The 69,808-nt window shown below is 58.1% G+C and overlaps 1 protein-coding gene across 2 annotated transcripts; it reads right to left on the reverse strand.

Annotated features, from left to right (window-relative positions):
* Positions 1 to 4,606: 4,606 nt before the first annotated feature.
* On the reverse strand, positions 4,607 to 54,073 carry Pgbd5 (piggyBac transposable element derived 5). 2 transcript variants are annotated; one of them, XM_027947946.2, is made up of 7 exons: positions 53,746 to 54,073; positions 22,747 to 23,174; positions 17,916 to 18,050; positions 11,491 to 11,671; positions 9,876 to 10,073; positions 6,679 to 6,784; positions 4,607 to 6,007 (listed from the first exon to the last, which is right to left on the reverse strand). In XM_027947946.2, exons 1-7 carry the CDS (start codon positions 54,071 to 54,073, stop codon positions 5,812 to 5,814), a joined length of 1,572 nt encoding a protein of 523 aa, XP_027803747.1. In that variant the 3' UTR covers positions 4,607 to 5,811. The 2 variants fall into 2 exon arrangements, with proteins under 2 accessions (XP_027803747.1, XP_071475796.1); XM_071619695.1 differs by lacking the exon at positions 53,746 to 54,073 and adding an exon at positions 24,929 to 25,002.
* Between the last annotated feature and the right edge of the window lie 15,735 nt (positions 54,074 to 69,808).

Here is a 69,808-nt window from a genome sequence, read left to right on the forward strand (position 1 = left end):
GTGGAGCACTGGTTGATGTGGCCTTGGGTGGCTGGCCACCTCCTCTCCACGATGAGCTGCCTGGGAGGTAAAGTGGGCAGACTATCGAGGCCCCAGAAGAAAGGCAAGGACCTCCCAAATGCACCTCCCCACCCGGGTTGGGGAGGTGTCTGACTGCTGGGAATGAGGGCTTATCCATGGAGCAACCATCTTGGCGTCAACTTGGCCTGGACCCAGCTCTGGATACACAGGGCACAAGCTGCCTGCTGTCTCCGAGCTCCCTCGGTGTGTGTGAGGCCTCTGAGAGGCTGAAGAGAGGGAAGGACCTGGTCTCAGGCAGCAAACTAGGGCCCACCTTCAGCAGGGAGGAACCCTGAGGGGAAGGGGCAAGTGAAGGGCCACCTGGGAAGGTGGCTGGCAGACTGCCTGCTGCCCCCATGGACAGGAGGGAGCTTGGGGAGAGATGCTAGTTTTGGAGATGTGGGACTTGGATGCTGTGGGGCTGCACCTGGGCTTGCTGAGATGTGTTGTGCTTGTAGGATGGATATGAGTCGGGGTGCACTCTGGCAGGCCGTGGGCAGCCCACCCAGAGGTGTCATCCTAGTCCCTGGAGCACCTAAGTGTCGTGGCCAGCAGAGGGAGGTTCAATGGTCCCATGGTGGGCTCTAGGGGTGGACCCTGATGACAGGGTCCCCTCCACCCCACTCATAGCCTGTGAGGTGCTTGCCAGTGCCACCCTGTGACCTCTGAAGAAGCAGGTCTTAGGAGATCAGGAGCCTGGACTCCATGCTGCCATGATTACTGGACACCGGAGCAGATGTCAGGGCTTAGCTAGGATCCAGGAGCTGTCCCCAGAAGCTATCAGAGCTCACGTATGCACAGTGACATCCTGGGTATGTGGCCATGAGTCTGCCCTACTCCTTCAATTGCAGGAGGGCACTGGCACCTTCCGTGGGCCTCCTTGAACCCCCACCCCCCCACACACACACGAATAGGTCACTTACAGGCTATGTTTTTGCACAGGTCAATTGTGGGGGGCCCTGCACCCCTTCAGGACCTCAGTCCTTCGTGACCCCATCCTGAGCTCCCTGGCATCTCATGTTGGAGGCAGTGAGGGTCCGTGTGGGGATCGCTTGTGTGACAGGCTGTCCTGCTGCCTCTGTGGCCCGTGGTGCCTGCAGGCAGAGGAGGTGAGCCCTCTGAGGTCCAGCTGCACCTTGCCCCCCAGCTGCCTTCTGCCACTTAGGTGACTCCCAGGCTCTCGGCCAGCAACAGGGGGCCCTGTGGCTGGTGGGTTTTCCCGGTGAGGAAGCCACTGCTGTCCTGGGCAGGGGCTGCTGCTGCTGCTGAGCACTTGACCTTGCGTCTGAGCAGCCCTGAGGGGTGCTCACCAGCCACCTGTCTGACATCACCCCTCCTGTGAGCAGAGGGTGCTGTGGGCGCCCTCAAGGAGGTGGTGACAGCCACAACCTGGCTGCAGACCCAGATCCTGCCTGGGCTGGAGCACTGTTGCTCTGCGTCACAGCAGGGCTGGCCAGCCTGCCATGTCTTGGCTGCTGGCCGGCTCCTCCCTGGAGCTTGCTCCCATGCACCCTTGGACTGACTGCCATCCCGCCATCCACTTCCCAGTGGAATGCCCACCCTCCTGGCTGGTCATGTGTTCCTCTCCACTGCCGGATGCGTGCTTCTGGGACAGCAACCTCTGGGGAATGTCCACAGAGGTGCCCAGCATTTTGAAAGCCCCAAGACAAGTTTGAGGTTCTGCAGGCCTTTTCCACAGCCCTGCCGCTGGCTCCACGGGTCAATGGCTTGCCCTGGGACCCTCAGCCGGGCCCTGCCTGCCTCCCTGTCTCCATTCTGACAGCAGCTGGGGACATGCACGGCTGCCCTCTGCTGGCCAGGCTGGGCAAGGCCTCTCTCCAAGGAGGGGCCGCATTGACTGGGAGGCGCTGACAGGTGAGGCCAGCTGTGAACAGTTGATCCAACTCCGCAGGAACACTGCCTGGTCCGACCTTCCCCCTCAGCCCCACTGTTGCTCCTGGAGCATTGTTACCTTGTGTGGCTCCTGCTGTGGCCAGGGCTTGCCTCCTCCTGGGCTCCCCAAGACATACCTGGCTAGACATAGCCAGGGGTAGGCGACCAGTGAGGGTTCTGGAGACGGAATGTGTCTTGCTGGTCCTTTTGGGGGGCTGGTGGAGAGGGATGCAGCCCCGAAGCCACGACCTCCTGGCCGGGCAGTGCTGTCCATCACCTCTGCCTCCCTGGCCAGAACCTGCCTATCCTGACATCTCTCCTTTAGGCAGAAGTGTGGACCCTGCCTTCCCTCCCCGCAACCTCCTGGCAGGATTGCTGGGCTCCTGCCCTGTGACCCGAAATCTCCTAGTGGTAGATGTCCACCAGCAGTGTCATGGGTTCCCTCCAGCACACAGCCTTATCCAGGAGAGCCCACCCCCCCCCACTTTTTGGGTCATGTGGGTCCATGGCAGCTCCCTGAAGTGCCTGTCCAAAGGCAGGGCCTGGCTCAGCCAGTCCCACATGTGGCTTTGTTGTTAGTGCTTTGGCCATGTGAGACACTGGATTCTGCTGTGGAGGGGAAGGTCCCCAGGCTTGGTGTGCGGGCGGGAGGGTGCCCAGAGGGAAGATCTGGGGATGTGGGGAGCAGGGAGGGTCCTCAGGGAGGTGGAAGACAACTGTGCAGAGGACAGTGGGTGGGGATAGGCAGGGTGGGTGGGCATCGCGTGTCCTGTTGGAGAACACGGTGACCAGGAGAGCCCAACAGGAGAGGTCGAGGGGCTGGAGAGCACAGCCCTGGTGTCTGAGCACCGGTCTTGGCTCACAGGAGGGCCTAGAGCACCTCACATCCTGCTAAGGCAGAGAAGCACGTGTCCCAACCCCTGTTCCCCACGAGGAGGGTGGTAGCCCGGGGAAGGGGACAGCCATCTCGCTTTACACAGCGATCCTTGGGTCACAGAAGATGGCTACACAGTCTCACCTCTGAGGACTCTTCCTGGACTGAGAGGACAGCTGTGGCCACAGGGGTGCTCCCAGCAGGGGCGTCGGCTCCTGCATCAGTGTCCCCCTGGCCCTCACCCCTTGCCCGCCCCGCCTGCCCCTTCATTTGCCAAGAGCCCTGAGGATTCCCAGGTGTGGCCATCTCAGACCCCAGTGCTTCCCCCTGGGTGCCCTTCCCCACGTTGCCACCGCAAAGGACCACAAGAGGCCATAGCAACGTCCTTGACTGCACCTCAGAGTTGACACCAAGCCAGCCTAGTTGTTACCGACCTGACTGGAGCCAACAGCCGCACAGTGAGGTGCCTGGCTGTGTCACAGCCGGCAGGAGCCACGCTCGGTTTAGAACCAGGAACGCGGCTCAGGCGCACCCAGTCTGTGAGGTCTGCAGCCAGTGTGACCAGCTTGAGAGCCCGGATGTGCAGAGGCGCACAGCCCAGGGAGGTGGATGTCTCCCAATGGTCTCAGCTGGGCCTTGGAGGGCCAAGTGGGGAAAGGAAGCAGCAGTGCAGGTGGGAGCCCCAGAGGAGCGCTGCCCAAGTCCTCGCCTGGCCCCTGGTTAGTGGAACCCTCCCCTGAGGAAGGAAGAGGACCTGGGGTGGGATCCCTGGAGGGTCCCTGCTCTCCTGGTGTTCCACCTCCCCTGAGGAGGGAAGGGGAGCCTGGGGCAGGGTCCCTGGAGGTTCCTGTGCTCCTGGTATCCCACCTCCCCTGAGGAGGGAAGGGGGCCTGGGGCGGGGTCCCTGGAGGGTCCTGTGCTCCTGGTGTCCCACCTCCCCTGAGGAGGGAAAGGGAGCCTGGGGCGGGGTCTCTGGAGGGTCTCTGTGCTTCTGGTGTCCCACCTCCCCTGAGGAGGAAAGGGGGTCCTGAGGCGGGGTCCCTGGAGAAGTCCTATGCTCCTGGCGTGGAATCTGCCCAGGAGCTGAGTCAGGGCTCGGCTTCATCCCCCGGGGAGTTGAGGTCTCCCCAGAGGAGAGGATAGGAGTTGCCAGGAAGGCCATCCCCCGACCCCAGAGCCTCTGCTTACACTAGAGGGACACATGCTCTTTCTGACAGGGTCCCCAGGGAGGTGCTGGGTGAGGTCAGAGAGCAGGTCTGGGGGAGAGAGAGTCTGGAAACCCACCTCTGTTGAGTCTCAGGAGGAACAGACACAGGACCTGCCCACACCAGACCACTGCAACAGGCAACAGCCACTGGCCCCTCATGCAGCGCCATGCTCCAAGACCCCAGTGGACACCTGGAAGCACGTGGCAGAGCCCCTGTGCTCCTGTGGTGAGTGCATTCATGCTGGGCACAGTTGGGGCTGGCAAGACGGAGCAGCTGCCCAGCAGTGGTCTAGAACTCAGGAACTGGTCCTCCTGGAATTTTCCACCTACTGCCTCAGGATCGTGTTTGATCACAGGTAGTGGGACACCAGGCATGGGACCCCTGCACTTAGGGACCACAGACGTCTGTGGCAGTCAAAACTCAGCTGGATTTCATCCATGAGCTGCTCAGGGGTCCAGGATACCAGGACATAGGCCAGCCATACAGTGGACAAGCTGTGTGTCCTGACCTTTGAAACAAATCCACGTATTTACAAAGAATCAACATCTAAATAGACTTTTATTTTTTTTTTTTACTTGTTTAGACAGAAAAGGAAATTCATCGCTTTCATCCGTCTCCCTAAGTGTTGGAAACACGTCAACTCGAAACAGTGGGCCCCGTAGAAAAGCAACACAGATTAAAAATATATTTCTCCACGTGGTAAAAGTGCTTCCAGTCCACCCCAAGGGCAGGCAGAGGTGTCGGAGATGGTCTAGGATTTGGCCTACAGTCCGTGGCATCGAATTCAAATCACAGGTGAGGTGGCCACCGCGACTAGGGTGCAGAGGTGACGTGGGCTTGGAGCATGCTGGGGCATGCCGGCTCACCAGGGTGAAGGAGGCGGAGCATCCCCAGCCTGAGAGGCTCTGCTGGATAGAGGGCCACCTGTCCCCAGGTGAGGCCACCCTGGAGAAGCCCCAGGCCTTGGGCGTGGCCAGGAAGGCAGCCTGTGTCAAATCATGCCCCACCCAGCTTGTCCCTATGGTCCCCAGTCAGGGCTCACCAGAGCAGTGACCATCATGACCAGGAGGAAGGGCGGCCAGCAAGGGTCTGCGTGGCCAGCAAGGGTCTGCGGCAGGGCGTTTGCCTCAGTGGCGTTATGCATCTTTACAGAATAAGTAATTCTGTCAGTGACGGTGACAGAACCTGCAACCACAGGCCGCCTGACCCTTGTTGGCCTGTAGCCAGTGTCCTGGGAGCCAGCGGCCCTCCCGCCCGCCACAGGCACAGACACAGAACTGATCATGCGAGGGGGTGCATGGGAACAAAGGGCACCCCCTTTACAGTAGACCTTAAGCAACAGTAAGAAAATAACCTGAAGAGAGATTTAAATAAAAACAGCATCGTGCTCGGCTGCAGCCTCTGGGGGTCCCGTGGCCCAGCCCCACGGGGCCCGGGCAGAAGCACCGCCCTGCTCTGCATCTGGTGTCACCACGCTGCTCACAGAAGGCAGACACTGGGATGCCCGCCTGCCCAGGCCTCGACCAGGCTCCTGCACTGACAGGGCCGATGCCCGCGCTTGCCGTTGCCACTGTCCTCTCTGCCTGTCCGGCTCCTGATCAGCCCACGGGCAACAGGCACCTTGCACACAGCCTTGCAGGCTCCAGGGCATCAGGAGGACGAGACAGCTGAGATGGGAGCGCCACCCTGGGGGAACTCGCGCCTCTCTGGATGCAAACCTCACCGAGGGTCCCTGATGGGCAGGCTCCCCTCCTCCCGCCATGCCTGGGGCTGGCCTCAGTGGGCGGGCGACATGTCCTCCAGGCCCAGCAGCTCCCTCACCAGTCTCTCTCCAAACTGTGCCCGGCTGTACCTCTTCACGTGGTAGGCGTCAGACATCTTGTACAGGATGTAGGCGTTGTTGACGGCAATGCTGATGGCAAACCAGAACACCTGCTGCCAGGTCTTGCTGGGCTTATGGGAGATGAAGTACCTGAGGCAGAGGGCAGGCAGGCTGAGCGGGGTCAGGCATTGAGCCCCGAGCCCGACCGGCCCGCTGCCACTCCACGGGACACTGGTGCCTGCGGCCGGCCTGCTGCCCACACCAGCAGGCCCCACCTTGCTGCCCTCAGGGAAGCTGCTGGCCCTGGGCTCACCCTGAGGACGTGGCTCCTTCCAGCCACTTCTGCTCCCACCCTACTGTCCTGTGTGCTCTACCTGCGAGAGTGCAGGGAAGATGTGCTTAGTGTCGACCACAACCTCCTGGGCAGAGTGCCCAGCTCCTTGCAGCCCAGACCTGGCCTGGTTCTGAGGTTTCTGTGCCTGGTTCTGAGGTATCTGAGCCTGGTGCTGGGCAGGCAGCCTTGGCTGGACGAATGACAATGTCACACACAGGCGTGGGGCACAGCCTAGCGCCAGGCATGCAGCCTGGGAGCCACAGTACTTCTGAGGACTGTGGGGATGGGCAGACTCGCCAAATGGCAGGGCTGGAGAACAAGGCTACGAAGATGGGAGCTGCCCCAGGAGGGCCCAGCAGATTTCCACCGGCCTGGCCAATCGAGCTTATTCCGGTCATGCCCAACGGGCACTCTCACCTGTGACCTCAGGCTGCCTGCACAGGGGCGCAGGAGGACGGGCCAGCCCACAGCTGCCCGCCATACTCACCGACTGTACTTGTCGTCATATCTGCAGATGTAGCTGAGGTGGGCAGCGAAGGCCTCCACGGCCAGGGGGCAGGGCACCTCCCCACTCCTCCTCTTGATGATGACCCCTGCAGGGAAGATGTACTCAGTGCCGGCCACACACCTCCTGGGCAGGGTGACCAGCTCCCTCCAGCCCAGGCCTGGCCACTGTGCTGCCCAGGACTCCCAGGGCCCGGGGAAGGGATGGAGTGGCGGCCGCTGCTGTCAGACACGGCCACACATGCCCCCTACACCCTCCTGTGTGGGTGCAGCTGGGACACACAAGGGCACTGACACTGTCACCACAGGGTCACAGGCCCCACCAGCAAGGCCCGAGACCCACCAAGGCCTACTTCTTCCTCATCTGCTGCCCAAGATGCTGCCAGACTACCTGCGCCCCAGGTCTGCTGGTGGCCAAGCCATACCCAGGCCTCCAGGCAGGTTTCCCAGCAGTGCGAGGCTTCCCGGCAGCACAGGGGGTCCTGGCAGGGGGGTCACAGCATGGAGGGTCATGGCACGGACCCTTTCTGGTGCCTCTTTAAGGACTAAGTTCAGAGGACTGAAATTGCAGCAGCATGGAGCAGACCAAGTCCCAGCAAAAGTGGCGTGTTCCTGTGGGCCAATGGGCTCTGACTGAGTCAGCAGCTCCTGCCCAGCGGGGAGAAGAGGCACACAGCTGGGCTGAGCTCTCTTCCCAGCACCGGTGCTCAGGGAAGGACACCGAGAGCCCTGGGAGGACGTGAGAGCACGGCCTTGTCTCCCTCCAGCATGTCTGTCTCTGCAGGTCCACACGGCCTTGCAGGAGCCCGTGTCCTCTGCCCAGGGCTGAGGAACTAGCAGACGTGGCTCCCTCACTGGCCTTGATGAAGCTTGGTCTCAAATGGGCACAGACACTCATGGGGAGCAGGAGACAAGGAAAGCAAGAGGCTGGGAGGGTCCATGGCTCCTAGAGCCGGGAGGAAAGGATTCCTGGAATGCTCGGACCGAGACGCATCTTCTGAGGCCAGAAACTCGTTCTCGATGGGGCAGAACCAGAAGGCTGAGAAGCAGCCTCAGCATACGGGAGGCTTCAGTCCCCATCTGGGCCACCAAGGGGACAGGAAGGGGGTCTTCTCCAGGGCTCCATGGCCACATGACCCCACGCAGCCACCCCAGTCTGCACAAAGGTGAAGCCTTTGAAGCTCACCCCAGCAGAGGGGGGCGTCCATCACCCGGAGTAGGCAGCAGGCAGCAGGTCTGCCTCTGAGAAATAAAAACCCTTTAGAGCACGAGATAAAAAACCAAAGGGGAAAGTGCAGAGAGAGATTCTGCTTTCAGGTCAATGAGAAAGAGGCGAACTCGTCACCAGAAACACGCACAGGAAGAGTCCGCAGGCCGCCGAGAGCTGTGGAGACACGCAGCCTCACCTGTAGCCCTGGCACCATGCAGATTAAAAAGAAGAGGTGCAAGTGAAGCTGGAGGAACGTGGGTCCTCGTGAAGTCCCCGTGGCTCAGCCAGTGAGCAAGTCCAGCCTGTGGCCACTGTCATCAGGGCCAGGGAGGCACTGCTGTCCCGGCACTCAGCAGCTGGGAGGGCCACTGGAAGCCCGGAGTGAAGACCCCACACAAGCGTCCAGATCTTCCTGAGGAAATGATCCCAGAGTGTGGGAGCCACATCGAGTGACCAGAGATGGGCACTTTTTAAACTGTTTTTAAGTAGACCAAGAAAACCTCCTGTTCCTTAAACAAAAGTGTCCTCAGGTGTGGCAGAACGCCACTCCCAGCCACCCAGCCCACCTGCCCTTTCCTCTCAGGGCCTTTAGGGCCTGGAGCCTGGCCTGCCCACAGTGGCCGCGGCCTTATACCCTGGGATGCTGTAGGGAGTCGAGGCTCCGGGACTGGATGTCAAAACAGCTGAGAACTATCGCCAGGCTGACACAAACATTTCATCCCAACTCTTAGAGTCGCCCACTGGCTCCTCCTGCCCCACACCCCTGTGCTCCCACCAGGCCCCCCGTCTGACGAGAGGGTCCCTCCCCAGGCTGTCCCCAGGCCCCTAGAGCATGCTCTCCTGTGCACCCTTGGGAACGGTGGAAGCAGCCGCCACGCCCTACCCCGGGCCAAGTGCCTCCCTCCAATGCCGGATGCAGCCTGGAGCAGCTTCCTGCGCCGCTGCACCACACAGAACAAAGCCCCTGCACTGAGTCCCCAGACCACAGTCCCCACCCAGGGTGCAGTGGAGGGCAGGGACATGAATGGCACACAGACCACAGGAGGACCGCCATGCCGGTGCCCAGTGGCCTTCCTGTGACGGGCCTGCTGTTCCTCAGGAGCTTCGCAGTACTGGGGTGACACCATTTAGCCTCTGGCCAGCGGAGGCCCTTGCTAGAGGTAGATAGACTCCCAAGGGGACACCTGGAAGGCCGAGCAGTCACAAATGCCAATGACACAACGATCCTGTAAATGCCTCACAGATGTGGCTAGCCACCACACCCTGTGCACAGCTGAGTGAAACCCGTGTCCCAGCTGGCCAGGCTGAGCTCACGCTCAGGAAGCGCCCTCCATGCCCGCCTCCTGACACCATAGCCGCAGTCAGGCCCAGGGCCCAGCCGAGTCCCAGGGCCACATGACAGGCGGCAGAGCCACTGAGGGCTGCCTGGGTGCACTCCATGCATCACTGCTGCCACCACCAGGTACCCCACCCAAAAGACCCACCCTGATCAAGCTTCTCCAGGGACCCCCACCATAATTAAGCTTCTTGTCAGCAAGATTTTACAAAGAGTGTCAACAGGACTTCACAGGGTTTCTGCAGAGAGCTCAGTGTGGTCTGAAGCTTCCTCTTAATGCCAGGTTTTCTGACAAAAGGTGCCATGGGCTCTGTCTCCAGAGAGCTCGATGTGCAAAAGTTACTGCTTGTTTTCTTGGAAAAACTTGTGAAACCTGTCTCGGATCTAAGAGTATGGGACAAAGAGTGACGGCTCTGTGACCAGTGCCTGGTGTAAGCCCCCACTGAGTATGAGCCTAACCCACTCCAGACCAGGGGCCCGAGGATGTTAGGCATCAGACTCTCTGGACCACTGCAACTTAAATAAGCCTGCTTCCTAGAAATTCCTCGGGTGTCCAGCCTCATCTGTCCTATACCACCAAGACCTGCGGGGCTGGCCACGCCCTTGCCCCCGGCACCCACATGGCTGGGCTCACCTTGCTGCACTGGGGAGTAGGCGTTGGTCAAGAAGCGAAAGTGCCCCTTGTTGTACCAGCAGATCAGGGACATGTTCCCCTTCATCTTGATCTGGTGCTGGCCGCGGGCCGGCGGTGTGGCTGGGTTAGTCAGCATGGATGGCGGGAGTCCCGTGCAGTCACTCTTCCGGGAGCTAAGCAGGCCACAGCAGTAGATCTCTGGTGGGAAAAACGCAGGTCACACAGGCAACCACCTGCTGAGACCAGCTGGGGCCTTGCCCTCTGCGGCTTCCCGGAGGCCTCTGGAGGACATCTGCTAGACTGCAGGGACAGTGCCTTTGTCCACGGAGGCCCTGGGGCCTGGCACAGTGCCAAGTCTGTGCCCTGTCTGCCTCCAGAAACTTTTGCACTTGTGTTATCTCAGTATTTCAGGACAGGAGGCGCCACTGGGCCTCCAGACCAAGGCCCCCATCACAGCTGGGAGGGCAAAGATGGGCATGACCCATGGGGAGGGGCGCGGCCCAGAACACTGCAGCCAGGCCTGGGGCAGGCACCGCCCCAGCAACCCCAGTGTGCACCTGACCCCAGTGTGCAGAACTGCCCCTGCTGCAAAGAACATGCATGGCAGCCCCTGCGAAGTGCTTCTAAGGGGGCAGTGAGATCCGAGAACGTGTCACCTAGCCTCTTGCATACTTCCCAACTCCTCTACTCTCCTGTAGCTGGGAGCTTCCCGTCCCATCCTGCTGCCTTCCTGAGCTGGGAGCGCCCTTCCTCTGGGACTCCCAGGAGCGGCACACCCAGCTCCCGGAGCAGCAGCCCAATGGCCAGAGCCACGCTCCGCACCCCAGACTGCCCGTAGAGCCTCCCTCTGCCCAGCACCAGTCCCACCCCAGCACACCGGCCAAGCTGAGCCGGCCCCACATCCCTCCGCGCAGGCAGAGGTAAGCCAGGGAGCGGCACCGTCACTCTCCCAAAGTGGCTGCCTCTCAGGGCCAATCTCCTGCCACTCTCCCCCGCCACACCCTTCTCAGCCCTGTCACTCATACTTACGATGGAGCCCAGCAGAGTGGCCAGCCTGTGAGAAGCAGAGGCCTGGCAGCTCCTGTACCTCACTGGCAGCAGAAGCCCAGGATGCAAGCTGTCTGCCCACCAGACTCACAGGGTCCAGTTTTAAGGCCAGACATCTGTGCTGCAGCTGAGCAACAGTGATTCTAGGGGCCACTGTGCACAGGTGGGCACCTTCCGTGCTTCCCCTGAGCTGCCTGGGTCCACCCTGGCCTGGTCCAGCTCTCCTCCTCCTGCAGCCTCACCTCTGCCTGAACCAGGGCAGCCTGGCCCAGTCTGTGCAGGGGCCTAGGACACGGACACCCAGAGAATGTCCCCTGTCTGCACAGTGCTCATCTGCCCGCCTGGAAGGGCCACCTAGAGATGGTGGGTGAGCTCAGAAGTCTCCAGACCCCACACCCAGGACTCGTACACCTGGAAGTCATCAGTACCCCACAGGGTCCAGGCTCACAGGGCGGAGAGAGGAACTGACTCCCCCTCACCTGGCAGCCTGTGGTCTGCACCCTCCACCCGACCCACACATCTGCCTGGAAGTGAGGTAGGGCTTGCTGGGACCACCCGCTGGACAAACCTTGCTTCTCGAACTCTTCAAACAGTGTCAGGCTGGTGATGCTGGGCCCCGTGAAGATGATGTAGTTCTTGCCGGCTGCACTGCGGCACAGGCTCCTGGCCACCATGCTGTGTAGCTGAGGCTTGTTCTTCAGGGCGTCCAGGCTGTCTGGACCTCCACCTTCCTTCAGGTGGACGTAAATCTGTAACAGACACCAGAGGCCCATATGTTCAGGGCGCCGTTGGGAGAGACCCCAAAGCTGAAGGAAGTGTGGATCTTTGGGCTGGAGCTGGAGGCAACCCCTACCCCAAGTCTTCCCCACCACAGTGGCCCTGTGTCACCCAAGATCGCCTGCAGCCCCAGCGGCTGGTGACTCAGCCTAATGTTTCAGGTGGGGGTCAGGGTGGCAAAGGTCCAGCAGCTACAGCTCTGACCCTGAGGCTGAGGTGGACACAAGCACCATCCCATCCTGAAGCATGGGTTGGCTGGTGTTTACCAGGAACTAGAGTAAAGGCTACCTCTATGGTCAGGAGGTGGGATGGGCCTGCCAAGGCCCAGGACCAGCAGAGAGGACAAGCAGGTGGAAGGTGCAATCAGCAGTATCCATGCTCCTTCTATGCGCAGCCCAAAGGGTTGGCACGAAGAAGAGCAGCTTGGAGAACCACCTGTCCTGCCCATGGCGCAGCCAGGAGGGGCTCCCCAGAGGGCTGGCAGTGTCCTCACCAGGAGCTCGGGCGTCTCTGGAGCATTCCTAGGGCCTCTGGGCAGCCGTTCAGCAGTCCCTACCACTGCCTTGTGCCTGCCCATCCCCGGGGGCGCACTGACCTCCAACCACGGAGGGAGTAGGTGCATCAGGCAGAAGCCAACCGTGCCCAGAGACAGAGGGCCCAGGCAGAGCCCAGCGCCCTCTCAGGACCGTCCTGTCCAGTGGCTCTGGGGCATCCCTCGCAGAACGCACGAGCCTGAGGTCCTAACAGGGGGCCAAATGAAGGTCTGAACCACATCTGGGACGGGAGGCAGGGCCCTGGCTCAGCAAGAGCGTCTCAGAAAACAGTCACCACCGCAACAGGAAGCATGGTGCTGGGTCAGTTGATCCCGGAATGCCACGTGGCCCAGGGGTCTTCACCTGCTGCAGGTGACCTCCACCTACACCACAGCTGGGCAGTTTGTCCGTCTACACCGAAGGTCAAGACGCTCTGCTGGTCCCTTTTCTTGCTGTACCAACTTGGTGGCTGCAGTTGCCAGTCTGTCAGCTCACGGCTCGCAGGCTGGGGTCTGAGCCTGGTGTGGTGTCTTTCTGCTCCAGGTCACACGGGGCTGAAGTCAAGGTGTCACTGGCATGTCCCATCTACAGGGTGCATTTCTGTTTCCCGTGGCTGCAGGACAGAGGTCCTGGTCTTTCTGGCCATGAGGGACCCGGCTGCGTCCCCGCCAATGGCAGCTCCACCCTCAGAGCCAGCAGCAGAGCCCCTTCCTCAGGCGAAGGCCTCTGGCGCATCCCATTTTCTCCAGGAAGAACCTGGCCTGGCTCTGATGCCAAGTGGTTGAGCCTTCCCAGATACGTGCCCTTGAGCTAGTTTAAACTTTCACAAGGGAACACCAAAGCCCCTCGACAGTGCTGCTGCGGCAGGCCCTTTGGTGTGAACAGCCAGGAGGCCTGTGCACGGGCAGAAGCTCCTGTGCGTGGGAGGAGCTGGGACGCACAGGAGGGCGAGGGCCTCCTGAGGCAGAGAAGAGGCTCCACACTGCTGGCTGGAGACGGCAGCAAAGCACGTCCAGGCAGACGTGAAACAAGCCTGCTGGCCCCAGCACCCCACATGGTGAGGCCTGGGCCTCAGAGCAGCCACCAAGAGGGGTCAGCAGCAGGTGAGATGACCCGTGGTGTGTGGGTGGCAGGTGGCTTAGTCACGTGCAGAACGTGCAGTAACAGAAACGGCACCGTGTCCCCATAAGGGCAGATGTGACTCGCAAGACAACTCAAGCGTGTGCACGCTTACACAGGCCATGTCCTTGGGCCACTTCTGTATGACAATGTGTTTGTTGTGTTCACAGACATCCGGGACTTGTGCTTGATCCTCAATGGACAACACATTTAACCAGAAAAAGAAGAGCCTGCGTGGCAGCATTGACCACAGCGTACGTGGAATGTGCAGCACCTGCAGGGCCTGTGCCGTGGCTGTGGTGAACGGCCTCCCATGGCCTGGAGACGATGAGGCTGCAGAGTCAGGTGGCCTCCTGCTCCTATTTACTGAGCACCCCTGATGTGTGCCAAGGGCCTTGACCCTGGGGCAGGCGGGGTGAGGGCGTCCGGCTGTAGGAGGCTGATGGAGCCCCCAGGGCAGCCCTTCTCTGCCCAAGGACACCGTTGCAAGGGAGGGATTGTGACAGAGGCCTCCTGTCTCACCAGGAAACCAGGAAGTAGCCTGCAGCCAGAGGTGGACAGCTAGAGCCCAGGATGCCCGTCTGGAGAGTGGTGCACACTTCTCTTAACCACTGAGAAGCTCCGGAAGCCTCACAGGCCCTGCCCAGCACAGGACCCAGGACCTGGCATCAGTGGTGCTGGGAAGTCTGGCTACTCCATGCCCCTGCAGGACTACGGGGCCTGGCCGTCCCGGTGGCCTCGACTGAGAATTCCAGAAAGCCCCTCAGCTGAGGAGCAGCTCCAGTGGAGTCTCAACCCCAGGATGCACGCTGTGTTGGTCAGGTCCAGACTGGAGTCTCCTGAAGAACTTGTCAGCCTCTGAGACCACAGTGTCCTGGAGGCCACACACCTTCTTCCTTGGGTGCTCTCTATGGCAGTGTCTGATGCAGCACCAAAGCCTACAGCCTCGGGACAAGCATCTGTTGGCCTGCTTTTAAAAGGAGTGGGATCTTGCTAGGCACAGTGGTACACACCTGTGATCCCAGAACTGGGGAGGCTGAGGCAGGAGGATCGCAAGTTGGAGGCTGGCTAGGTAATTGCCAATCACAGTCTGCAAGGACATTTTCCTGCCTGTGCAGAGAGTGGGCTGGAAGCCTCTTCAGGGCAGGACATGTCCCTTTTGGATGTCGAGCTTTTCACTTTTCCTAGAAAAGTTTTTCTTGCTCCTATGTCTTCTCACATGCATGCACATGGTACTGGGAAATTAACCCAGGGTGCTCTAGCACAGAGCCTTGTCCCCAGTCCTTTTTATTTTAAAGACAGGGCTTTGCTAAGTTGCTGAGGCTGGCCTCAAACTTGTGATCCTCCTGCCTCAGTCTCCAGAGTTGCTGGGATCACAGCACGGCCACCACATGGTTTAACTTTTGAAAAAAATGGAATTAAAGGTGGGAAGGCTGTTATTAATACACCATGGCCAGGAGTTGTTGCTGGTGCTACCCATTTTATACTGACCCTGTGACAGAAGAACTGCGAGAACAAAGGCCAGGGTGTCAGCACGTCAGGGACCACTTACGAGGTGGCATTCACCTGGCCCTACTTCCAAAGTGCCCCAGACTTGAGAGGCAGGACAAAGTCCTCTCTCCCTGGGCTCCAGGGAGCATTAGGGCTGGCTGCAGCTCCTGCCAAACCCCGAGGTCCAGACGCATTGGCTAACACGGCTCTGCTGTGGCTGTGTTGCCCGGGCGGCCAGGAGAGCACCAGGGAAACCCTGCTGGCTACCTGGTCTTAACCCTGCCCTGCTTCCTGTCTTCAGAGTAGGTCAGGATCCTCCATTGTGAGTGCACAGCATGTCTGGGGACACGAAACTGGTGACTCTGTCATTGCCGACGGGGCAAGGAGCGGGGGATGGCATGGGGAACCCAGCGGTGGGCAGACGGCACGACATGCACACCTCTGCCCCCTGGAAGGATAAGGGCAGATGGAGGTGTCAGGTCACCTGGCTGCCCCTTGTGACAGCCACGTGAGTTCAACCTGTCTGTCCGTGGGAGAAGCTGGGGACCGCAGGCGGGACGTTGGGCCAGGCCGGGGAGCTGTCGCTGGGTCGGGTGATTGCCTGGCCAAGGTGCTTGGCTGCCAGGAGCCCTGCCTCCTTGTCTGTTGGCACACGTTGCCAGGCCACGGTCCTGCAGCACAAGCTGGGCACGTGGGAGGGGTGCTGTGCACAGGTGCCCCCGGTCCTCAGATTCGCTCCAAGATCCCCATGGGTGCCCGAAGCCACTGGTGGTACTGCCCTGGATCTGGTCACGTGCTGTAGCCATAACTTTTGCAGTTTGAGGCACAACAGCAAAACTGGAGAGCATCGGTTCCCTTCATAATTTTACAGGCAGATTTGTTCTTACTGACCATCTCAACATGGGTTGTTTTTTTTTTTTTATTTCTTACTATGTCAAGAACTTTCCTCTTTCATTTAGAAGAAGCAGCTTCTCTGGGCAAACCTGAGCAGCCAGCACCACCACCTCACTATTATGAGGTGACTTTGGACACAGTGCTGCAACATTCCACCTGGTAACTGAGATGACTCCTGGGGATGCACTGGTGGGTAGCACATACAGGGTGGATACGCTGGGAAAGGGGTGAGTCAGGTCTTGGGCAGCACAGACAGTGAGCTCCCTTCACCACACTCGGAACAGTGCACAGTCCAAAATGTGTGCTGTCCATTTCTGAAATTTCCCATCTGGTGTTTTCAGACTGCGGCTGACAGCGGATGACTGACCCCTGAGAACATGAGACAGCGCATGGGGCCACTGGGTGGAGCTCGGCAACGGTGCTGCTCAGCCACTGACTCTGGACACGGCATTCTTAAGCACACAGCCGCCTCTGCTCCCGGGGGCCAAGGCTCAGCCTGCAGCCTGTACAAGCCCCAGGACTGCACCACATGCTGTGAATCAATACCACAGTCTCTCCTGCTAGAGAAGCCGGGGCTCTACCCGTCCCTGGTATTCAGGGTGAGCACAGTGCAAACAGAAGGTGTGTGTGGTGTGTGGGATCCACAAGGCCGGCAGACTCCCTGAAGGAAGGAGTGGCTGTCCCTATAGAATGCACCCAGTGCACCAGGCCCAGCCCACCTGAGGGTCCTTCAGTCTGCAGGAGAAAGACGGGACCCACCCACTGATGGAGGACATCCCCAGAGCTTGTGCCCTCCAGCTCTGCAGGAAAACCTGCAGTCTCTTCAGGTGCCTATGATCCGAGGTGGCCAGGAGTCACCAGGCAACTCTTCCTACCCGTCCTAGCTCAGGACAGAGGGGTGGGCAGCCACCCTGAAGCTGGGCCCAGGTCTGCAGCCACGAGGCCAGCAGCCTGGTGGGAGCACACAGGCGGAACTGGCCTGGTCACCAGGGACTTAACCTTGGAGTCACCCTCTGGTCTCCAGCCTGCTGCCCCCTCTCCGACACCACCTCCTCTGGGATACGAACCATGTCTGCCATCAGTTCTGAGGGGCCAATAGCACGCATGCCCCCAGTGAAGGCCAATTTCACTGGCGGGTTGGTGGCCTGATGTGAGGATGGCCTGAGGCCTTAGCCTAAGCAACTCCATCTTAAAACTCCACTTGGAAACCTGCAGTCTCTCCAGGCGCCTATGAAGCCCTCCAGTATGGCCCTCAAGCACAGCCTGACATAAACAAGTCACTTCTCCCCACCCTGACAAACTCAGAGTGAAGTCTCTGTCATGTTGTCCTCCCCGGATAAGGGGAAGAGGCAAGAAAATCAGGGTGAGGACCCCCAGACCAGATGCTTTAACCCCAGGGCAAATGATGTCACTGAGAAACCCAGTGGCCACTGATAAGGATAGAAAGGGTGGTCAGAAGCCCCTGAATTTAGTATAAATGATGGAGCAGATGAACAGATGTTCAGCCAGCCGACACTGATGCCCTCACACTGAGCACCTGAGGTGACATCCCAACTCTTCTCATCCTTTGCTGATCCTCTGCATCTTCCTGACTGCTCTCAAACTCTGCAGCCACATCTTGACCCTGGGGAGAGCCACAACTTCTCCCTGTGACCCTCTCCTCAACCAGCTGTCAGCTCCACCCCAGGAGGGGCCTCTATCGGTTCCTGACCTGATCACCTCATTCTGAGTGTGCATCTGCTGGACTTAAAGCCTAGGGCTTGAGACTTTAGATCGGACACTTGAGCTTAGCATGCAGAGGGAATGTCTGTCATGAGCCTGTCATGATTAAGTGTGTTTGCAGTGCTTAGGATCAACCTAGAATTGTTTGCTGTGAATTGATTATGTCTATTGCAGTGCCCAGCACTAAGGATTGTCATTTTCTCGATTAAGAACCTATAGAGTGAAATTGTACTGAGTGATCTGAGTGGATAAAGCATTGAAAAGGGCAGAAGCGTGGACATCTTTATTTCTCCCCCTGGACTGCATAAGTCGCACCTTTGCCCACCATGCCACCTGTGCAGATGGCCTCCTGGGGACTGGCAGGCATCTTTGGGGACATCTCAGGGGAATGTGGGCGCCTCTAGAGGCCAAGTGTTGAGGGAACTGGCCCCCCGGGTGGCAGGGGCCCTGTGAGCACCTGGACAATGAAGCCGGTGGAAGAGCACTGCCGGACCCAGAGGCTGAACTTCCGCTTCTTCCTCTTTCGCAGCTCACGCTCCGTGCACGTGGCGACAAACACAGGGTCCTCATCAATCAGGGGTTCATGTAGCACCTGCCGGGGAAAAGCAGAAGTTCCCACGGAAGGCAGCGTTAGCTTGGCTCCCATTTGCCTCTGGCTGGCTGTGTGGCCTCAGCCAGGCACCTGACTTCTCTGAGGCAGTGTCCTTATCCACAAGCTGAAATGTCAGTATTTACAGTGTCCCAGGGAAGACACAACAAGAAAGGGGCCCTGAGCACAAACCCTGACAGCAAATGCCATCCGTGGAACTGCTATAAGGGCCTGACGTCCCCAGTCCCGACTGCTGGCGAGAGGGATCCCAGCAGTGATCCTCCGGTCTCTGGCTGGACACATCCAGTGGAGGGTGCCCATCTCTGTGCCAGGACACCTTGTCCATGGTGGGCAGCTCCATGGCTGAGGAGTTCTCTCTTGCAGAGTCAAAAATGCACAAACACTTATCTAAAACCCTCGGGCCCACTTCCACCCGTGAGAAACAAAGGAGAAACAGGCTCTCTTTGTCTTTTTCCGTGCTGAGGTGGGCAGGGGTCTCACAAGGGCTAAGCTGGGGCTCTGCCACCTCCCTCATTAGGGTCTCAGGTCAGCTCTTCTGTTGCCTGCGGCCTCCTCTGCCCAGACCGACTGTCCCCTCTCAATAAGCGCCTCAGGTGACCCGGTTCCCTGCCAACCCATTACAAAGTTCCTTCCACCCCACTTGTGTTCCAAAGCTAACTGTGAATCAGAACACGTGTCTGTTAGCTAAAGGGGGTCAGCACCGATGCAGCTCCAGGAGCGGTCACAGTGCTTTGGTCAGGATCAGCAGGCCACAGCCCCGGCTGGCCCTCCCCCTGCTTTGTAAACGAAGTCCTACTGGAACTGGCTCTGCGTGTTCTTTCATGTGTCGTCTGTGGCTGTGTCTGGGCCACAGCAGCAGAACTGACCAGGCCCACAGGGACACATCATTCTGAAGTACCCCATGCCATTAAACGAACACTGTCAACAAAGAAGTCACCCAGGGACCTTGCCCACGTGTGGCTCTGACCCAGCAGGACTGAGGCAGCAGCTGACACTGTTTCCCCGGGTCCCTGGTGCCGTCAGAGCACTGTCTGACCAGGAATGGAGGTGCTCACCACTGGGAACTGCATGGCGCCCCCCTTCTCCCATCACCTGGAATTCCATTTTAATAGTGGAATGCCTGCAGGGTCTGAGTTGGGGACAAGCCCGCTGTGCTTGCTGTGGGAAGCACGGGGACATCGAGCCTGGTCCCGGCCTCTCTCAGGGTCCCATGCCTGGCTGCAGCCTCCTGGGCCCTCACATCTGGCTTCTGGAATCACTGGGGTGCGAGTCATGAGGTGTTCACAGCCTGTGTGGACCCACTCTGGCACAATGGGCAATGGCATGGACACAGAACTGCCCTCCTGTTCAGCAGAGCAGCAGGCACACTCCACAGCACCCGCAGCACACACCCCTTGGGCACAAATGTGCCTGACACCCTGCAGGCCCAGCAGGGGCCCCAGACCTGACCCTCCTGTCAACAAGGGAACATGGGTCAGTATGAAGCTCGGCAGGGGCACAGGGGCCCAGCTCTGGAAATACTCATACCACAAGTCCCCTCTCCCCCAGGGGAGGTTGTTGCCTTTGTCACAGGTGCAACTTCCAGGGCCCCTGTGCATGAAGGCCTACTCTGAGTGTTCTGGATGGCACGTGGTGTGTAAGGACAGGACATCCATTTGCCTATTTGCACAACCCTCAGGCATCTCTGATCACTGGCTCTGGTCTTGAGAAAATGCAGCGTGTCCCATTTTGTATTTGTTTGGATGCCACACAGGCAGGGGCACACACCCACCTGGCTATGACAGGAGGTCCTCTGGGGCTCTGCAAGCCTTCCAAAGGCTGTGGTGGGCTGGGCCTGCGGTGCTTAGGGTGGCAAGAGGGAGCAGGCACAGCATCTCCCGGGAACTGGAGCAAATCCGTCCTCATGCCTGAGCAGAGGGACAGAGTGTCCCATTTTAACACCCGCCCTGTAGCTGCTGTCCAGCTGCTGCCTGCTCAGGGCTCTGAAGGGCTGCAGGGCCTCCCTCCAGCTCCCAGGCCCAGTGCTGCCCAGGGACAAGTCCGTGGATTTCAGGTCCCCTCAGGGCCCTGAGGAGTACCAGAGGGGCATGGTGAACATCCTGAATCAGGCCACAGAGGGCTGAGCCTGCAGCCAGGGGTGCACAGGCAGCCCAGGACCAGCGCACAGTAGGTATGCAACAGACGTGAGCACCACCGTGGACAAGGCTCACCTAGACAGGGAGCCAGAGAGTCCCCAGCAACTCTGCCTTTAGACTCTGCACATCAACCAACCAACGAGCTGGACGTGGGACTCCTGAGAACTGCAGGGACATGACAGGCCTGCAGTCCCCAAGATGTCTGACCCAGGATGGTCAGAGGTGGTTGTTTCTGTTCCCTGTGTGCAGCTAACATGTCTCCCACTGGGTCATTCCCAACCACGCAAGTGTTCAGCGACATAAAAACCACATCTAAGCCCTGCAGGCCGAGGACGAGGCAGTGCTGTGTCCACCAGAGACAGCACCTGTCGTTACTGGTAGGCAGGTGGAACTCAGCTGCCCATCCATCATGGGAGGGACTCAGCATCAGGATCTGGGGAACACAGGCACCGTGGGGCCTGGACAATGGACACATCTGCCCAGAAGAGAAAGTCATCCCAAACACCTGGCCATCATGAGAGGGCCTGCCCAGCAGGTTCCAGAAAGCAGGGGAGCTACTCAGGGGGTCTTCAGACCCCCACAGACCTAAAACCTGGTGATGTCCTCCCACAAAGCCCGTGGCTTCTGGTGGGGTCAGGTGGGACAGTAGAGCTGAGGAGAGGCTCCAGAAGAGAACATCAGGGCTGGGGCTATCAGAAGTCCGTCAAGGAAGGCACACAACATGGTCAGTGAGCCTCTGGACACAGAAGGGAAGGAGGCGTCTTTCCACACAAAACGGCCCAAGGCAACAGGCTCACGTGGGTGAGCCACATTCCACAGCCAGGCTGCACCTCCCAGACTAGACGTACCCTGCCCTACCTACAGCCTCCCAATCTGCCAGACCAGGAAAGGTACTCCAAGGAGGATTCCAGAGTCTATCTCACTGCAGGTGTGATGGTCCTGGGCCCAGGTGCACACCAGGCAGGGAGGTTCTGAGACATGGGCACAGGTGCACACCAGGAGGGGAGGTTCTGGAGGCTACGGGCACAGGTGCACACCAGGCAGGGAGGTTCTGGGCCATGGGCACAGGTGCATACCAGGCAGGGAGGTTCTGAGCCATGGGCACAGGTGCACACCAGAAGGGGAGGTTCTGAGCCACAGGCATAGGTGCGCACCAGGAGGGGAGGTTCTGAGCCACGGGCATAGGTGCGCACCAGGAGGTGAGGTTCTGGGGGCTATGGGCACAGGTGCACACCAGGCAGGGAGGTTCTGGGCCACAGGCACAGGTGTGCACCAGGAGGGGAGGTTCTGGGCCATGGGCACAGGTGTGCACTAGGTGGGGAGGTTCTGGGCCACGGGCATAGGTGCACACCAGGCAGGGAGGCTGGGCCACACGCATAGGTGCACACCAGGCGGGGAAGTTCTGGGCCACGGGCACAGGTGTGCACCAGGCGGGGAGGCTGGGGGCCATGGGCCCAGGTGTTCACCAGGCAGGGAGGTTCTGGGCCACGGGCACAGGTGCGCACCAGGCAGGGAGGTTCTGGGCCACTGGCACAGGTGCACACCAGATGGGGAGGTTCTGGACCACGGGCATACATGTGCACACCAGATGGGGAGGTTCTGGACCACGGGCATACATGTGCACCAGGAGGTGAGGTTCTGGGCCACGGGCACAGGTGCTCACCAGGTAGGGAGGTTCTGGGCCACGGGCACAGGTGCACACCAGGAAGAGAGGTTCTGGGCCACGGGCACAAGTGCGCATCAGGCAGGGTGGTTCTGGGCCACGGGCACAGGTGCGCATCAGGCAGGGAGGTTCTGGGCCACGGGGACAAGTGTGCAGCAGGCGGGGAGGCTGGGGGCCACGGGCACAGGTGCTCACCAGGTGGGGAGGTTCTGGGCCACTGGCACAGGTGCACACAAGGCGGGGAGGTTCTGGGCCACGGGCACACGTATGCACCAGGAGGTGAGGTTCTGGGCCACAGGCACAGGTGCTCACCAGGCGGGGAGGTTCTAAGCTATGGGCACAGGTGCACACTAGTCGGGGAGGCTTAGGAGTTAAGATTAGCCAGTGCTACCACCTCCTGCGAATGTGGGAAAGTTGACAGGGAGCCACACCAGAGGGGTCCTGGGCTCTACAAAACCTTGTACAGTGACTGGTCTCTGCAGAGTAGCCTGGTAGGCCTTTGGCACCTAAGCTGCCCCTGGGACCTGAAGGTCGATTGCTGTCCCTGCTCATTCCCTGTGCCACGGGTGTCCAGCCCCTCTCCACCACCAGCAGGCTCGTGTCCAGAGGATATGAAGAGGGGGTGCCAGCTTGCAGAACACACTTTGGGAGAGGAAAGTTGGAAAGGTGACAGCGGCCCCTCAGGAGCAAGCCACAACTCTGGTGGGAGCTCTCTTTCCGTCATCCTCGCCAATCAACACTGGTATAGGGGTCAACAGAACAAGGAACAGCAGAGGTGACCTGAAGGGACCTTGGGTGGGCAGGGGAGAACAGAACCCAAGTCCCGCCACCAGCCAGGCACAGACAGGCACTGGAGCAGCTGGCCAAGGCCCCAGCTCACCTGGGTTTGGGACGGCCTGAAGGCGGCCTCGAAGCTGCCCTGCAGGGAGTCGAGGAAGGGCTGCACCTTGTAGAGCCCATGCGTGGCCTGGCTGGAGCGGAAGGCCACAACGTGGAAGTACTTGAGGATCTTCTCGAAGCGGGCCTGGCTCATGGCCAGGGCCAGGCTGCGGTTGCTGTAGAAGCCGCCGCTCCAGATGCTGAGGACAGACTCACAGTGGGAGACGCTGGTGGAGATCACATAGCCCAGGAAGGCCTTCATCTCAGCCAGTGTCACCTCCACCCAGGCACCGTCGCTGCCAAATCGCTCCTGGAACTTCTTGGCGTACATGTTGGTCTGCATCACCATGCTCTTAAGCACGTTGTCGGGGACAAACAGCTGGAAGAAGTCCATGGCACTGGCACTGGGGGGCATCTTCCGTGTGGGACCTAAAACACAAAGACAGGCCACATGCTCATCCTATGACCCCAAATGCAGGAAGAACATGCTGTTGCCCAGCCCTGGCCCTCCTCCCTCCTGGAGGAGCCAGAATTCAGTGCCCTGGGGAGGCGACAGTCCTGCTGCACCTCCTGCCTGGCCTCTGGCCCCACGGCAGAGCCCAAGCAGCTCCTTCCCTGAACGCAGCAGCACCAGTGCCGACAGCCCATACCCCAGGGAGGACAAAGGGGCAGGGATGTGGCTAAGTGGCTATCTGGCTTCCACTGTCTTATACTTTAGGGTGGCTCTGTGGGTAAGCCACTTCCACCAAGGAGCAGCTCCCTCCAGGAAAGGGCACCCTTGCCAGGCATGCCCAACGGGGCACCCTGAGCCCACCAGTGAGTGATCTGAGGGGGCTGGTCTACAAGACATCGCCAGTGTGCTGAGACTCCATGACTCACAACAGGGTCACATGCCGGTAGCCCCTTCCAGGATCAAAAGCCGACCTGTAGCCCTGGGGGCAGCCACACGTAGCCCAGGCCCATGAGCCCACGAGCTGCAGCCCAGACCTCAGGAGAAACCCACCCCACCTCACCAGCCCTGGAGAGGAGCGAGACCAACGGGTTGGTTTCCACCCAAAGACGTGACCAGTATTGCTCCATTGTGAATGGAAAAACCACAAGTTGAATGGCCTTCAGGGGGCCGTGTGTGTGTGTGTGTGTGTGTGTGTGTGTGTAGGGCCAGCAGAGCACAGATTTGGAAAACCCGAGCTGGCCTCAAAGCTGGTGCTCATCAGAATCCTGGTCCCTCACGCCTGCCCTTCCTTTACCACCAGCTTACACGTTTCCAAAAGACAAGGTCTCCATGGCACAACTAAGGTGATGCGGATAAGAAAGCCGGCCACAGAGCAGGTGGGCAGGTGCAGGCAGCCACCCACGCGGTAGGGCGTTCTCAATTGCCCCTTGCCCTAGCTTTTGCACTGTCCAACGGGCACCAGAGTCCCTGCTGTGAAAGGCTGTCATGCAGAGTCAAGTAAGAGCTGAGAGTGACAGGCCAGCACAGCACACATGGCCTGGACCAGGTGCCCGAGGTGGGTGACTCTGTGATGGTACCCTCAGAAGCCCACTGATGGCCAGGGCAGCACTGTCCTAGGCAGACTCCTACTGTCCTTGCCTACAGAGGAGCACATGCCTGCAGAGCCACGTGGCCACCTCGCTGACTCCACCCACCATGGCTTGGACAGGCAGCCGCAGGCCCAGTGCCCCAGCACCACGCAACCACGGGAGGCAGCCAGGGCAGGGAGGGCCTGGCTCAGAAGCCCCAACCCCAGGGATCCAGCATCCTCCTGTGGGAGCCATGACTCCTGCACAGCATCACTGTATCACACTGACCCTGCACAGCAGGGTTCTCTCTTCCTATAGCCCCATTTAAAGTGACCCTGCCTCCCAGCCACTTGATGATGAATCCACACCACCGCCCTGGCCCTGCAACAGTGGCATGAAGTGGCTCCCGTCTGCTCTCCTGGCTTGTGAGCAGCCCCCACGGGTGCTGCCACGGCCTCGTAAGGCAGCCACCAGAGGACATGCCCTGAGGGGCTGCGAGGCCAGCACACCTGTCCACAGAGCCTCTCCAGGTGTCCCTGAGAGCCATCACCCACTTGGCAGAACAGGAAACAGCTCAGACACAACCCAAGGCTTGCCTGAGTGACCTCAGCCCCCTGGGCCACAGCCAGTCACCTGCTGGCCCCCACCTTCTGCCTTCTGACCTTTGCACTGCCAGATCACGAGGCCTGAAGCAGGATGGAACCTGCAGCCACCAAACTCCAGGGAAAGGACAGCATCCGTGTTGGGAACCGCAGAGGTGGTGGGAGACCTGGAAGGGGTGGTGCCACCTGAGCCCGGGTCTGGCAGACAGTGAGCACCAGGCAGGAGTCCAGCCCTTTGCACCCACCAGGTCCCAGGTCTGAACCTCCACCTGCTCCCCAAGGCTCACAATGCACAGTCCCCACCAGGGTCCTTCCTCCCTCTCCTCTTTTCACATAGCTACAGGGGCTCTGCTTAAAGAGGGGCTTAACACAGGGCAGTCAGGGAGTCACCACCTGGACATATGCGCAGGACAGATGCTGGAAAGAAGGAAGAGGAAGACCACATCCTCTCCCCCAGGGCGGACTGCATAGTGAAAGGAGAAGGCAGCAGATGAGGACTTGGGCTTGGAGGAGTGCTGTGTCCACAAGAGTGACCAGAATTCAAACCTCAGGGGACGGCTCCATGGAAGGCTGTCTGAGATGGGCTCCAGAGGGGACCTGAGAAAGGTGTCAATCCTGAGGAGCTGAGGCATTTCAGGCAGGGGCCTGAAATGCAAAGGCCTTGGGGCCAAAGAGCACACACTGTATTTACTGCCTCTGTGAAAGGGAGAGGGGCTTCAGGAGGGGGTTTGGACACTGTCATGGACATGGACCTGCCTGAGCATGTAAGGAGACAGGGGAGGATGAGGACAAGTGTGGCACACACATGCTACATCAGAGGGGTGTGTCTGCACCAGGTGCAGAGGACCTGGAGGCTGTGGCCGAAGTCCGGTGAAACCAGAAGAGACTGGGCCAGCTCCCTCTGCGGGCTCCCTACAGGTGTGTGGCTTGGAGTGCTCATGGCTGAGCTATCTGAGCAGGACAAGAGTGGCACCCTGTCCAGCACCCCAGAGCCCCCGACCCCGACCTCTGCTCCCTTTGGGTCACCGGTGGGCAGCACTGTCCTTGACCCACAGCCACCCATTAGTATGTCTTGCCACCTCTCACACCACCCACCCACTGCAGCCTCAGGGAGGCCGGACAGTGCCAGTTGCCCCAAGGGTGTTGACTACTGACCACCCCAATGGTTCACAGCAAGAATGATGCTCAAACCTAACCACACACACTGCAGCCCACTCAAGACCCCACATGCTCCCCCAGCATCCCTCAGGAGGCCCCAGGGCCAGTGTGACTCAAGCCTGCCCCTCAGCCTGGGCCACTCTCTGTGGGTGTGCAGGAAGCACTGGCCAGGCCTGGCCTGAGCCTCACCTGAGCCACGGGGAGGAAGGAAACCCCTGGGCTCCACTCCACTCGGCCCTGCCCTTTGGCTTTCCTGACCCTCAGCCATGACTGGACTCCCAAGCCAGCCTCCCATCATGGCCCTCCTGGTCATCCTCTTCATATTGTTCCCAGTTCATTCGTGGTTTGGGGTCCTGTGTGCTGGGATGGGACCCAGGGCCCACACTCCAGGCAAGGGCTCCACCACTGAGCTGCACTCCAGCCCTTTTTATTTATTTACATATTTTTTGAGACAGGGTTTCACCAAGTTGTCCAGGCTGCCCTCAAAACTGTAAGCCTCCTGCCTCAGCCTCCTGCATCACTGGGATCACAGATTACGGGTGAGCACCAGTGCACCTGGCTTCCGTGCGAATTTTATGATCTGACAGAGCTTGCTGTTGACCGGCCTCTGCTGCCACCCTGATCCCAACAGAGCATGAGTGAGGCCGAGAGCAAGGCTGTGGCACCATCTGTGTGTCCTCAGAGGCCGCAGAAGGCATGCTCCACACTCGAGCCTGTTGATGATGGAGATCACTGAAGAGAGGACAGCACCTCCCCCCACAGGGTCCTTCCTCAGCTCAGCAGGAATAGCTGGGTCTCTGCCTGCTGACGGCCAGGGCAGCCAGGAGACCTGTGCCTGGGAGGCCTGAGCAGAGCGTGGGACAGGACCGACAGCCCAGGCCCCGTCCTGCTAGCCTGCCAGGTGCACTGGGAACCTCCTGTGAATTTGGGCCACTTCTGATAGGCATATGTGGGAGGGTGTGCAGCCAGCCTAGAGCAGCACTGGGCCCTGCTGGTCTCTCCCCACTCCCCTCCTCTGCCCTCCCAGCTGGAAAACCACTCTTGGCCCTTCTCCCCTCCCACACCCTCCCCCTTGCTGTGCTCCAAGCTGCTAGCCCTGTGACCTTGGGCAGGCCACTGGCACCCCTGAGTCTCAGTTTCCTTATCTACCAACGGGAACAGGCAGCAGGGTGTGAGTCATGGGACCTTACCCATGGTAGCTGCTGCTCGCCCAACCTCTGCCCTGGAGGCCAGCTGGCATCCGAGGGGCCACCTTCACCACGGGAGGGGAGCTGCTAGTGCATCTCTAAGCTGAGGCCTTTCAGAGGCTCCATACTCATTTTGGCTGAGAATGGCTTCTGGATGAGCTGGTGCTTTTTAGAATGTAGAATGTGTCTGCAGGTTTGGGATGCAGGAAAGCACCAGTATTCCAGGTCAGGGGTTTAGGAGAACAGAATCATTCACATCCAGGCTGCATCAAGCCAGGCCAAAGCAGCCGCACCTGCATCACAACCTCTGCTCTGCAACACTGACAGCTGCACACCAGGAAGAAGCCAGGAAGGCACAAGGCAGGACTGGCTGAAGCCCCGCCCTCCCTTCTAGCAGCAGGTCCCAGTCTGCAGCTAAGGTGACCCCACTCCCCTGCAGGCTTGCGCCTGCCCCCATGTGGGACAAGCCTGGTCTGTTTGCAAGCACCTGGGTACCAGGCTCACTGACAGAATTTGACCGCTGGCCACCTAGTGCCCAGACACCCCTCCTAGTTCAACCTCTGCATGCACAACTCAGTGACTGGTTCCAAACTGACCCTGAGCTGGCTAGGGGGCTCCCAGGGGTGGGGCCCTCACTAGGCCCTGGCAGCCTGAGGGCAGCCAAGGAGCTTGGTGGTGTCCTCTTCCTGTGTAGTCTGACCTGCACACACCTGGGCACCAAAACCAAGTTCAGATTATTAGTGCTGGTCCTCAGCAGTGTCCTCTATCAGAGATCACAGGACTCTGTTGACCCTGGAAAACATGCAGGGATCTTCCAAGAAGCTTCATATGCAGCTCCAGCCTCATACACACAGCACCCTGGCTCCTCTGTGAGGAGCACAGAGGTTTACTGTGGGCGTGAGTGCACACGTGCACACGGAGCACTCCGCACAGGCACTGGCCACTAGGAAGAGCACAGCACCAGGCAGCTGAGTGGGACCAGGGCAGGTAAGTGCAGCACCTGCAGGCTGGAGGGAAGCCAGTCCGTTGCCCACCAACAGGGACCCCTAGCATGATCAGGCTTTGTGTGACAGGCACTGGTGTGCAGAGGGAGATGTGCCCAAGCGTCCAGCACTTTTAGTCTCACTTGGGACCCGTTCTACATGAAGTATGTGTATGCGTGTAGGGGTTTGACTTTGGTGTGATGGCCGACGCAGGCGCCTGCCCCTGCAGGTGGCCTACTGGAAAGAATTCCGCGGGAGTGCTCTGCAGGGCAGGGCCCTGACCATCTCCAAGAGCACCATACTGCGGTGGGGAGCCAGAAAGCAAAGCCAGCACTGTCCACCCCAGGCTGGCACCACGTGGACGTGCCTGGGCAGCACCAGTATGCCACTGGCCTCCCCTGCTGCAGGTCCCACCTGTCTGCACACTGGCACCCGCGTTCCAGATCACGTGGACACACAGGCTCTGGACTTTGTCAGGGGACAGGGACCAGGTCTTGTGTGATTGTGAGGCCTTTGGGGCGGATCTGGGCCTCAGCGTGACAGTAGGATGACAAAGCAGGAGGGTCGTGAACCTCGGCCCTCACACGCCACTTGGATGGGTGAGGCACTCGTCAGGCCCAGCTCCACTAGCAGGTGCCTGCAGAGGGCCATGGCTGCAGCCCCAGGCTGAGTCCCCACCCTGAAGGCTAAGCTGCCCAGAGCACTCATCTTCCCCTACCCTGGACCATGCCCCAGAGGCAGAGGCTTAAAAAGGTACCTCATGTAAGAAATGGAGGCAGCATCCAAGCAAACCGACCAGGGCCAGGCTGCTGTAGTCAGAGCCACCTGGAAGTCAGGGAGGGCAGGTGCCCTTTACTGGGTCACTAGAGATGGGCTCCATGAGGCACCTACCTTGTCCCACTTGACCCTCTCCTGTTCTGGAGTTGATGCCCCTGGCCCTACCCATTACCAAGCAGGGACTGAGACTCAGAGGGCATAGGATGGCAGAGCATTTGCCTCTTCTGCAGAAACCAATGGGGGGGACGCAGTTGTGAAGAGCCTGGTCCTCACGGGAGGACCATGAGGACGGATGTCAAGAGGAGGCTGAGGAGACGGCACAAGAGAGAAGGGGTTTGAGGGTAGCAGGAAAGCCAAAGCTGACCAGGAACCTGTGCGAGACCAACATGAACTCCTGGAAAGAAAGAGCTCCGAGGCGAAATGGCTCCTCCCTGAAGGTGACCAGCACAGCGCGGGGCCAGCAGAGCCAGGGCTCTGGCTGAGGCACGCACAGGAAATCAGGGGCATTTTTAGAGACCACTTATGGCGACCCTCAAGGAGCGCTGTGGGTGTACCTGGCCCTGGGGTGGGGACAGCCTCTGCTTGCTCCTGTGTATCTGCAGGCTTCCAACAGCCTGGCCGCAGGAGGCACTCGGATGCCAGGGTGAGCATGAACGAACGGACTTGAAGGGACGGTGACAACTCCTACAGGTCTGAAGGAGGTCAGTAGCATCCTCACTGCCCAGAGGTCGGGAGCGTCATGGTTGTCACTGGGAAATGAGGAGGGGACAGGCCCTTGTGCTTGGTGAGATCAGGGCTGGGAGCGCCGCTGTGCAGCTGTAGCTCAGGCAGGACCCACATGGGGCTGGGAACGTGTGTACACACACGTGTGCAAGACATCCTGCGCACGTGGCCCAGCTCAGGATCCTGAGAGCCCGATTCAGACCTTCACACTCATACACAATGAGCTTGTTGAACGGCCACAGGTGGGGTATACAGAATGTGCTGACGTAACCCTTATCAGCATTTGGAAAGGACACGGGGAGCCCAAGCAGCCAACAGGTGAGGTCCCATGGCAACGTGAAGCCCCTGAATGGCAGACCTGGAGACCTGCACCAGGGCCACAGCGACCCCTCTGCAGCAAGGTCGAGGCTGCACGCTGACTTGACAACACTGAGGAGGGCAGAGATGACACGGATGAGAACAGGTTTGAAAAAGGTGAGGGTCAGCATGTCCTCTGCAGCCTCCATGGAGAGGAAGAGGTGGGGGTAGAGGAAGGAGAGGGAGAGGTGAGGGGAGAGGAAGGAGAGGGAGAGGGAGGGAAGAGGAAGGAGAGTGAGAGGGAGGGAAGAGGAAGGAGAGGGAGAGGGAGGGAAGAGGAAGGAGAGGGAGAGGTGAGGGGAGAGGAAGGAGAGGGAGAGGGAGGGGAGAGGAAGGAGAGGGAGAGGGAGGGAAGAGGAAGGAGAGGGAGAGGGAGGGAAGAGGAAGGAGAGTGAGAGGGAGGGAAGAGGAAGGAGAGGGAGGGAAGAGGAAGGAGAGGGAGAGGTGAGGGGAGAGGAAGGAGAGGGAGAGGGAGGGGAGAGGAAGGAGAGGGAGAGGGAGGGAAGAGGAAGGAGAGGGAGAGGGAGGGAAGAGGAAGGAGAGGGAGAGGGGAGAGGAAGGAGAGGGAGAGGTGAGGGGAGAGGAAGGAGAGGGAGAGGGAGGGGAGAGGAAGGAGAGGGAGAGGGAGGGAAGAGGAAGGAGAGTGAGAGGGAGGGAAGAGGAAGGAGAGGGAGAGGGAGGGAAGAGGAAGGAGAGGGAGAGGTGGGGGGAGAGGAAGGAGAGGGAGAGGTGAGGGGAGAGGAAGGAGAGGGAGAGGGAGGGGAGAGGAAGGAGAGGGAGAGGGAGGGAAGAGGAAGGAGAGTGAGAGGGAGGGAAGAGGAAGGAGAGGGAGAGGGAGGGAAGAGGAAGGAGAGGGAGAGGTGAGGGGAGAGGAAGGAGAGGGAGAGGGAGGGGAGAGGAAGGAGAGGGAGAGGGAGGGAAGAGGAAGGAGAGGGAGGGAAGAGGAAGGAGAGGGAGAGGTGAGGGGAGAGGAAGGAGAGGGAGAGGGAGGGGAGAGGAAGGAGAGGGAGAGGGAGGGAAGAGGAAGGAGAGGGAGAGGGAGGGAAGAGGAAGGAGAGGGAGAGGGAGGGAAGAGGAAGGAGAGGGAGAGGTGGGGGTAGAGGAAGGAGAGGGAGAGGGAGGGAAGAGGAAGGAGAGGGAGAGGGAGGGAAGAGGAAGGAGAGGGAGAGGTGAGGGGAGAGGAAGGAGAGGGAGAGGGAGGGGAGAGGAAGGAGAGGGAGAGGGAGGGAAGAGGAAGGAGAGGGAGAGGGAGGGAAGAGGAAGGAGAGGGAGAGGTGGGGGGAGAGGAAGGAGAGGGAGAGGTGGGGGGAGAGGAAGGAGAGGGAGAGGTGGGGGTAGAGGAAGGAGAGGGAGAGGGAGGGAAGAGGAAGGAGAGGGAGAGGTGAGGGGAGAGGAAGGAGAGGGAGAGGGAGGGGAGAGGAAGGAGAGGGAGAGGTGAGGGGAGAGGAAGGAGAGGAGAGGGAGGGAAGAGGAAGGAGAGGGAGAGGGAGGAAGAGGAAGGAGAGGGAGAGGTGGGGGGAGAGGAAGGAGAGGGAGAGGTGGGGGGAGGGGAGCTTCTTCCCAGGAGTTGCAGACCTCCACACAGCACCTGAGGTCCAACAGAGGCCCAGGGGACAGGAGGCTACCCTGCCCAGCCATGTCACAGTGGCCGGACACTTGTGTGCCACAAGCGTGAGTGACAGCAAGAGGGTCCTCTCAGCCCAGGACCCCCAAGGCAGACACACCCCAGTGCTGTAAGCCACAACGAGAAAGCTGAGCTTAGTGACAGAGGGCAGAGGACACCATTTCTCTCCAAATGCCTGCTTAAGTGGCAGCCCAATGCTATTCGGAGCCGCAGAGCAGGCTCTGTGCCTGTGGGAAGTGTCAAAGGCACAGGGTCTCCTGAGGCTGCCACCGGCAGAATGTCAACAAGCTGCAAGGGACGAAATCGTAGCCAGAGGAGCATACGTGCTCTGTGACAGAACAGGGCCCACTGATGGAGCGTCCTCACACAGGGAGCCCATGGGACAAAGTCCGGGGCGGCCAATGCACGCAGCTCTGGAGTGGAGGAGTGACCCTGAAGAGCACTTCCTAGAGGCTGGGCTGTGGCCTGGTGGCAGTGTCTCCAGCAGGAGCTGGCATTCCAATTGTCCTTCAGAGACAGAGTGGGATTGGGGATCTCCCTCCCAGGGCTGATGTCCTGGGCCTCCCAGCTGCCTGCTTCCGCATAGCCTTACTCCCTGAACTGGAGGCCATGGAGCCCGCAGGCAAGAGCAGGCAGGAAGCCCCCAGCAGCCCTCTGCGTTCCTGGGCTGGTGTCTCCTCACAGGCTCCCAAAGGCTTCCAGAGCCTTCCTCCTTGCACTCTCCCCATCCGCGACTGAAGTTTCCAAGGAGGAGTAAGAGCAGACACAAAACACCCAAACGCGTGGGGACAGAGAGCACAGAGACCTCGGGAGACGCATTTTTAACAAGACTGGAAAAAAACAAAAGGATCCTAAAAACGTTGATATGGTGGTTATAAATAGTCCTATTGTCTGTCAGACAGGGGAAGGACAACAGCTGTTAGATGGTACTGAAAGGCAAGCAGGGCCCGCGGTGACCGGCAGATGTCGGGAGGGGCAGCACATGCCCAAGCCACCCACAGGCTGGGTCTCATCGAGCTGCGCTTGCTCCTGGGTCCAGAACAGGCTGCCCCAAGACGCTTCAAACAAACAGGGGAAACAAGCAACTCTGCCCTCCTGGTCCCTAATGCAGGTAGAGGGTCAGGCAGGACTCGGGTCTTCAGGCCTGCGCTCCTTCAGGAGGCCAATGCCCCGGCATCTCTCCTCTAGGGTCCAACCATGGTCAGCAGCTACCAGCATGCTTCCACAGACGACTTCCTTTTAAATCCACATTGTCCCAGAGCGCGGGAGCAGATGGAGTGCAGATCCAGTGGCCCGGTGTGAGTCGCTGCCTGTCAGCTGTGTGTGGCGGGATGTGGCCTCAGTCCACCTCTCTGCAGAGCTGGAGCAGAGAGGCCCTGTGGGATACCCTCAGGTCATGCTAGCTGCTCCTACTGCCATCAGGACAATCCGGCTTCTAGGAGTCAGCAAAGGGTACAGCATGGGCACAGCATCCACTCGGGGATGTACCGCAGCACCTACTCTCCAAGAAGGTCATCTCCAAGGACAATGTGGGAGGAGGGACACCACCTGGGAGAAGACCCCAGGTAGCCAGGAGACAGGTCCCAACCCAAAGCTGGTCTCAAGGGCCTCACAGGGCTCCTTTCAGGCCAGCCCACCTTCCTGGTCTCTCCAGGCCCAGTGTCTACACACTGAGGTCCACCGGAAGTAGAATCGCCTGTATGGGCTCTGGACTCTTGTGGATGGCCTGTTCTCCACAGCACTGCCCCTGGGGCTGTCATGGTCACCATGTGGAGGTTGTGCTCAGATCACTGCAGAATTCTCATTCTGATTCAAGGATCCCTGTCACACCCTGTGCCAGGACCAAAGCCTGAGCACTGTGTCTAGGGCTGTGGACTGTGAAGGAGAGTATGGCAGGGCTGAGGGGACAAGGACAGATGGGCTCAAGTCCATGTCACTGCTGATGAGCCCTTAGACGCCAGGCAAATGATTCAGTTTCCTCTTCCACAGAATAAAGTGGTTGGGCTATAATGTGGAAGGCTCTCCTGGCTCCTGGACAAGCCTAACTGCCCTCTGCTATCCAGCACTGGGCCTTAGTGCTCAAGGGACTGAACCTGCAGAGTGCCCAGCACAGGGGGCAGGAAGCCATGGCCCACCTGTGCAGGAGGCTCTCACCAAAGGCACAGCTCACGTCCCCTGTGCAATGTACATGGCCAGTCCTGTGGGTGCAAGAAGAGGCTTTCTGATGCCTTTGCACCCATCTCCCCGATGCTGGGGTCCTGCACACGCAGGGCAAGGGGCTGCGTTTTGGCTCCTTGGAAGCAAATTCTTCAAGATAAGGAGGAGAGTGATTCAGCCCAGTACATACCCATCTCAACTCCAGTGCTTTGTGCCACTGGCTGTGGAGGGCCAGTGAGCCACAGGAAGAAACCGCAGTTACAGGCCGATCCCTAGGTGCCAGGCACCCAAGGACCCCACAGCAGAAGCAGCATGAGGCCCGGATCCCACAGCCACAGCTTTGCCCACGGGTGGTCACTCAACCGAGGAGCAATAGGCTCAGGGCCCGCGGCACCTCCAGGACCCCTCTGCATGACGAGGACGCGGGTTCTTAGGCCTGACTGACAGCCACACAGGGGCCTCAGACAGAGCGTGTGGCCCCACAAGACTTCCCCATCTATAAAGTAAGAGCTCCAGCCTCCGAGAGCGGTCACAGGACAAAACCAAGCAGCTTGCTACACAGCTCAGCCCTGGCTCACACCCACCCTGGGCAGGCGCCCGCTCTGCTATGAGTGCCATCTGCCCAATGCTGGTGCCATGGGCCCTGCCTCCCGACTCAGGCCTGGCAGCTTGAGTTGAGGCACCCTGGAGACCACCAAGGCCAGTCAATGACACACCTCAGGCTTGACTGAGTCTGAGAAGGGGACATGACATTTATAGACTAGCAATAAGACCTGTGCTCCCCTTGAGGCCTCTTCCTGGCTTCTCCAAGTCCAAACATGGGGCTGAGCCAGAGGCGACACCAGCATTCTTGCCCTGAGATAGAGAGCCAGCTGCAGAGGGCACAAGGGGGACGCTGTCCACGGGGGAAGTGGCAATGGGCCACCTTCACCCCACCTCCCTTTACCTCTTTTGCAGGGTCCAGCACAGCTCAGGGGAAACAGCACGGCCTCTGCAGGGTCCTGATGAAGGGTCACCAGCTGTCCACTTCATCAACAGGCTTTGCTGTCCTGAGCTGATACCCATCCTGCTCATTCACTTTCCCCAGTACCTGAGCTGTGTGGCTGTTGCCTAAGTTACCTACGTGCTGCCGGCACCCATGCTCTGGGACCCTGGAGAGGCATCAGGGTGCTCCAGAGTGGGCAGCTGGGTGTCCCCAAACATGTGGCTCTCTAGGATCCATGTCTGTGCTGTTTGTCTGCTCCACATGACGCTAAAGGACAAATGCCCCTCAGAGCTCTCGGCCTGAGCACCACAAAGCCCGCCAGGACACCCCCCAGACTGCACACCACATGGAGCCCTCTGCAGAGTCTTCACCTCCGTCAGGTGGGCCAACCCCAACAGCCGCCACCCAAGGTCCCCAGGTGGTACATACAAGGTTGGGAGTCACCCGCCTAGAGGGATGCAACACCAGGGGAGCTTTCTCCAGCCCAGAGCCCTCCCCAGAGACCAGTGGCCTTGAAGGACTCCTTGCCCACCATGGCCTGCCCTCCTGTGACTTTGACCCTGACCCTAGACCAGCCCTGTACTGAGCCAACCCCAAAACACTCCAAGGAGGATGGATCTTACTCCCCACCTCCAGCCTACCCCCCACTACCTGCCCGTGACCAGCTCCCCGTCACCAAGCCTCCCCTCCACCGCCATCCTGGCTACTCTGCACGAGCCTCGGCATCCCCTTGGGGACACGGCAAGGGGCAATCCACCTCTTGTCCCAACCACTGACCCTGTTCCACCACCCCCCTGCCCTCACTGCCCAGGCAGAGAGGCAAAGCCATGTCGCACGGGCACTGCAGGGCTGTTCTGCTGCCCTGACGGCTACTAAGGGTCCCTCCAAGAGCCTTCCCTGCAGACTGGCCCTCATGGCAGAAACAGCTGCCCACCGCTGCCACCTCAGGCAGAAGTCCACACAGCAGCCGTCCCTTCCTGCTCTCCTATCTTCGTGGCAAGGAAGGCGCAGCCACGTTCTCCCTGCCACAGGGCCATGGCTTCTACCCCAGAGAAAACCTTACAAGAAAATGCACACCCTGGCAAGAGGGGAGCCGCCACCCAGACCCACTCATGCACCCAGCACCCAGGGAGCAGCCTCTGCCTCTGGGATCCCGGGTCTGAGCACAATTGCAGGCACACAGGGCTCTACCAGGAACTGAGCTGTGAAGAGCAAAGGCTCTGGACAGGGCGGGGGGTGCTGTGGCCAGGCGGAGCCCACACAGGCCAGGGTGACTTGCACACAAAGCTTGGCCTTTGCAAATGGCTACCACGGCTGCCTCCATTCTGACCACCCACCTCTGACACCTATCACCTTGCCCACGCTGCCAACAAGGACATCGAGTGCCATGAGGGCTGAGGAATCGTCAGCACCAGCTCATTTTCTGCGCCAAGCCAAGGGCACATGCTTCTTTGGCCTTGCCAGAGGCCATGGCTCACCCACAGGGTAGAGTCCTGGCGGCAGACTGGGCCAACAGAATGGGCTGCCAGCAGATGCCACAAGCCCCCGCAGGGTCTGGGCAGGACATGCCCTGCTCCTGCCTAGACCCAGGGCCCTCCACAGCTTGTGGACAGCCTGCCCTGGGGGCGGCACTTCTCACACAGTCTCTGCATCTTGGTGGGGGGCAGTACTGCGGCAATCCCACACGGAGCAGCGGTTTGACCCCCTACCACCCTCCTGCCCACTGCCTGAGCAGGCTCCCTGGCCAGCCTGGACAGTCTGCTGCGGGGCACCTGGCAGCGGAGGATGAGGCCACCACCCAATCTGCACCATCAGGGTCCTTGCTATAGGGGCAGGGGTGCCTGGGCACCCAGCCCAAGCCCAGCTGCTCCCAAGCCCAGGGCTCATGGCACTTCCTGAGCACCCAGGAAGCAGCAGAGCTGCCGCCCCATGGTCCCCTTGTTCTACCCTTCCTTTCACCCTCAGGTTGGGCCGTGGGTGCTGATGACCACTGCGTCCACACTGAGCCTCGGGCTGAGTGCCCAAACCTGCCCCCCACGCCACATGCCCAACCTCTGCAGAGCTCACGACACTTCTCCACGTCCCCTTCTTCACAGTCACCCCTTTCTTGGTTCCTGAGCACTTTCTCAGTCCACTTCCAACCATGACCTGCGCTACATACTTGGTCACTCTGAGCCACCTGTGCCCACACTGGCCCACCCCACTGCAGGTCCCCAACCGGCAGGAGCCAAGCTCACCACATGACAGCCCTGTTCTGTTGAGGAATCACCTGTGACTTTCCACCCGAGCATCTTGAGGTACTTCATTTCTGAACAGGACACAGAAGCCTTGAAGCCAGGAAAGGAAACACCAGTGAAGGAGTTTCAGGAACAACCATTAGTGGGCATTTCCACAGCCACATACAAGGAGTCCCATGAGTGCCAGGCCTCGTCCTAATAGGACCAATGGGCCACGCTGGCAGTGGGCAGGGGACTCCAGCTTTCCCACTCTGCACAGCCTGGTCACAGGAACCACTTTATCCCACTGCCGAGAGTCACAGAGTGACAGTGTCCAGTCTGCTCAGGACCGAAGGGCTCTTTTTTGGGACCAAGGGCCCTGCGGCTCTCACACCAGGACAACCCTGGGCAACCTGGGATGCTGGTCACAGCACGAGGAGTGTGGCCTAAGCCTATGCCAGGGCTCTGTTCTGTGCAGCACCAGATGTCATGCTGCTCCATGTGGGCATGGCCGAGGGCAGCACTGTCCCTCCACCTGCCCTGCCTGAGCATGACGTGGGCAGCGTGGGGACCTATGGGCACTGGCAGAGCCCAGCTCTGTGGTGTCCAGCCTGGACTCTGGCCCGGCACTGGCTGGCTGTGTGTGGTCATGCTCCACCTCCAGCTTCCCAAGATGAACCTGCAGACTCAAGGCCACACAGGCCAGCAGGGTGGGCAGAGAAGGAGACAGAGGCCAGGGCAGGGAAACCCAGGCGAAATGGACAGAAGAGGCTTGGCCTCCCCATGACTTCAGGATGAGCATGGGTAGTAGGGGCCTCAGACAGAGAGCCAGGCAGTCATCTGCGCCCGTGACCACAGTGAGGGCTTCTGTGGAAGCAAGCTGGTGTGCAGCATGGACAGAGTCTGGATTTCTTTGGGTGATACTTTTTGGAAACAGGGGTCAAGGACACTGGAGAATTACTGGATCACATACATCAACCATTTGCATTCAATCTAATTTCACCAAGAATGCTGGGAGTGGTGGCACACCCTGTCATCCCAGCCAGAGGAGGCTGAGGCTGGAGGACCCCAAGTTCAAGGCCAACATTAGCAACTTAGGCCCCATCTCAAACTACAAGTAAACAGGGCTGGGGGTGTAGCTGAGTGATAGAGCATCTGCCCAGCATGCACGAGGCCCTGGGCCTGATCCCCAGTGACACAGGCGTGCGCGTGCGCTCTCTCTCTCTCTCTCTCTCTCATTGAGGAACACAAACCTCCAGTGCAGTAGGAAGAGGAAACCTGCTCATACCTCCTAGACTCTGATCACAGGCTTGGCTGCATGGCGGAGCAGGTCAGGGATGGCTCCTGAGGGACCTGCTTGGAAACTCAGCCAGGGGTACAGCGTGGGGCACTGAGGGACGTGGCCAGTCTCAAGTCCTGCGCTGACATGTGGGGCCAGCGTCCTTGGCAGACATCCTCTCTTACTGCCTTCCATCTGTAACACCCACGCCGCCCGCGCGCCCCACAGACTGTGCAGCAGGCGCCCTCCCTGGCTGCCTCAGTAAAGCAGGTTGTTCCAACCTCCGTCTGAGAGGGGACTCATCCAGGGACACTTGGGGACCCATGCTGGCCCTCATCTGGGCGTCTGCACAGTGGGGTGCCTGCCGCAGCTATAGGGAAGGGCAGGGGAGTAGTCATCCGGCTCCCTCTCAACCCTGCCTCCTCGGGCTTGCTCCACAGGGCTGCAGGCCACCAGGGCTGCAGCAAGGCCCCTAGCCAAAGGACTGTCACTAAGCAAATGTTTTCAGGCACTGAATTCAACTCTGCTTCTAGCACAGGTAACTGGTGACGGTCGGCCTTGAATTCCTCCCATCAGCCCCGTGCGTCCAGCGGCTCCTTCCTCTCACACCAAGGGCTGGGGTCTTGGTCCCACACCCACGGTCCTCCAGGACCCGGAGGAGAAACCTCTGTCCTCCTGTGTGCTGAGTCACAGTCTCTGGGCTGCTGGGCCTTGCTGGGAACTGAGAGGTGGATGCTGGGTGATGGGGAGCCTCTCTCCCTACAGCAGGGCGTTGACACGTAATCACCTTGTTTTTAAGAAGGAAATTGAAGCAGCACTTTAAAGAGTCCTGTGCACGGTTTTCAGGTGACAGGAAGAGTGAAACCAGTGCTTCCCGCCTTCTTCCTGATGCACAGGGACTGGGGGCAGGAATCAGGGCCGTGACCCCTCAGGAGGATAGCATCCCCACGGGAGCACCTGGCAGGCCCCCACTGAGCCTCGCCACCAGCGGCCAGCTGACTAGCATGGCCCTGCACTTGCTCACCTCTCACAGGTCTGGCCTTTGTCTCCACTGCAGTCCTCTGGGGACTCTTCCCTTGAGGTGACTGCCATTCTGCTTCTTGATTTGGTTAAGAAACCTTTATTCATTCAGGCATTGTGTCTTTGAGATGTGATACAGATAGTCCCAAGTTCAAGCATGGGCTTTGCCCAGCACTTGACCACATTCCCAAGGCGGGAGGGACTTGGAAAGGAAGACTGGCCGTGAGGACAGGTTCACCTGTGCTCCAGAGCCTCACCTGAAACCCAGGCACAAGTGGGGAGCCCAGGACATGGACCTGCCAGCCCCAGCCACCAGCACCAGGCTGGAAGGAGCACTCCCGTGCTCGTGTCTTCAGGGAGCTCGGCTGGGAGCACTTACTCTTCAACAGGCCGCAGCCTGGCAGAGGCAGACAGCAGTGACGGGGCATCATTCCCTAGGTCCACATGTTCTCTCCAGCGGGCAGGGACAGACAGGAGGCACAGTCCAGCACTCTCTGCACAGTCTGACTTGAACCTTTATCTCAAAGACCCATTATTTCTAAGCCAGCGATCAATTAGGCTTCCTGAGAGAACTTTCCTCTTGACCCTGACTCGGGGACTCATGATGGAGTCACTGTGGTTTGGATTTACAGTTAGAACAAAGGGCAGGGTGGATGGAAAAAAGATAGCCCTTGCCCCAACTTCTCCTCGTGTGCTCACCACCCGCAGAGGGCCCGTGAGGAGGCCTTGGGTTGGCAGGCTGGACCAGGGCTGTCGGGAAGAGGCCCTTCCTTCCCGCAGGCACCTGGCCAGTCTGCCCTCAGCAGCACTCTCTGCTGGCTGGGGACTATCAGGAAGCGCAGCCCACAGGGATGACCAGGGCCAGGCGGTCCAAGGCCCTGGGAGAGAAGTGGACATCACAGGTTCAGGTCAACTGCTCACTGTGGCACCTGAGGCTGGGCTGTCCAGCAATCTCAGCTGGGCTCCAGGTAGGCTCCAGCCTGTGACTGCAGGACAAAGAGGTGAGGCCACAGCTCAGAGGACATAGCACTCCCAAGACGTGGCGGCACCTGGAACCCTGGAAAAGAGGCCATGAGCAGGGACCTGGCACAGGGAGGGGACCGCAGCCCTTGACTTTAATCCCACAGTCCAGAGAGCCAACATGAGCCACGAAGGCCAGGGCTCCCTCCTGCCCACCCACAGAAGGTGACTAGGTATGGTGCCCCTTCTGCAAAGCCAGAGGCCCTGCCTGGCAGTGAGCATCAGCAACAGGCCAGCAGCCCTGCCTGACCTTGGCAGAGAGCCACCAAGGGCCTGAGGAGGGACGTGCAGGAGGACACGTCTGCATCTGTGGGTCACAGATGCCAGAGGCTGCAGCATGGAGAATACCTTGGCCCACATGAGAGTGGACAGAGTGCGCTGCTGGGAAATGAGCCACACCAGGGTCAGCTCATCCAGCACAGGTGATGGTGGGGACACCAGGCCCTGCCCCTGGACACCTTCCCACCAACTCACAACAAGGACTTGCTTCTTGTGTAGCGGTTTCCAGGACCCAGCCACGAAGCTGGGAGTTTGGAGCCACTTCTGGACGTCCACAGTGCAGCCCTGCCCCACTGGGGTGCACAGGGGAGAAAGTGCCACTCCAGACAAGTCAGCCTCTGCCACGTAACAGCCCAGAAATATCAGAGGCTCACAGCCGTCACACCTCTGGACCCACAGTCCTCCTCCATGCTCAGCAGCACCCAGGAGAGGTGTGCGGCTGCCCAACCAGATGTGCACGTGACGGTCTTAATCCTTGGATTGCCTTGCCAAGCGTCTTCCCTCTGGCACCAGCTCCCGGCCATCCCCATGCCCCAAGCCAAGGCAGAGGCACAGGGAGCCAGCAGCCACCCGGGGAAACCTCAGCTTCTGCTCCTCAGCATCTCCTGCCTCCAACCCACGGGGTGGGAAAGAAGCTCAGGACACAGGCTCTGAGCCCAGGCCACCACCTGAGCCTGCTCTACAGAGGCTTGAATGTCACCCAATTCCAGGCAGCTCCAGCCCCCTCCACAGCTCAGGTCAGAGCATCCAGGGCCTTGTCTTTTATCTCTGGCTCTCAGGAGCCCACCCAAGGGCAGGTGCCTTTGCAAGCTCAGGCTCCACCCTCCATGCCTGCCCCACCTCCAGTGGAGCTCCCTGGAGTCCTGTCCTTTGGCAGAGTACCCTCTACATCTCCTACCTCCAAAACCTTCGCTCCCCTGGTCTACATGTCCAAAGGTCCAGGTGTGGCCCCTGTGCCCAGTGTGTGAAAGGCTCCTCCCAGCTTCTGCCCTCCCCAGGCTCCTGGGAAATGCCTGAGGGTCAGCCCCCAGCCCTGGAGCACAGCCTGGGAGGCAGGGCAGAGCTGCAGATAAGTGGGCTCATTCCAGAACAGCAGCAGGAGGGGAGGCTGTGTGCTCAGGAACCAGGAACAGGATGCTGCCAGGCAGGAGGAGGAGGAAGATGCAGGGGGCCCATCTGGGTCACCGCCTCCGGCCTCTCATGGGGTGCAGGAAGGCCTGTCACCCCAGAACATGGGGTACTGCTCCCAGAAGTTCCAACCCACTGGGCATCTGCCACCGGGGCTTCCACACGGCTCAGGGAAGAAGACCTGTTCCTGAGGCCACCCGAGCACTCCAGAATTCCTGCCTGACTCTGCCCGATCCCGGGACTTCGGCCTCCCTCCTGCTCTCTCCTGGACCAGGCCTCAGGAAGCTGGGCTTCTGCTCTCTCCTCCTGGAGGCCATCCCGCACCGCTCACCCCGAGTTTCCACAGGACATACTGTTTACCTCGGGGCCCCAAGCCTTGGTCAGCCCGGAGGGCCTCTGCCGAGTCACCTCCAGGATCCTGCTGGCCCTCGCTTAAGCAACCGTGGGGGCCCACCCTGGTGTGGCCCTTCCATTGCTCCAGGCTGACATGAGACCCGGCATGGGCTGCCGCCTGCAGTGTCCACTGTTCTGGGTAAACACCGCGGGAAATACCCTGTGGGGAAATACCCTGCCACAGGGTAACAAATCTGTTCATAATTGCGTGTAAATCAGAGGACTACAACCCTCACGCACCTGAGGATCCTCTCCAGGGGTCGAAGCCCCATGCTGGGGAGCCTGTAAGGACAGCTGGGAGGCACACGGGGGAAACTGGGGACGACTTCCACTCTAGTTTACACCCAATCCTCAGCTGCCTGGCCAAGTCCTGGGGATCCCACTCCACCGAGGTCCACCCAGCCCGCCTGCACACATGTGTGCACCTGAGCACACACAGCACACGCTCACCCTGCCTCCAGCTGGCCACTGGCCAAAACCCCTTCCTGCTGTCCAGCCCAGGTATCAGGGTTGCCCATCTGGCCAACTGAAGCATCAGAGAACCTGTTGGCTCTGCCAGCCTCCCTGTCTACACCCCGACAGAAGGCCACCAGGCGATGGGGAACAGGACTCCTCAATGGCATCTGGCGAGGAAAGCAAGCTGCATGGTCTCAAGTCCCCAGACAAGGACACCGCAGTCCAGAACCAAGCTTCTCCCCATTTCCTGGCTCACCCTGACCTCTGGTCTTTGAGGTGTGATGGACACTATCATGAGGAAGGCCACATCTCTAAATGGCAAACTGATCCTAGCAACAGGGGGAGGGGTAAGAATAGTTCCCAAGTTCATTCCCAAGAACAATGATATAAAAATAATTTTAATTACTCCAAGATGTCGCTGCCACAAAAATAGCTCTAAAATAATATTTTCTCCCCAGGAACACATGGTGCTCACGTATGCAGAGGGGGCTGGGGCAGGCGAGCTCAGCCCTGAAGACACGGAGGTCGGACCCTCGAGCGGGAGCAGGCTTGCAGCTCTGAGCAGGAGCACACCCTCAAGACAACTGCCTCCACAGAGCTGGACCTCAGACGCTGCCAGGAGGAACGGCTCCAGGCTGTGACCAAGCACCAGCACAGGGCAGCACCATCCCCCTCAGCACACTGCTCCTCAGGAGCCACACAGCCAGCAGCACCCACAGGCCAGCTGTAATGGACTTCCTGCAAGTCGGAGGGGCAGGCAGGCACATCTGGTCCCAGCACCGCCACAGGCCCTGGAAACTGCCCCAGGGGGCAGAAGGCTGAGACCTGCCACTTGAACCCCAAAAGCATGGCAAGCAGCATGGTGACCGTCTCACCAGGTGGGGCATCTGCTTGCTAAGGTAGCCTAACAAAGCACCACAGACTCAAGAGGCTTAAACAACAGAAATTTACGGCTCCCAGTGTGCAGGCCGAGTCCAGGGTTGAGGTGCCACAGGGCCAGGTCCTCCTGAGCCCTCTCCTTGGTTTGCAGACATTGTCATCTCCCTGTGTCTCACAGGGTGGCCCCAAGGGTGTCTGTGTCCTGATCTCTCCCTAGAAGGACCCTAGGCAGACTGCACTAGGACCCACTGTAAGGACCTCCCCTGGTCCTAATCCCCTTTCCAAGGCCCTGTCTCCAAGGCTACGTTCTGAGGATGAGGTTAGGACTCCATGTGTGTTCTGCCAGCTCATGGCAGTGGGGAAGTGACGTTCAGTACAGTTAATGCTCAATTCGGAACTAGAAACGGGGTCTGTGGCAGAGCCTTCTCCCCTGCAGGGCCCACCCCGGCCTCTGCACTCCAAGCACTGCCCTCCTCACCTGCCAGGCTGTGTGTTCAGGCTGAGGAAGTTAGGCTGAAGTGAACGGCTCCCCGGGCTCAGCACTACCTCCTGAGGCCTGTGTGGCCACATCCAGCAGGTCCTGTCCAGCCCTGGACCAGCATGCACACCCCAGGCAGCCCACCCACACGAAAGCAGGGAGCATGGAGTGCTCTGCGGATGCTCAGGGCAAGCTCTGCCTTGCAGCCCAGACAGCAGGGAAAGGCAGACCCAGGGGTCCGCAGAACCAGCCAAATTAAACGGCTCTTTCAAAGTCAAGTTGTTACTTAGCAACCCTAACGGGTTGCCACGGTGGCCAGTGGGCTAGGCCTCAGGTGCAGATCCCAAGAGCACGCCAAGTCAGAGTAGCCAGGCCTCCCAGTCACAACATGGGGTGCCCTGTTGAGGTAATCCCATGCAGGACCGGCAGTGTCTTCACAGGTACTTGTGTCCGTGGTGCTACCTGCCCTAAGAAACCTTTTATCTCAATCCAGATCTAACTGGGGCACTACGTTCCACTGCCGACCCCGCCCACAGGCCTCGCTGCTCACTGGCACAGCTGGCACCATCTGGGGGCAGCCCCACGGCAGGCAGCTCTCCCACAGAGGGCCCAGCAGGGGGGGTTCCACAAGGAGGGTCCCTGGGAGGGAACCTGCTCCTGCGCCCCAGCCCTCAGGAGCCCGCCACAGTCCGAGGGATGACATCTGCTGGCTTTGCAGGGGAATATGGTGACGCCCACCCCCACGACCCACACCAGCCATCCTGGGCAATGCTCACCAGCCCCTCTGGCCCAGTCCCAGACCAACACCTGCCACGTCACCTCTAACAGGGACATGTGGTGGGAGAAGCAGCAGGTGACCCAAGGCTCCAGGTAGCACTTCCGCTGGCCTCCTCACTGGCCCCGGCCTCCTCACTGCCACTGGCCACTCAATGCAGACTTGGCTGAGATGAAGCCTGCTCCCCCTACATATGCAACTGGAGCCCCTCCAATACAGGTCAGGCTGCGCCATCCCTCAGGGCACCCACTGGCCCTGGCCTCACAGTGTCCAGAAGCCAAACACCTCCAGCCACCTCCACCCCCTGCTGGCCCACACCCCAGCACTCCTCTGAGGGTCCCACCAGTGCCACAGCACCTCCAGGAGCTCCATCGGGCACGTGACTCTTTGCTGAACGTGCCACACCACACTCACAGTACAAGCCATGTCCTTCCAACAGCTTCCGAGGCCCCCACACCCGCCCCTGCCCTCAGCCCCTCCCATTCCTCTAGCTCCAGGGCTGCTCCCCACCTCCTGTGGGCACACAGCACAAGCTGTGCCTTGCCCAAGTGCAGGTGCCCGCCTCCCGTGGGAGCAAGTGGTCAGCTCCTCGCCTCCTGGAAGCCCTGCTTCTCAGTGAGTCCTGTGCATGCTGATCCTGCAAGGGACCCTTCCTGCTCCATCGCACCTGAGCCCCTCACCTGCTGCCTCCCATGCTGTGAGCTTTTCTGCCTGCCACGGTCCCCTCTGCTGCACATGCTCTCATGGGCACCAGGAGCTTAGGATGGCGCTGGAGACACACGGGTGCTTGGTGGAGACTGGACTCCCACTTTGCCGTGCCGCGTGCAGCAGAACAGCAGCAGGAAGGAGCTGGAGCTCTCTGGGCACCTCCTGTGAGCCAGGCTCAGCCCTCGTGCTCCACAACACCCAGCCCCTTGAGAGTCAGGTCCACGTTCTCTACCTGACCAGAAAGAACGGACCACACAGCCATGAGGGTCAGGCCCGGCCTGCGATTCGTCAAGGCCCAGGCCCAAGGCCCAAAGCAGCACATGAGCGAGCCATCTACGGCTACCAAGAAGCAACCTGTCGCCAAACCTAGGACCTGCTGATGGAACTGCTGGGGACAACACCAACATCAATGCTCCTATACCAAAATCCAGACATGGACACACAAGGGACCAGTTATCCTGGAAGGAACACAGGGTCCTGCTGCCAATGCCTAGCTTCTCCAGTGACCGAGGGAAGAATGATAGACCATGTGCGAACACTGCAAGAACCATGAGGGAGGGCACTGCCCCGCCACCTCTGCCTAGTGAGCAGCGCTTGTCCACCCCAGGTCTGCGTCAGGGAAACTGCGTCACCAGGGCACCCCAGCCCTCAGGTCTGGGTAAAAAGAAGCCACCTTCAGGGAGCCCAGCAGGGCCGACCAGGGATGACCAGCTGAGCGGGAGCACCTCCCAGAGCAGCGGCGGGCACAACCAGAGCACTGCCAGCGGAGGCGCTGCCGCCCTGCACAGCACCGCCCACCCTCAATCTCTGGCCTGAACACTTCCAGGCTGTTTCCTAAGCACAGCTGCAGACTGTATTCTTACCCTGGAGGCTCATTCAATGATTGGCGCCAGCCTTGACTTAAGCAGACTCGGAGCCATTTGGACAAAAGGCGGATTTGGGTATCTGGTGTGTGGGGGTGACGGGAGCATCAGAGGACGGTGCCAAATCCCTGGCACTGTGGAGTCAGAGGCTCCCGGTGGAAAGCCTTGTCTGGGGAGTCCTCCTGGGGACTTGCTTTCCAGTGATCACAGAGAAACATGCATTTAATTACGAGGGAAGAAGGGAAGAGGCAAAATGTTAAAGTGGGAAATAGATCACAGTAGGTAGACTTTGAACAGGGATGGAACGAAACCCAAGGGGGAAAGAATGGGCTTTTCAAAATGGTAGTCCAACCACCCAATATCCACTCTCAAAAGGAGGTTGGTGCCTTCCTCGGGCCCCACACAGCACTAACTCAGAGGCCTGGCTGAGAACACACACAGCAAGGCTCCTGGGAGGAGGCAGCCTCAGCTGCCCTGAACCCCGTGGTGGGACCTGAGCCTGTGCATCTGCAGGGCAGTTCTGAGAGTGAAGAGACGCACACCACCTGTGTGAAGGTCAACAAGGCCTCTCCGGTCATGTTAAAAGCACAATTCCATCTGTACGCTGCACAAGAAGCAGCAAGCCAGAGGCCATGGTGCACCCTGGCTGGCCTCATCCTAGCCAACCAGGAGGCCAAGGCAGGAGGATCCCAAGCTCAAGGCCAGCAGGGACAACTTAGCAAGACCCCCATCTCAAAATAAAATAAAATGGGTTGGGTTCTTATTACATTTCTATGAATATGAAAATATTTCACAAATAAAGGTGAATGAAAAATATAAGGGCTGGGGATGTAGCTGAGAGGTAGAGCGCACGTCTGGTATGTGTGAGACACTAAGTTCCATCCCCAGCACTGCCAAAAAAGAGCAGAAAGAAGCATAGAAAAGAAACTTAAAGAAAAAGCAGGTTGAAAAATAATGCACAGTCAGGGACATGCAGATGGGACAAAGTGGGAATGGCCAGACCAAGCACAGCTAGGCTGGGTGGAGACCGAGGCACGGCAGGACAGGGGAGCCATCCAAGGCCCCAAGCCACAGAGAAAATGAACCCTAACTACGTGTGTGCCCAACAACACAACCCCTAAAGATCCTTTAGGAGGCATGACCTCATAAGACTTGAGATCTGCAAATCAGAGCACCTACCTCCTAGAGATGGAAGAAAAGAACAGGCAGGCAGACACCCCCACCCCAGGTGTGTGTTCTTATACCTGTGCCACACAGATCAACTGCTTATGTGGCAACAAAGTAACCCCATACCTTTCAAATGAGAGGGTTCAAGGCCACTGCTCTCCTTGCAACCCAGAAAGAATTCCAAGGGCTCAAGCCCTGGAAACTAAGCAGCACACTCAGATGGAAACAGCAGTGGCCGAGGGCTGACAGTCGGGCAGAGACCACGGGAGGTGGCTCTGCACCAGGGATGGGCAGCACCCAGCATGAGCCTGCGGGTCTCAGCATGGCAGCCTCAGATGGCTGTTGTAACACACCGACTTCTTGCATCTTCCACCAGTGCTTCTCCAGGGGTCCCACCTTGTCCAAATTCTCATCTCCCACCAAACTTCCAAACCCACCTGGGTCTGCATCCCCAAGGATACCTGTATCTGTGCTGAGCCTGGCGATCAGGACCCCCACCATCCCTGCAGGCTCAGGCAGCATCCTGCAGTGCCTCACAGGGAAGCACATCGGGAGTGGGGCTGCAGTGAGCCCCAGCAGCACTCTCCTGCCCACCAGCACAGATGCCCTCTCTTGACCTGAGCTTTCTTGCAGGCCTGGCTGAGGGGCCCCCTCCTCCCAGCCAAGTGGGATGAGGACACACCTGGGGTCCAGAGGCACACCCTTCCCCGTCTCTCCTCCAGCCGCAGGGCATGTACCTCACCTACTGCCTCACCCCAGCAGGGCTCAAGGCCTTTGCTGAACCAACACCTGGCACATCCTGCACTCTGCTGATGTGAGAGCACAGGCACAGGGGAAGACCACTAGGCACAGCTCAAGGGTCCTCCACCCAGAGATCCTGCCCCAGGAGACACGTGGCAATGTCTACAGACATCTGCTTACAACAGAGGAGGGCACTTGGGGAAAGGCCTGCACTGCTGCTAAGGCCCTGTGGCACCCTCCACAAATAAGGGGCTACCTGGCCCCAAATGCCAACACGCCCAAGTCAAAAGGCCTTGCACTAAAGGTAAACACACACCTGACCTAAGCTGAGCAGTCCCAGTCCTAGTACACGTGCCCAGGAGAAAGCATCTGCATGTCCGTAAGAATAAATAAGTAAATAAAATCAGGACCTTTTCAGAAGCTCTATTTATAAATGACCCCAAATGGGCCACACGTGTGATGCACACCTCTAGTCCCAGCAACTCAGGAGGCTGAGGCAGGAAGATCACAGGTACAAGGCCAGCCTCAGCAACTTAGCGAGGCCCTGTCTCAAAAACAAAAAGGGCTGGTGGTGTACCTTAGTGGTAAAGTGCCCCTGGGTTCAATCCACATGACAGGGAAAAAATAAAAGCCCCCAATCTAGAAATGAGCCAAAAGTCTACAGGTAGGATGACTGCTGAACTCGCACACTGTACAGGGAGCACTGCAGGCAACGCAAAGTAAGACTGCGGCTGGATCCCACAGACTCGAAGGCAAAGCTGCTGTGTGGTGATGGAGCTCAGGACTGGCTGCCTTGGGGGTGAGGATGCCAATACTTAGGAGAAGCAGGGCGGGCCTCCAGGACTCCTTTACCTGGACCTGAGTGGCAGCCGCACGGGGCACCCATGCAGAAGTCCCTGCCAGGCACGCGTCTCACACCCTGGCAAGGCTGGCAGGTGCGGCTCTCCTGTGAGCTCATCCCACCCCACTAGAAGCACAGGCCGGCTCATAAACAAGCCGTTCTCGGGGACACACTGGCTCACTGCTGGCAGGAGGACAGCAGGCACGATTCCGAAGGCTTCTCCACAGCAGACACTCAAAGCCTAACCACGTGCAAACCCTTGCCTCGAAACCTTATGGGCATCGCATGGAAGGGCGGGCAGCAGGTGTGCCAGGGCAAGGCTTCAAGTGCAGCACACGGCACGAGCTCCAGGGCCAGGGCCAGGGCCAGGGCCAGGCACAGGTCGGGGCAGCACAGCCCACCAGGGCAGTGCTGCAGCGAGGGCTACGCCACCGCCGCCCATGGCTATCCTGGGTAATGGGAGATTGCGAGGTTTTAAATCTCTTAACCATTTTTTTTTTCTAAAAACAATAAATCAGTTGTTAATGAGAAAAAATACAATAATAGTTGAATAATAAAGGTGAATCTGAGCCGCAGAACAGAGTCAGGACTCAACTGTCCCACCTCTCGGCCTCCCCAGAGTTCCCAGCCACGCACAGCCAGGGTAATACTCCAGACCCTTCCGCCCCAACCTTTACTGACTGCACACTCCCCTCGTGGGTCAGATCTCCAGAGTGGCACCCCCACCACATGGGCCAAGGGTGATTCCATGAGTGAATGTGAAAACGGACATCTGTCTGAAAACAGTTCCAGTTCAGAATAAATAACTACAAGGCGCAGCCTGTCCTGCGCTGCCAAGCCCAGCTCTTCCCATCAGCCCCGCAACTGCTGGAATGGCACGTCTGCTTGGGTCTACCAGCCGAGATGGCAACCTCCCTGCCAGAGTCCCTGTGAAATCAGGTGTGGCAACACATGAAAGAGCAATTACAAAGGAAAAGGAGCCTCAGGTCTCCAGGTCTCCAGGCCCCATGTGCGCAGGCTCCTGAGGAAAGCACTCTCTGAGGGTCAGGGTCAGCCCCTCCCCAGTCCTGTATGGCCCACTTGGGTGTTTCCAGTGTTTCCCAGGGTTCCTCTCACAGCTCCCAAGACCCCAGGCTCCTCCACACCAGGCAGAGCTAAGGCCAGATGGGGGCACCAGGTTGGTGAGCGTGTAAGCCCCCTGGGGAGAGGGTCTCAGCTAACTCTGGCTTTCTGGGAGACTCTCCTGTTACTCAAAAAGACTTCAAACCGACAGAAAGCTCTAGAGACCAAACAATCCCAGTGTTGATTCTCAGTGCCCTGGGTCCCTCTCCAGCTTCTCAAGGTCACACCAGAGGGTTAGAGGGTTGCTAGCAGGACACAGGGACCAAAAAGACAAACCTCCCAAGAAGTTCATCCTCTCACAGAGAGGGCAAACCACACAGACCCCAGCCCAGCCTGACAAAGGACCAACAAACCAGAGACAGGAGCCCTGGAGTTGTGGGTCCTCTGCCTCCTGTATGAAACTGCCTACCAGTAGGAAGAAACAGAGGGCAGCGGCCAGCACACAGATGGGCCGGCTACACGCTCTCTCCAAGAAGGAACTCACAGCTGCACTGGGTATTTGCACAGCAGGCCGGGAGGCTAACAGCTTGAGAGGCTATTTTGGGGGGATTAGCCACAAGCCCAGTTTGGAGTGGGTCCTGTGCCCCATGCTCCAGAAAGCACTTCAGCCCCCAGGATGACCCTCCAGCCACTCAGGGGTTAAGAGCCTGGCAGGCAGCCTGCAGGCAGTGTTTATATTTAAATCATCCCAAGGGGACCCACGTGCCTCAAGCACAGCCAAAACCTGGGAGAGGTGAGAGAGAGGAGGTGGGAGGTGACCCCCACCCCAATTGCTTCAGGATGCAGAAGATGCTGGAAAACAGAAGAAAGGGCCAGGAATTGCCCTGTGCTACAGAAACACAGATCCCCTCCTCTCCCTACAGTGCACTCCCCCCACCAGGCCATATGGCTGTGCCTGCTGCAGCTCCAGACAGGATGGTCCTATGTGTACTTCCCGCTGCAAAGGGACCCTCTGCAAAGGTCTGCAGGTCATCAGAGGGCTCAGGACAGCAGTTACAGTCTCTTTCTAACAGAAGAAACCCTACTCTGCTCAAACTAGCAGAGCAAAGCACATTCACATGCAATAGTTATTTACACACCTGCACATCCACATACAAGCGTGTACACCTGTTTTCACAATGGGGTCAAGGCAGAGAATCTCAGATAAGTCTAGAATCTGTGCTTTCATCATTGGATTGCAGAGCATTTCAACCGCAAATGTTCTATTATGAAACAAGATTCCAGATCAAACTGCCATGCTCTTGCTCTCCTCCCCACCCCATTCTGCTCACCCAGGGAGACTTATTAACAGCCTGCACACCTTGGGTGAGGAGCAGGTGAGGGCTGGAGTGTCTCGGATGATGGGTGTGGATAAGACTGGAAGACTGAACCTCTCCGCTCTCAGAACATTGGGGTGCATCTTCTGGCCTCTTAATAAATGCATCCTTCTCTCTGCAAGCTACCAGACGCAAAGACTTTCTCTGGCCAACCTGTACCTCAGCATCTATTTTAAGCCCCCATAAATCACATTCCATTGTTCCAGGGAAATCTCACTTCAAGGCCTCATCCTTGTACCCTCTGCCCCTTATCCCAAATTTTCTTTAGGGAGAGAGTGTTGCAGAGAGGAAATTCTAAATTAGATCTGGATTTAGAAGACAAGCTCCCGCACAGAGCAGGAAAACAACACCGGATATAAATACCAACAGAACACGCGCCTGCCTGGGAAAGGGCTCCACTGTGACTCGCAGGTCCAGGCGCAGCCCCGTGGACATTTGCAGGAGCAGAATGTGAGCCCAACACCCAGTGACACAGGATCCTGCGCTCCAGGACCGTAATCACTGCTGCGGAAGATGACAGGGCTCTGCTTCAGAACTCCCCCATCACAGGCTACCAAGGAACATGAGATTGCTCTAGAGCCTATTTCAGCAACCGCCCTCTGGCTCTAGCAGAATCGCAATTTACATTCACAATCAGGCTCAACTCAGTGCCACTTCACTCTTTGACCTGAGACCCAAGACACATGCAGGGTTCTCCCAGGTCGGCTTACATCTCGAGCACTCCAAGATCAAAACTGACAGATGCTCATAGCATAAGACCTGCCAAGCCAGGGCCCTGGTCTGGTACAATTCATATATATATATAAATAAATAAATATATTTGTTTTATTTATTTATATTTTATTTATGTGGTGCTGAGGATTGAACTCAGTGCCTCACATGTGCCAGGCAAGTGCTCTACCACTGAGCCACAACCCCAGCCCCTGGTACAATTCTTAAAGCCAATATGGAAAACAGCTATCCAGGGCAGGAAGCCCTAAATGGCACTCTGAAATCTAGAGGGTGGTATAAAAGGGCTATTCAGAGTGAGTGGGTCTGAAAATCTCCAAACTGTTAACTACAGCCCAAATGAGCAGGCTTTAAGACTTACCCACCCCAAGCACTGCACAAGTCACTTGAACCCCCCAAGCTCAGCTGCCACTCAACATATTCAGGGACTGCAGGCTGACAGAGGCTCTGAGACCACTCCCTTCAGAGTCAGCCAGTCCAGCCAGCCCTCCCAGCCACCCAGCAAGCTGCAGCACCATGTGCAAAGCCAAGCCTGGGCTCCAGCCAGAGCCCTTGGGCCTGCCCTCCCATATGCCTGTTCCTGACAGGTTGAAACCCAGAGAGCCACTGGAGGAGAGGGTGTGTTTAGCATGCACAAGAACCTAGGTTGGATCCCTAGCACCCCCACCCCCCAAAAAAGAGGAAGCCACATGAAAAGCTGCATCAGGCACAGGACGGCCACTCCCTGGCCTTCATTACTACCCAGAGATGAACATAGTGAGAGACAACAGGGGCCTGCCAGGACAGCTGGGGAACAATACTGAGGACAGCTAGAAAGAAGGGTTTTCACCTCTCCAGGGGTCAGAGGCACTGAGCTGCTGCAAAGTAATGATATCTTAAAGCAAGCAGGCAGCAAGAAGACCCTGAGCAGCCAGCCTCAGCTGCCAGCACTCCAGCCACCTCTCCATATATCTGAGGCTTATCCACACCCCTGAAAACACCTCTGGCCATAGTCCACACACCTTAGTACTTTAATGTGGAAATCGAGCTTCCCTCCCACGTTCTTAGCAAGAAACCGGTTGGCAGGACAGGGAAGTTTCCCAGATTAACAGAAAACTAGCTCAGCCTGTGAAACGCTGTGGGTGGCCTTTTGGCTCCCAGGCTGCATCTGCGACCTGTCTCACCTCTGGCACCTGGGTCCCTCTTGCCATCAGCAAAATGACACCCCTGCTCAGCCCCAGCCATGGCAACCTTTCAGCCTCCCCTCAATAGGAAAGCTCAGCTTCACCAAGCCGAGCCCACAGGTGTGAGCAGAGGCAGATGAGGGGAAGCCCCTCTAGGACTATCACAGGCAAAGTGCAGGCGTGGCATCCACCCACCAGGAGAGCGCAGCAAGACCCTATCCCACTTTACATCCCAGCTCCTGCAACCTCCTGAAACGCACAGGTGCCGAGTGAGGCCCACACTCCTCTAGGATCCGCCCGCCCTGCCCTGCGCCGTCCGGACAGCGCCCCTGCACCCCGCGGCCACTCCTCACCGCCGGTGTCCTCAAAACGCGGAGGCGGGCGGTCCCGCAGCACTGCGCTCCAGCCGGCGCTGGCCTCGTCCTCTTCGGGCTCCTGTGAGTCGGGGAAGCCGGGCGGCGGGGCGGTCCCCGGGGGCGCGGGGCGCTCGTGCTCGTCGTCAGAGGAGGCTGCTGAGGAGGAGCGCGAAGCGGCCGAGGTGCTGTAGAAGGGGTTCCCGCCGCTGTCCGGGCCCGACTCGCCGAACACGTCGTCCGAGATGTGCAGGCTCTCATAGCGCGCGCGGGCCGCCTCCAGCAGCGCGGGTGCCCTCCTCCGCGCGCCCCCGCCGCCCTCGGCCATGGCCCCCGCCGCCCGCGCGCCCGCCCCCCAGAGCGCCTCCCAACCGCACGCGCCAGGCCCGGGGCCCGCGCCGCGGCCCGCAGCCCCCCACCAGCGCAGCCCGCAGCAGAACGCCCGCCGCCCCGCGCCCGGCCGGCCCGCCGTCTTGGCCGCTCGGGCCGCGCCCGGGGTGCGCCTGGGAGCTTGGGCACGACAGGCCGCGGCCGCGGCAAGAAGGGGCTCAGCCGGTTCCAGCGCCGCCGCCGCCGCCGCCGCCCCCGCCCTCTGTGCCTCTGCCCGCGGTGCCTCCGCCGCGCCCGGCCGCCGCGTCCCCGCACGCCCGCCCCGCGGCACCCGCGCTGCGCCGCCGACCTTCCCGGGCGCGAGCCGCCGGGCGGGCCCGCCTCCCGCACCTCCGGCCGCCGGCCAATGGGGAGCCCGGCCCGCGCGGGGGCGGGGAGAGCCGGGCGGTCCTCGCCGCGACGCTCCACCTCCCCGGCGGCGGGCGGGGCGCGCGGCCAGGGCCCGGGCGGTCGCCTGCTGCGGGGGCCGCCGCCCGCAGGCCCGGTGGCCGGCGCGGGTGGGCAGGGCGGGGCCGGGGAGCCGGGCAGCGGCTGGTCCTGCCTGCCCCTAGCGGAAGCCCGCCCTGATCGCTGTCAGGTGCGCAGCCGCGCCCTGCGCCGGGGAGCTGTCCGCCCGCGGGTTCTGAACCCGCCGGATCGCGCCGTGCCGCGCGCTCCTGTAAGCACCAGGCTGCCGCGCGTCCGGGAACCTCGCCCGGATCGGGAGCGCCTCCGGCGTTTCTGAGGTCAGATGCTAGCCTGGCCTCCTCCAGGCCTCCGTGACTTGTGGCTGGCAGCGCTGGGGTAGGCAGTCGCCCTCACCATCTTTGAAGTTCCATACCTCTGAGCTCAAAATACTCGTTACTTCCAAAATATCGACGCCTCTCCCTCTGCGTTCTAACATCTCCTTGCCCACGCTCAGGACACGCTCATCTGTTAAAATAAGGCACGATCGCCAGACTGCGGCGCTCTGGTGACAGTTTGTTGACAGACTGTGACCCCACTTCCTGGGTAGAGTGTGTGGTGGTCTTCCCCCTTGATGGCAGTACTTGATATCTGACTGTCTTGCCTTCCCCCTCCGCCCCCCACTGAGTGCATTAAGTCAAATTAATGGTCATTGGGTCATAAAGTCACTTTCACTCTAAAATAAAATAAATCCACAGAGATATGAAGGGCTTACCAATCCCACTGGGAACAATCAAATGACAATTACATAAAACCGAAAGACATGGTGCTATTTTTTTTTTTCTCTTGGGATTGAATCTAAAGGCACTTAACCACTGAGTCACATCCCCAGCCCTCACACCTAAGGTCTCACTAGGATACTTAGGGCCTTGCTAAGTTGCTGAGGCTGGTTTTGAACTTGCAATACTCCTGCCTCAGCCTCCTCAGCCGCTGGGATTTCAGGCATGTTCCACCACACCTGGCCATGTTGCTATTTCTAAGTGCATAGGGAACAACATGTTGGGACTGGTCTGCCACCAAGTGAGACGGGTTTAGCTGGCAGCAGCTCATGTTCTCCCCTCAGCAGCTCATGTTCTCCCCTCTACAGCCCCTGCATTTCCTCCTCCACACCAGGGGACTATGCAGGCATGAACTCATGATAAGCACTGAGACATCATATAAGAAGGAAGGGATTCTGTAGCCTTCTTGCTGAACGCTGGGCTGATGAATGAGCCCTCCATCACTAACTTCCTGTCTGCCACAGGAAAGGGCTGGTTTCCAGCTGACCTGTGTGCTGCGCTGGACAGCTCAGTGATTGTGAAGCAGGTATAAGTCATCAGACTTGGTCAGAGTGGTCATGGCAAATTCCATGATGAAGAGGCCAGAAGCAGAATGAGACCCCACAGCTCAGGCACAAATTCTGCAACAAAGAGTCATTTGGACCCCCAGATTTCCTATCACCTAGGAAACAAACTGAAATTGAAAAAAGAACTGGATGGAGTCAGAGAAGTAGAATCTACAGGAAAGTCCCTCCTTCCCCAGGGAGCCCACAAGAAGGTCAGTAGCTGCAGCTGCATGAGGACACATTGCTCCCCAGGGGAAACCAGAACAGAGCATAGCCTCCCTGAAGAGGAGACTCCCCACTGTCTCTGATCTGCATCTGTGTGGATGCAGATCCTAAGAAGTGGTGGGGCCTTGGCCATGTCACTCTTACAGCGTCCACACTGGGAAGAGGATTATGTGGTCACACAGGAAGCAGACCCAGAAGTCAGGTCTCCACCCCAACACTTGTCAAATAGAAACCAGGCGACTATTCCAGCTTAGCAGGTTATTGTGTTTAAGCACACATTTCTCAACAAGAAAAGCAGGAATAGTCCAACCTGTAGTGACCACTTCTCACTGTTTTCCTTCCGCCTGGTGTCCTCCTCCATCACTAACTTCTAGAAGCAGCCTTGGTTCTGAGGATAATTATAGAATTGGTATTACATTGAGATCATTTAGCTTGGAGTCATTTGAAAACATCTTCCAAGTTATTTTTTAATATTGAAACATAATTCAATGGGGGTTGGGGTTATAGCTTAGCCATAGAGCGCTTATCTTGCACATGTGAGGCACTGGGTTCCCTCCTCAGCACCAAATAAAAATAAATAAATTAAATAAAGATATTGTGTCTATCTTTAAAAAAATGTTTTAAAAAAAGAAGCATAATTCAATAATCTTAGATTAATAATATGTTTTTAGTTTATAGTTTTCCTGAGGAGCTCCGGGTGGTCAAAGTCAGCCCCTTGTGTGACAGACTCCTCAGGTTTTCTTAGAATCAGGTTCACACTTTCATGTGACTGGGCTGATTGCCACCTTTTCCTTAAGTCTAAGCCTCCTTGGTACACAAGACCCTGGGCAAAGGCCCCTGGCCTGGTGGTCCCAACAGACCAGAGTCAGCCACTATCCCAATACACCAAAGAGAGGAGAGGTAGCGAGGGCAGGACAGGCGCTGTGATCAGTGTGGCCAAGCCTGGGAGAGCTGCAGGGGGTGGGGGGGATCTGTCTCCAAGAGACTGACCAAAACCATGAGGTGTTATAGAGAAGGACACAGAGAGGGCTGGGGCGTGCCTGGCTGTGGGGTGCATGGCTGGCAGGGTGGCCGTCCTGGGCAGGCCATGGTCTGGTTGGTCCTTAGCACTCTTCTGAGAAGCTCTGGAAAGGCCATAAGCACTTAGGGGGCAATTCAGTTCCCATTGTGGGGGGACTGCTCCTGCTGGGGGGGCTGCTCCCACTCTGGGGGAGCTCTTCAGGCGTGATCTGTTCTGCGAGGCTCACTGCTACTCAGGGGTGAAGATGCTCATCAGCCAGGCTTGAAGTTCCTGAGTCCAAGGTAACTGCAGAAAGAAGCAGCTCAGAGAAAGAAGCTCAGAGAGGCAAATGGAGTCAGGAGGGAAGCAGTAGAGGGGTCTGGCCAATGCTGGGCCCTCCTTCATCCTCTTCATGGTATCATGAGCCCTTGTTTTATGTATCACTAAGAGGAAATGTCGCCATCAAAAGCCGATACTAGGATTTCTTTTCACTTCAATTGTAATTTAAGTTTATTGGAAAAGCTCTTTGATAATTATTTGGCTTTTTATCACCTATCACTCCAGTGCATACATAAAGATAAACATTCCAGTGAAAGAAATGGGCTACCGTTTTCTGAGCGTCAGAGACTCAGTCTCCTTCTTGTACTTTCTTCTCTTTTTAAAAATATTTTTAGTTACAGATGAACACAACACCTTTATTTAGTTAATTATTTTTTAATTTGGTGCTCAGACTCTAACCCAGTGCTTCACACATGCCAGGCAAGCACTCTGCCACTGAGCCACAACCCCAGCCCTCCTTCTCGTACTTTCTAACCTGCAGTTGAAGATAGGGGCCTCTCCCACACTGTACTTCCTGGAGCCACCCAGGGCCAGGTGCTCATGAACCACCACCTGCATTGAAGCTGCCGCCCACTCTGCATGGCTGGATTGGTTTTATTTGATCCGTTTTCCTTCTTCAAACAGTCCTTAAAAGTCCTTAGGGGCTGGGGATGTGGCTCAAGCGGTAGCGCGCTCGCCTGGCATGCGCGCCGTGCTGGGTTTGATCCTCAGCACCACTTACAAATAAAGATGTTGTGTCCGTCGAAAACTAAAGAATAAATATTAAAAAATTATCTCTCTCTCTCTCTCTCTCTCAAAAAAAAAAAAAAAAAAAAAGTCCTTAGGATCACAAGGCCAAGCAGGCCCGAGGAATGGTGACAGAGTGGCAGGGACCCAGGCTGTGGCAACTGCATGGTGACTTCCGTTGCCCAGCACAGACTAGTCAGCTAGTGCTTGCCTGGCATGTGTGAAGCACTGGGTTAGAGTCTGAGCACCATATTAAAAAATAATATGGGCAGGAAAGGAAGCGGGCATGGGAGAGCGGAGCAACTGACCAGTAACTGACCAGAGTACCAGTCTCCAGAAGGCACAGCACAGGCTCTGCAGACCTTCCGGCACACAACGAGTTCCCGAGGCCAGGGATTCACTGCAAGCTGCTCTGGGCAGTGGACTGCTATTCAACCTCTGTCAGTGGGCAAAGCGACCCAAATGAGCAGTACATGCCCTAGATTCCATGAGGGCAGGCATATGACAGGCATCAGCCAGATCCAGACAGGCATGGCTGCAGCCACTCCCAGATCCCCCTGCCATGGCAAGCCCCACCGCCTTGGGCACACACATGGAGCTAAGCATCCTGGAGCGTTCCAAGTGCTGCACTTTGCCTAGGTTCTGGAAAGTAGACTGGCAAGGAGGAGAACCAGCTGGGACACCACTGCAGTGGTCTGGGCCATGGAAGAGCCCATTTGGGACCAGCTTGTGGGGAGAGCTGGCTCAGAGTGGCTGGGTCAGAGCACACGTAGCTTGTAAGAGAACTGAAGACGGCTATGAAAGAAAGATGAGCCAAGCACAGCTCCATAGCTTCTTGCTTGAGCTACTGCAGGAGCTACAGGATTAGAAGGGGGATCAGGAGGCTGGTTTGGGACAGGTTGGGTGTGGTTTGTCCGAGAGAGTCTGGAGAGCAGGCCTTGGAGACAGGAATCTGGAGTTTAGGGACCAGCCAAGTGCCAACAGCAGGTGGGTGGGAGGTTCGTGATGGATGAGGCCCCCCAGGGCTGGGGAAGAGAACAGGGAACCCAACAGATGGGAGGACCGACCCAGTGCCAGTGCTGAGCCTGAGGATGCTTTCCAGCCAGGGGCGGATCTGTCAGAGGCTGCGGAGAGCAAAGGAGACGCCGCAGTGGGGACCGGCTGTGATCACAGTGGGCTCAGAGGATAGGAAGGTGACCAGGCAGGGTCCTTGTTGTGTTGGGGCTAAGGAAACAGCACCCAGACTTACCTGCCCACCATGGCGGGGCAGGCTGAGGACTTGGAAGCAAGGTCTCTGGCTGTCTGCTATCCTTCCCTGCCCTGCTCCCCAGGGTAGCCAGAGAAATCCAGATTCCTCTACCCACAGTGGGTCCTAGAAACTGGAAGCCTCCCCACAGCCAGCTATGCCACCTGAAAACCTCAGTCCAGCCCCCTTCTGGTGCTGGACATGAAGAGCCTCTGCCCCCTGGTCTCCTGGTGGATCATGAGACCCTTTCCCAGGGGGTCCTGCTACACGGGAGGAAGGAGTGCTGAGAGAGGTCAGGCAGAGTCCAAGCCCTCAGGCCTTGCCTGACCCCCTGGGCCTGTGCCCACCAGGTCAGATGCTGCTGTGCAGTCCCGTCCACAGCACTGCCTGCTTCATCCCATCTGAGCATGAAAACCATATTCCTGGGTCTTTGGGGCTTTGCTTCTGAAGGCGCCTGTGCCTTGTGGAGCTTTGGTGAGCAGGATCTGAGCTCTTCTCTTGCTGACCTGGCTGGGTTAGAAGGTCTGCCCTGCCCCCACGATGGGTGAGGAGGGGTCTCTCCTTCTTGCTTGAGTGGCTGGGACTGGCTGCAGAAGTGGAGAGCTTAGCCTTCTCTGGTGGGGCAGTGCTGGAAGACCCATGTGGGCGCACTCCAGGGCTCAGAGGGCAGCTGCGACTTTCTTCCCGACTCCCAGGGCTTCTCAGTGATGGGGTATCAGGGTGTCGGCTGCACCTGGGGAGGGTTGAGGCCCTCAGTGTTAGAATACCCAGGAGAGTAGGAAGAGCACCCTCACATCTATGCCAACTAGGGCAGGCTCTTGGGGGTGGGATGGGACCCTGGTGGCTTCAGGGGTGTTCAGGAGATTCAAAATTTGAGAGAGGGAGATGTGGCTGGCTGGAGAGATGTACTTGGTCTGTGGCTGAGGATTTAGTGTGATATGTGCCAGAATGGCTTTTCTCTGCCCAGGGTCAGCTGCAGGGGCAGACACAGGGTCAACAGAGGGATGTCATTGCCAAGGTGGGATTTTTCCGTGTGCGTTTGGCAGGAGGAAATAGAACAGGAGAGTGATGATAAGGATGGGCCTGGAATCCATGCATGGATGAGGGAACATGTTGGAGACGTCCTGAATTTAATCTCCAGGCTGGAGGACAAGGCTTATCAGCTGCAGTGTGACATTCCAGCAACTTGAAACTCCAGCGCCACCAGCACTTGGAGGCACCAGCATGTCCTGCTCACAGCCCCACCTTCAAGAGGCCATGGGCCCTGCATCACCTCTTACCCACACTGCCCCTTCCCCTGGTCCTGCCACCACACCTGCAGCCACGGAAGCCCAGTGCCAACATGAACTGTGCTTCCCCCCTGAGATGCTACTAGAGAATGCCCAGCCCTGGGTCTAGTAGGCACTCCCGACCTCTGCCAGCCCTGCTACAGGCATGGAAGACTTGTCCCAGGCCTGGGCCTCCTCTGGCTCTATCCACATCTACCCAATAAGCCCTTTGACCTCAGGCATCCCTCACCTAAGAGTTTTGGTTCAACATCACAAAGGAGGCCAGCCAGGGCCAGGAAGGAAATTTAAAAAGAAAGAGGTAAATTGTTTCTCCTCACCTCCAGAGCTGTTGAGACAATGAGCCTTTCAGCGAAGTAACTCAGGGCAGTTGGATCCCTGCCAAGAGCACAAGCAACTCTGATGAGCAGTCCAACCCTCCTTCTTCAGGGTTTGAAATCAATTTTTTTTTAAAACAAGTGAAGATTATGAGCTGTTTAGAGCAAAAAAAATTAAACTTAGAGCATCCGTGCTGAACCAAAGCTTGCTTCTTTTTTTGAGACGCAGTCTCTCTAGGCTGCCCAAGCTGGCTTGAACTCCAGACCTACTGAGGCCCTGCACCCCGCCCAGTGCCTGAGACAGTGTGAGAGCACCACCAGCCAGCTCCTGCTTGCCTTCCTGCCCCCTCAGCAACCACCTTCCCTTCTCAGGGGCTCCCTGCCCCACCCCACTGCCCTCCCACAGGAGGAAGGGCCTGAGGCGGTCCCTGAGTGAGGAACCCAGGTGGGTGTTCCGCAGGAGTCAGTGGATGGTTGCTCGTGAGTGAGTGAGTGGATGGGTGGACCTCTAGGACTCCCAGGGGCAGGCAGGCCTTCTCCTGTGTCTCTGCCATATTGTGACATTGCCAGGGGACCTCACCGAACATCAGGACCATGCTGTCTCCAGCCTCCAGAGTCGCAAGCCCAGTACCCGTCTCTGTGAGTGCTAGCCTCAAAGTGCTCAGTGCTCTGTTGCGGCAACACGAGCAGACCAAGGAGTGGCGCTCACATGCCCCAGCCCCGTGTGTGCCGCCTACCGGCCGCCCCAACACCCAGGCTCAGCCTCAGCAAAGAGGCTCACATTATTTCCAGGAGAGCCTCTGCCATCTGCATCCCAGGGCCTCCCCTCCCAGCCCTGGGCCCCACTGCCTGGGATTCCATGCCACCACCCTTCCCTGTCTTAACAGACAACTTTTGGAAACGGAACTGAGAACAGACCCAGTGTCTCTCTGCTTTCTGCCACCTCCCTTCCCCTCAGTCCTTGATGGCAGCACATCTTGTCTTGTGCTATTAAATAAAACAGAGACCAGGAATTGGGAGGGGGCTGAAAAACTCTGAGAACACAGCCAGCTGACATTGGAGCACAGTCCCCACCAGAGCAGAAGGCAGCAGACAGGCCCCTTTAGTTTGGTGCTCCGGGCCCAACAGTGCTGGGAGAGGAGGTGGCAGGCAGGCTGCTTCTCGGGGGCAACCACTGGTAGTTGCTGGGGTCCTACACTAGAAGCAGCTGGCTGATGTTCTGCTGCTCTGGTCTTGAGGGTCTCAGTGGTTTCCTCTCTGAGCCTACGTCTGTATGTGAGCTGACAGGAAGGGAATGTGCGTGTGTGCAGAGCAGGCCAGGAGCTGCGCATCAGGCCCACCTGCAGGAGTCCAGCTGAATAGCCTGGGGCTCACACAGCAGCAGCCCATCCTCAGGGAGACTGGCAGTCCAGGTCCAGGTGTGGCGGAGCCAGTTCCTCCTTCGGCCTCTTTCCTTGGCTCCCTGTATCTGCTGCCAGACATCAGGGTATCTGGGCTCAACAATCACAGAAACGAAATGGAGATGAGTGGTGGGCATGCAGGTGAGGTTTTCCTCAGGGTCCCACGAGAAGAGGTCGCTGGTTCCCAGAGTGGAACCCAGCTACCTGCAGGGGCAGGCTGATCGCTGGCCCTGGGAGCACCAGGTCAAGACTCCGCCCTGTGTCACAGAGCTGTCACCGCAGCTGCTTAGGACAGCACGGGCACCTTGACCCCACCAAGCAGAGCTGACACGGCTGGTGGTGGTCCCACCAGGCCCCCCACAGTGCTCTCAGCCACGAGCCCAGGCCCTTCGTCTCCAGAGCAGGCCCTGCCTCACGTCCTCATCTGGTCATCCCTATGCCTGTGTCTGAGTGTCCTCCTTGTTGGGAAAAACATATAACAGCAGCAGCAACCCAGAGGAAAACCCCAACATGGCGTCTAACGACCCTCTTTCTCCTCTTTGTTTCTTTCACTGGCGTGAAACGTTCCCGCCGGCGCCAATGTTCAAACCCTGCTGGTGGGAAGCCTTAGCCCCAATTAGAATTAACTTCTTGGGCTCCGGAACTGACATATGGAAGAGCTTGCCAATAAACGGGCGACCTGTTATCTACTTCAGCCCTGCGACCTCTCCTTAGACCTATATAAACCCACAGCCTTTTGTAATAAAGTGGAACCTCTTCAGTGATCTGTGTCGTGTGGTGTGGCGTCTTCCAGTCTTACACTCCTCCCGCAAGGACTCCAGTTCGACTAGATCAGGGCCATTGCAGGGACCACCTGTGCAAACTCCATCTTTCTGCAAAGACCCTACCTGCAGGCAGCCACACCTGAGGTCCTGGGGTCGGGCTTCAACGTCTGGATTTGAGCTGCAGTCACAGGGCCCAATGCAACCGGCAGACTGCTGTGACATATGGCACCTGTAAAAGGCGATCGGTATTGGACAAGGACTGAGAGGTGCTCGCGGCCCTGTGGTGAGATGCCTGTCGTCGTGGACCAGGGCTCCCGTAGACTTCTACACGACCACACAGAAACTGACCAGCGGCTGCCCGAGTTGGGATGTGGCCACCTTAGGTTTGGTAGCAGCAAAACCTTTTGTTCTGATGGAGAGAGCCAGCAGAGGGCTTGGGTGCTCATCCTCTCCTGGGGCTTGTTTTCCATTGCACACCTCAGAGTCGTCCAGACCTAGTTCAACTCCTGGCTGAGCAGAGCAGGGAGAAGTTGATTACAGTCACTGGCCACAAAGCGCCTTTTCTATTGTTGCTATTTGTGTTATTTTTAGACATAAGAGGCCAGCTTCATTTAGAATCTAAAATTGATCAAATAAAGGATTTTCATCACGTGATGCCTACAGCAAGCCACTATTTGTTGACAAAGTCACCATGTCCCCCATCTTGTGAGGATTCTGCCTCCCTTTTGTCTTCACTGGGAATTTTTCCCTAAGGGGGACCCCAAGGGTTCAGAAGGGGCTTTGAAGGAGCCCTAGCCTGGGTTCTTCTGCAGCAGAGCTGAGCCTACTCCTAAGGCTCTGCAGATCACTGCTCCAAGGCCATCTTGGTGTCTCAGCGACTGAGTGGTAACTGCCACTGCTGGCTGCTGTGACGGCAACCTAAAGCCAGGGTCATTCCCGAGCCTCATCCCCAGGGAAGGCCGTCCTCACCAGCAGACAGAGGAGCCCCAGCCTGCCCCGGGGCGTCAGATGTGGGCCAGCCAGGGATTCCAGAGCCTGTGGCAGAGAGGCTGAGCTGCCTTCAGCACACAGGGCCCTGACAGGTGGACAGCAGGGGGGCTTGAGGACCCGTCACCTTGTGGTGGCCTCCATGGGTCTACTGTGCCTCTCTTCCTGAAGCCTTTGGGACACACCATCCACGTGCATACACATCTGTTTACGTGTGAATTATAGACACTGCTGCCCTGAATTAGGATGCCCACTGTAAATGATCCACAGAAGAGCAGCATTTGGAAGGATGACTTGAGATTAGACAGAGGCTTCTAGGCCTGCCTTCCACACCCCTGGGCTGTACTTCAAACCTCACTCAGGAAGACACTGTTTACAAGGAGAGCTATGGCAGGTTGGTTTTCACCATTAAGCCCTAGGATTTGTTTCCAAAGTGGAAAAATAGAGGATTTTTTGGTTTGGTTTGGTTTTGATGCTGAGGATTAAATCTGGGGGTGTTCTACCACTGAGCTACCAACCCTTTTTCTTTTTTATTTTGAGACAGAGTCTCATTAAGTTGCCGAGGCTGGCCTCAAGCTTGTGATCCTCCTGCCTTAGCCTCCCATGTTGCTGGGGTTACAGGAGTGTCTGCCATGCCCAGCTCAGCAACCCACAGCTTTGAAAACGCATTTCACTCACCATCCATGGTTCCACAGCTTCCCTTAGACATTAGTGTTTCCAAAGGCAAAGCCAATGTTTGAAGACTCCTTCCAGGTTCACAAAACAAGCTCCCAAACCGACCAGCGGGGCAAGCAGGCAGCTCAGCGGCTCTGGAGGAGGCAGAGCCACCCAAAGCAGAGGACGCCAGGCCTTTCTGTGATCTGATCTGCTCCCCTAGAGGGCAGACACGAGTGGAGGTACGACCCACAGCCTACCCAGCTGGAATCTGGCACAGCGGACTTTATGGTGGACCTGGAGCGGGGACACAAGTTAGAGGGTCAGGGCATCCACCTACTCTCCAGTGGGGCTGAGTGTGGCGTAATCAGCTTGCTGCCTGGTCCATCTGCGCTGCTCGAGCAAAATGCCAGACACTGGGCCTGCAAAGAAATGACCTGCGTCCCCCAGTTCTGAGGCCGAAGAGGGCAAGCTCTTTATGAAACACTACGTCCTGCATGGGGGCAGAGCCCTCCCCACCCACACACACTTCCCCAAGGCCACCTGTCTACTCCACTGCATGGCCAGGTCCCAGCACGGCCACTGGGGGACCTGTCGGGACCATGGTGCAGGCCAGTGAGGGGACGAGGTGCCTTGGGCAGACGTCAGGACCCTTAAAGATGATCCCAGACGTAGGCTTCAAGGTCATCCCCCGTTGTGGTCAGTGTCTGACCTACACCTGCCATGTCAAGGCTTCATGTGAGTCAGCATTACAGCTTCCTGGAAGACAGAAATGGAGAGTCAGTGCAGCAGGTCAAGGCACAGGTCCACCCCGGGAGAGGGGTCCACCCCATGTGTGGGGTCCACCCTGCACACTGGCTTCAATGTAAACAGGAGGGATGGAGCCCTTCTGGGAGGCCAGGTCAGGGAGCCCTCCTGCGACCTGCGCAGGGCTGGGGGAACTCCTGTAGTCTGCAGCTGCCTCATGCAAGCTCCGAGAGGTGGCGGAGCTGGGCTCCTGCTAGGGCAGGGCTGGGCAGCAGGGGTGGAAACCAGGCCAGTGGCATGGAGCTGGGGGAGACCTGACAGGCCTGTGGAAGCTTCTGGTTTAAAACCGTGAGAGCAGCCCTAGCCCTGCTCAAAACCCCCGACGGGAATTCTTGCTGTAAGGACAGTTTCCCTCCTTGAAGGCGCCTTGGGGCAGAGCAGGACCTGTCCGCAGAGCTGCCCGTGGCAATTTCCCTCTGTTCTGTTGCCAGGGACCTGAAGGTCCATGGGTCGAGGGGTCAGCAGGGGCTTCTCCCCAGGCTGGTTGCTGAAGCGTCTGCAGCTTGGTGAGTGGCATCCCTGAGACTGGTTCGCTAACAAAAAGGGGCAGGCCACCTGCTGGGAGCAGGACATCGTGACCAGGACACCACCCACACTTCCCCTTAGGGCAATGGGGAGCCCCCGCTTGCCATTCGGAACACCTAGGAGCCAGGAAGGGGCTGCCAATGCCAAGTGGGAGATGTGCGCGTCATTGGACTTTGGTTACGAAATCAAAGCAAGCTGGATAAAGGGAAGACCTTCCTGCCCAACGACATCCGGCATCCACGGTTTCTGGACCAAGAGTGCTTTCCTTGCTCAGCATGGAGCATGGTGACCTCGGAACATGGCAGCTCAGCCTCACGCTCTGTAGTTGTGCTTGTCTGTGTATTCTGAGATCTGCTTGCTAAGCTGAGTCCCCGACTTAACTCTACATGTTCTTTTATTGTGACGTGAGTCACTTTTGCAGCTGACACTCTTACCTGTCATAGGCCTCCAAGCAGCTACATTAGAGCTCAGTAGAGAGCAGCCTCTGGTGGTGCCACAGCCTTGCTGGGCCGACAGGGAGACCCCGTCGGTGCACGCATCATCTCCTGGCTAGCCCTGAAGTTTTACAAATTCTGCTCAAAATGTCACAAGACACTTATAAAGTCTGGATCTAGTAAGAACACTGGAGCCCAGAACACAGCTATGCTGTGCTGTGCAGGGAAAACTCAAGAGACCGAAAGAGACTTACACACTCTGGGTCAGTCTGGTCCCTTCTCCATGTTATTGACCTTTCCTTTTGAAACCATGAAAACGTGAGGCAACAAGGTGTCTTCTGAACCACTTGAGAGCTGGGTGCCCCAGGGGCTTCCACAGGTTTCCCACCCACAAAGGTGTTCTCGGCCCCAGCCCACGTGCTCCAGACCTGTGCTCTGTCGGGCTGGAGTGCCCGGCTGTGAGCTGGGTGCCCGGGAGAGCATAGCGGGCTATGTCTGGAGGCTGATGGGATTGGGTTTGCCTGCTGCTTCCAGGTGCTACGCCGTGGCAGTGGACAGCAGACTTGCAGCATCCTGACCTTGCTGCTTCCAGGGAGGCACCTGGGATTTCCATTCGTTCTGTCACTGGTGATAGCTTTGATCACTGGACTGGGGTGGCCTGCCAGCTCCATGTTAAGGTTACACTTTTCCCTTTCAAAATGCCTGGGTATTCTTCAAGGAGGTACTTTAACATATTCCTTACCTGAAAGGCGGGTGACTCACCAGAAAGGGAATTCAACCAAGAAATTTTAGGGGGGTGGGCTGCGGGAAGGGGAAGAAAAGGAGAGGCAGAGAGCAGCAGTAGCGGGAGCCCGCAAGCTTCAGCTTAAGAAGGGTTGCTTTGGCGATGTGGAGGGTGCTGATTGGCAGGGAGACTCTGTCCCGCGGGGATTGGTCAAGAAAACTTTTGACTTTGGCACCCTTTGACTTGGTGCCTTTCGCCCTTAGGAGAGGATGGGGAGGGGTAAGGGACTACGGGATGTTCTTCCCCAAGAAACGGAAACTGAACTTCAGCGGGGAGAAACCTGATGGGGGAAATAAAACCAAAAGGCAAAAAACACACCCAACATTACCCAAGTTGGTCTTTTCAAATTTATTCTGTGGGTGGACCCTAGGGGCACTTAATCACCGAGCCGAGCCTCCAGCCCTTTTTCCTTATGCTAAGCGAAGTAAACCAATCCCAAAAAACCGGAGGCTGAATGTTTTCTCTAACATGCTGATGCTAGTTCACAATGAGGCCGGGAGCACTAGGGAAGAATAGCATTACCTTAGATTAGGTAGAGGGAAGTGATGGGAGGGGAGAGGAGGGGATGTGGGGATAGGAAAGATAGTAGAATGAAACAGACATTATTACTGCATGTATATATGTGACTACATGACTAATATGATTCTGCAACATGTACACTCAGAAAAATGAGAAATCATATCCCATCTATGTATATCAAAGTGCATAAATACATTCTACCATCATATATAATTAATTAAAACAAAAATTTTTTTTAAAATTTGGAGACAGGGCCTTGCTAAGTTGCTGAGGCTGGTCTCACACTTGTGATCCTCCTGCCTCAGCCTCCTGAGTTGCTGGGATGACAGGCGTGGCCACTGCATCCAGCTATTTTTTTTATGTCTCATGAACTTACATTTTCCTGGGGTCTGTCACATCATGGTTTATTGTGACAGTTGGACTTCTGGCCTCCAAGCTGCCTTGGGTCCTTCTCATCAGCAGCCACTGCTCTTGAGGTGGGGGTGGAACATAGAAGCCCATATCTGGACCCCCACCTGCTCCTAGCTACCAGGCAAGTTCATGATTCTGAGCAACAGGCCCCCCAGTGACCCAGAGGCCAAGGGCTAGAATCATAGCTGCGTGGTAGGGGCTGGATGCAGGTTTCCAGGGGGCTGGCAGACCCTGGAGGAGCACCGAGATGTGGGGTCAGCAGCGGCTACTTGCACACCCTCAGGAAATGTTCAACTTTGCCAGTTTTTTTTTTTTTTTTAATATGATGATGACAGTGGTTATGGGGTGGATCCCAGGGCCTTAGTATGCAGGGCATGTGCTCCACCGTGAGCTGCACCCCAGCCCATTTATTTTATTTGGAGTCAGGGTCTGGCCCAGGGTAGCCTTGGACATGATCCTTCTGCCTCTGGAGTCTCTGGGATTATAGGTATGCACCTCCGTGCCCAGTGCCAGTATCGTTCTCAGAATTCAAATTAATTTTGAAAAATGTGAGGCCTAACAACATTGAGTCTAGAAGTGACCTCCGCAGAATCATCCAGCACAGCACGGGGCATCGGGGAGGTGAGTGGCGAAGCTACCCTGGCACCAGAGCCACAGGAACAGATGTGTAATTACTCTGTGGGCTACTGATATTGGGTTTCCAATTATCGTGTTTCTAATTGAGTTTCTAATTATCGGGATTAAAATGGGCACTTTCTACAATTTTATGTTCAATGATGTAGTTTGCAAACTCTACGCAGATGGACTTCACCCTGGCAATTCTTGTCATTGAGAAACTATGGGTCTTCCCTGCAGGCACCACAGGGACTGGGGCAACCTCTGGTACTGCCGCCGCCTGCAGCTTCGACCATGTGGCCTCATGGGAGGGAAGAGAGGCCTTGGCCAGGAGCATCTGTACTTGACCTTGCAGTCCCAGGTGGCAGTCCTCACCCTCAGCCTAGAATATCCTACCCAATACACAAACTCCATTCACATGCCTCCCCTGAGGTCTCCTTGATGTTCAGGCTGGGCTGGGGCTCTGGCTCTGCTCCCAAGAGGCTCCGTGAGCGCAGAAGTGCCTCTTCCCTTGTAGCCCAGGTCTCTTTTCAAGTGAGGATTGCTATCATCCAGGGAGGATCACTGTCCTGACTTTGTGCAAGCAGTTCACAGGCATCAACCTTTGGCCTTGTGACCCTCTGCAGTCAGGACTCATCACTCTTATCCTCAGCTTCTCCTGAAATAGGAAGCTGAGCCTAGGAGCAGGAATGACATGCCAAGGCACTGGCCTTGAGCCCGTGCTCACTTGCTATGGTCATTGTGCATCCATTGGCAGGAGCAACTGCAGCCATTGAGAGGCTGTGAGTCACTGGAGCCCTGCTTGTTGAACCCACAGCCCTCCCCCAGCAAGGCCTATGAGCTGACTCCTGGGTGACCTAAGCATC

The sequence above is a fragment of the Marmota flaviventris genome, chromosome 12 (genome assembly GCF_047511675.1).
Source record: "Marmota flaviventris isolate mMarFla1 chromosome 12, mMarFla1.hap1, whole genome shotgun sequence".
NCBI lineage: Eukaryota > Metazoa > Chordata > Mammalia > Rodentia > Sciuridae > Marmota > Marmota flaviventris.

Bases quoted from the DNA above. Each gene is read 5' to 3' on its own strand.
- Pgbd5 (XM_027947946.2), bottom strand. From the start codon at position 54,073: ATGGCCGAGGGCGGCGGGGGCGCGCGGAGGAGGGCACCCGCGCTGCTG. The intron at 23,175-53,745 runs GTGAGGAGTGGC...TTTGTGTTTTAG, and splicing joins GCGTTTTGAGGACACCGGCG to GTCCCACACGGAAGATGCCC. The intron at 11,672-17,915 runs GTGCTCACAGGG...TGTCTGTTACAG, and splicing joins CCACCGGCTTCATTGTCCAG to ATTTACGTCCACCTGAAGGA.